At 44.9% G+C, this 65,781-nt stretch overlaps 1 protein-coding gene and 1 non-coding gene across 2 annotated transcripts; one reads left to right on the top strand and one right to left on the bottom strand.

Annotated features, from left to right (window-relative positions):
- Positions 1-787: 787 nt before the first annotated feature.
- On the bottom strand, positions 788-894 carry LOC129022226 (U6 spliceosomal RNA). Its single transcript, XR_008496309.1, has one exon. It is a non-coding gene; the product is annotated as a U6 spliceosomal RNA (small nuclear RNA).
- Positions 895-15,198: 14,304 nt separating this feature from the next.
- Positions 15,199-40,544, top strand: PARD6B (par-6 family cell polarity regulator beta). Its single transcript, XM_054466691.2, has 3 exons — positions 15,199-18,672; positions 24,663-24,885; positions 36,473-40,544. Exons 1-3 carry the CDS (start codon positions 18,607-18,609, stop codon positions 37,300-37,302), a joined length of 1,119 nt encoding a protein of 372 aa, XP_054322666.1. The 5' UTR covers positions 15,199-18,606; the 3' UTR covers positions 37,303-40,544.
- Positions 40,545-65,781: the final 25,237 nt, after the last annotated feature.

The raw sequence follows: 65,781 nt of genomic DNA on the forward strand, positions 1-65,781 counted from the left end.
TTTTTTTTGAGACAGAGTCTCGCTCTGTCTCCCAGGCTGGAGTGCAGTGGCACAATCTCGGCTCACTGCAAGTTCCGCCTCCCGGGTTCACACCATTCTCCTGCCTCAGCCTCCCGAGTAGCTGGGACTACAGGTGCCCGCCACCACGCCCGGCTAATTTTTTGTATTTTTAGTAGAGACGGGGTTTCACTGTGTTAGCCAGGATGGTCTCGATCTCCTGACCTCGTGATCTGCCCGCTTCTGCCTCCCAAAGTGCTGGGATTACAGGCGTGAGCCACCGTGCCTGGCCTCTTTACATATTTTTTTTTTTTTTTTTTTTGAGACAGGGCTTGCTCTGTTGCCCAGGCTGGACTACAGTGATGCAATCACAGCTTATTGCAGCCTCGACCTCCCAGACTAGAGCAATCCTCCCACCCCAGCCTCTCTAGTAGTTGGGACTACAGGTGTTCATCACCACACCTGGTTAATTTTTTATTTTTTGTAGAAACAGAGTCTCCCTATGTTACCCAGGCTGGCCTTGAATTCCCGGGCTCATGAGATCCTCCTGCCTCAGCCTCCCAAATTGCTAGGGTTACAGGCATAAGCCACCACACCCAGCAGGTTTGAATTATTAAACTACCAATGGAACTTGATGAGAGATTTGCTTAAAATTCCTCAGATTCAGATGTATCTAGTGCTTGATGCTTCACCTTCACCCAATAACCTTATGAAGTAGGCTATCTGACAAGTAAAGACATTGAGGCCCCTGGACTCTAATTTTTAATTTTTAAAATTTTTATTTATTTATTTTTTTATGTAACACTTCACAGATTTGTGTGTCATCCCTGTGCAGGGGCCACGCTAATCTTCTCTGTATCATTCCAATTTCAGTAGCTGTGCTGCTGAGCCAAGCACCAGAATCTAATCTTTAAGGCTTTTTCTACTACATAGATAATTGAATCCTATGGGTTTCCACAAAACTATTTATGTTCCTATCATCTGAGGTCTCAAACATATGAGGACATTTACCACACTGTATTGTAATTGTGTCCTCAAGCACAATACTACTCAAAATGTCCTCTGTTGATTTTTTTTTTTTTTTTTTTTTTTGAGACAGAGTCTCGCTCTGTCGGCCTGGCTGGAGTGCAGTGGCGCGATCTCAGCTCACTGCAAGCTCCGCCTCCCGGGTTCACGCCATTCTCCTGCCTCAGCCTCTCAAGTAGCTGGGACTACAGGTGCCCACCACCAAGCCCGGCTAATTTTTTGTATTTTCAGTAGAGATGGGGTTTCACCGTGTTAGCCGGGATGGTGTCGATCTCCTGACCTTGTGATCCGCCCACCTTGGACTCCCAAAGTGCTGGGATTACAGGTGTGAGCCACCGCGCCCGGCTACTGTTGATTCTTTTTTGTTGGTTGGTTGGTTTGTTTTTGAGACAGAGTCTCTCAGCCTGTCGCTCAGGCTGGAGGGCAGTGTCCCGACCTCGGCTCACTGCAACCTCCGTCTCCTGGGTTCAAGCAATTCTCTTGCCTCAGCCTCCCTAGTAGCTGGTACTACAGGCACATGCCACCACACCTGGCTAATTCTTGTATCTTTAGTAGAGACGAGGTTTCACCATGTTGGCCAGGCTGGTCTTGAACTCCTGACCTCAAGTGATCCACCCGCCTCAGCCTCCCAAAGTGCTGGGATTATAGGCGTGAGCCACTGTGCCTGGCCTCTGTTGAATCTTAAACTAAAAAATTAAAATTTGTATTTTGTATGTCTTTGAGGTTTTAAAATCTTATTTTTCTGGTAATTTATTTTTATTATATTTTACAGCAGTATCCACCTGCAACAGTTGGACAATTTAAAAAACCAGTACTTTAGCACTCTGAGAGGCACGGGGCTGCCGGAGAGAGAAGAGTTGTCTAAACTGAGGAAGGTAGCCAGGCGTGGTGGCTCACGCCTGGGATCCCAGCACTTTGGGAGGCCAAGATGGCAGATTGCTTGAGCACAGGAGTTCGAGACCAGCCTGGACAATATAGCAAAACCCCGTCTCTATTTAAGTTTAAATAAAGAAGAATTTAAAGAAAAAATAAGCTGTGGCAGGTGCTCCATGTTTGGTGTATGAATGAATACATCACTGAAGGAATGACTGTATGAGTGTGAGAGAATCAGCCACATGAAGAAAAATGCCCAGAATCCAGGTTTCTCATTTAGAGCCATTCAAAGGGTGAGAGCTTAGGATGTCAAGTTCATTACCAGACTTGATATGCACATCACTAAACCTGCACCCTTCTGATTTTAAAGATGGAGGTGGGAGACCTTTCTCCCCCAAGTCATAGAACTGATCAACAAAGAAAAAAAATAACAAAAAGAGCCACATACAAATAACAAGCAATATTTACTGCTCGTGATTTTAAAACTCAAACTAGGTTAGTAGACTAAGATAAACATTCTCCTTACCATTTTCACCAAGTAACAGGAAACACAGCCCATATGCACAAACATCCTATTTTAAGGACTGCTGGTTTTTGGGTTTTGTTTTGAGACAGGGTCTCACTGGAGTACAGTGTTGCGGTCATGGCTCATTGCAGCCTCAACCTCCCTGGCTCAAGCAATCCTCCCATCTCAGCCTCCTGAGTAGCTGGGACTACAGTCGAACGCCACCACACCTGGCTAATTTTTTTATTTTTTGTAGAGACAGGGTGTTGCTGTGTTGCCCAGGCTGGTCTTGAACGCTTGCCTCAGCCTCCCAAAGTATTGGATTATAGGTGTGAGCCACCGCATCCAGTCAAGGACTACTGTTTGAAGTGGAGGCTTTTGAACACACTTACCCCGGGATGATGAAACTGAGGAGTGAGCAGGATTTAGCCCTAGGGCACAGGTTCCTCAAGTCTACCTTGAAGTGCTTCAACTGTGCAGGAAACACCTTCCACCTAAAGTTTCTGCCTCTAAACAGGAGCAAAGACGCCCCACTCAAGAAAAGTTCCAGGTACACCTTGCTCCGTTTTGGGAATTCCCACTGGCACTTTCCAGAAACAAGTAGGTCTCTTTAAACTTAAAGGCACCTGGGGCCAGGTGCAGTGGCTCACGCCTGTAATCCCAGCAGTTTAGGAGGCTGAGGCAGGTGGATCACCTGAAGTCAGGAGTTTGAGACCAGCCTGGTCAACATGGTGAAACCCCGTCTCTAGTAAAAATACAAAACTTAGCTGGGCATGTTGGTGCGCACCTGTAATCCCAGCTAGTTAGGAGGCTGAGGCAGGAGAATCGCTTGAACCCGGGAGGAGGAGGTTGCAGTGAGCCAAGATGGCGCCACTGCACTCCAGCCTGGGTGACAGAATGAGCCTCTATCTCAAAAAAAAAAAAAAAAAAAAAAAAAAAAAAGGCACCTGGAATTACAAAAATTGCATTTTTTTTTTTCCTGCAAAGTTGTGCAGTGGAAAGCAAGGTCAGAGCAGCCCTCAGTCCTTATCCCAGGCTACTCCCCTTCCTCTTGGCATAAATCTTTTAGGCAAACCTATTTATTCTCCCCTCTAAAGTGTCAATTTCACATCTGCAAATGGGATCATAGTAATAGTAGTACCTGGATTAATGTGAGGATTAAATAGCAAAAGTGTGTAGAACCCTTAGCTTGGGCCTGACACAGTGAGCCTTTGATGAACGCAAGCTTGGGGCTCTCTCTAATCACAAGCCAAAGTAGAAATCCAAAGAAGTCTGGACCAGTGACAGATACCATTTATTCAGCACGTGCCATGTGCCAGAAACAGTGTTAAGTAAGATCTTTATTAGCTGGTAGGATGCTTTCTTTCTTTTTTTTTTTTTTCTTTTAAGAAACAGGGTCAGCTGGGCATGGTGGCTCATGCCTGTAATCCCAGCACTTTGGGAGGCCGAGGTGGGTGGATCACTTGAGGTCAGGAGTTTGAGACTAGCCTGGCCAACATGGTGAAACTCCATCTCTACTAAAAATATAAAAATTAGCTGGGAGTGGTAGCAGGTGCCTGTGATCCCAGCTACTCGGGAGGCTGAGGCAGGAGAATCGCTTGAACCTGGGAGGCAGAGGTTGCAGTGAGCAGAGATTGTGCCATTACACTCCAGCCTGGGCAACAAGAGCAAAACTCTGTCTCAAAAAAAAAAAAAAAGAAACAAACAAACAAACAGGGTCTTGCTCCGTCACCCAGGCTGGACTACAGTGGCACAATCATAGCTCACTGCAGCCTCAAAATTCTGGGCTCAAGCAATCCTCCCACACCAGCCCCTCAAAGTGTTGAGATTACACACATGAACCAACATGCCCAGCGCTAGTGGAATTCCATTTTTTCTTTTTTTCCTGTGGGTATGTTTTTGTTTTTATTGTTGTTATTATTATTATTTTTTGAGACGGGGTCTCACTGTGTTGCCCAGGCTGGAGTGCAGTGGCACAAACATAGCTCACTGTAGCCTCAACCTCCTGGGCTTAAGTGATCCTTCTTCCTCAGCCCCCCAGTTAGCTGGGACTACAGTCACGCAACACCACGCCTGGCTAATTTTTGTATTTTTTGTAGGGATGGGATTTCGCCATGTTGCCCAGGCTGGTCTCAAACTCCTGAAATCAAGCAATCCTCTCTCCTCAGCTTCCCAAAGTGCTGGGATTCCAGGTGTCAGCTGCCACACCCAGCTTGGTAGAATTCTTAGTACAATTCTCTGGAGTAGCTACTCTCAGTGTCTCGTTTTATTTTACTTTTTATTTATTTATTTTTGAGACAGGCTCTCCCTCTGTCACCCAGGCTGGAGTGCAGTGGCATGATCACAGCTCACTGCAGCCTCGACCTCCCAAGCTCAAGTTATCCTCCCACCTCAGCTTCCCGAAGAGCTTGGAATACAGGCATGTGTTACCACACCTGGCTAATTTTGCAGAGATGAGGTCTCACTATGTGGCCTAGGCTGGTCTCAAACGCCTGGGCTCAAGTGATCTTTCCACCTTGATCTCCCAGAGTGCTGGGATTCCAGGTGTGAGCCACTGTGCCTGGCCCTGCATCTAATTTTAGAGAGCCAGAAAGGTGAGGTCCTCTGTCCAAGCTCTCCCAGCTCAGAGAGGCTCCCTGCCTTGCTCCCCATCACCCCACTTTCATGACGTTCATGCTGCCCTGTTCTTGTCCTCTTCTGTGTTTCTCAGCCCAAAAGCGTGGGCATCAACTCTGGCTGGCTTTGTTGTTGTTCTCAAGCTTCTGTCATCATTGGTATAATTTTACATAAACTTGGCATTCCTTTAAATTTCAGAAAATATGTTCACTTCTTAAATATCTCCTGGGGGAGATAAGAGTTCTATAAATGATTTCGTTCTCCCCACCTTCATGTTGAACGTAAAAAGGCAAAGTCACTGGATCTCCGTTAACAAGTCATGTTGTTTATTGGTTTATTTTCATTTTGGAAACTCTTCTCCATGGTTAACCACTCTTCCTCCTCCTTAAAAAATCCCATGAGGAATTCGGATCAGACGCTGGGGCTGCAGGGCAGATCCCTGGGAGGATATCATGTTTCTAGAAGGCTCCTGAAAGCCAATAAGCATTGCAACCTGACTCTTAACTGACTTTTTACCTGTAGGATTATCTCCGGGCAGGAGGAAAAAGACACAGGCATGCTTTCTGGTCCCAAATAAAATGATGTATTTCGTGAAGGAAGAAAGTTTTAAACCAATAATTGAAATTCATTTGACCATAAAAAAGGCAATATAAAAGGGTAAGGACTCTGGAACCCAACTGCTTGGGTTTCAATACCACACAGCTCTGCCACTTATCTGTGTGATGCTGGCCAAGCTATTTAACGTCTCTGTGCCTTTATTTCCAGTCTATAAATTGAGGATGATAACAGTACCTAAATCCATATGTTTTGATGAAGATAAAATAGGGTATACAAGGGACTGGAAGGTTTCTTGGGACTCTCAGGACTAAAACTGGGAAAGTCACAAGCAAACTGATATGCGCCCATCACCTTAAGATGAAATGAGAGGCCGGGTGTGGTGGCTCATGCCTGTAATCCCAGCACTTTGGGAGGCCAAGGTGGGCGGATCACTTGAGGTCAAGAGTTCGAGACCAGCCTGGCCAGCATAGTGAAACTCTGTCTCTACCAAAAAATATAAAAATTAGCCAGGCATGGTGGTACCTGCCTGTAATCCCAGCTACTCAGGAGGCTGAGGCACGATAATCACCTTAACCTAGGAGGCAGGAGTTGCAATGAGCTGAGATCGCACCACTGCACTCCAGCCTGGGTGACAGAGTTAGACTCCATCTCAAAAAAAAAAGATGAAATGAGAGCGTATATGTACCTTTATTTTATTTATCTATTTTTAATTTTAAAATATTTTTAATTTATTAATTAAGATGGGGTCTCACAGTGTTGCCCAGGCTGGTCTCGAACCTCTAGGCTCAAGGAGTCCTCCCACTTCGGCCTCTCAAAGTGTTGGGATTACAGGCATGAGCCACCAAGCCCAGCCTACATGTACCTTTAGAAACAACACCTGCACTTTTTTTTTTTTAGATAGAGTCTTGCACTGTCGCCCGGGCATGATCTTGGCTCACTGCAACCTCTGCCTCCCAGGTGCAAGTAATTCTCCTGTCTCAGCCTCCCAAGTAGCTGGGATTACAGGCGCCTGCCACTATGCCCGGCTAATTTTTTGTATTTTTAGTAGAGACGGGGTTTCACCGTGTTGGCCAGGATGGTCTTGAACTCCTGACCTTGTGATCTGCCCACTTCGGCCTCCCAAAGTGCTGGGATTACAGGCGTGAGCCACCACGACCAGCCAACACCTGTACATTTTAATGCTCCTTCATCTTTTCTGTTTCTGTTCGTGGCTGCCTCCAGCCATCTTGATTCCTTGCCATTTGTCACTGTGGTCCTCATTTCCTCAATATCCACTCTGCAGGGGCCCATGAGATGCCTTTTATTCCTATCACTACACTGACTTGTTTCCCAAAGTTCCAAATACATGTCCTGGCCAGTCACGGGACAGCCATTAAGAGAATTTATTAAGTGCCAGGCAAAGAGCTTTTCAGCAAATCCTTCGGACTTTTCTTCTTCCTCAATTTTCAGGCGAACCGTAACTTAAAGGTTAAAATGGGGATAATACTCTCCTCCCCTTGCGTGAATGCCCACAATGGTTTTTGCTTATCTGTCCACTCCTCCTCTGTCTCTTAATAGTTGAAGAGCCTGGTGTGGTGGCTCCTGCCTGTAATCCCAGCACTGTGGGAGGCAGAGGCAAGTGGATCGCTTGAACCCAGGAGCTGAAGTCAGCCTGGGCAACATAGTGAGACTCCGTCTCTACAAAAAAATAAATAAAATTAGGTGGACATGGTGGCACATGCCTGGGGTCCCAGCTACTTTGGGGGGCTGAGGTGACAGGATCGCTTGGGCCTGGGAAGTCAAGGCTGCAGTGAGCCGTGATTGTGCCACTGCACTCCTGTCTGGGCAACAGAGTGAGACAGTCTCTAAAAAAAAAAAAAAAAAAAAAAAAAGCCCAAATAGTTGAATAATATGAATTATAGTGACAATTTTTTGAGAGCTTACTATGTATAATACTAGGCACTATATCAAACCCCTTAAAAATATCTCATTGGATCCTTATGAAAAATCCAAGGAATAGGTACCATTATTATCCCCATTTTATAGATGAAGAAACTGAGTCAGGGAGGCCAGCTCACTTCCCCTAGTGGCAGAACCAGGACTTGAACCCAAGTATGACTCCAGAGCCCTTGCTCCAAGCATTTCGCTATTCTGTTTCCTCTTCCTTCTCCTGCCTCAACTGTGCTTTCTGGCCAAGTTTCTGCCTTGATGACAAGGACTGAGCAGGAACTCAGTCCGCTCTTCTTTTTTTTTTTTTTTTTTTTTTTTGAGATGGAGTCTTGCTCTGTTGCCCAGGCTGGAATGCAGTGGGGCGATCTCGACTCAGTGCAAGCTCCGCCTCCCGGGTTAACACCATTCTCCTGCCTCAGCCTCCTGAGTAGCTGGGACTACAGGCACCCGCCACCACGCCCGGCTAATTTTTTGTATTTTTAGTAGAGACGGGGTTTCAGTGTGTTAGCCAGGATGGTCTTGATCTCCTGACCTCGTGATCCGCCTGCCTTGGCCTCCCAAAGTGCTGAGATTGTAGGCGTGAGCCACCGTGCCTGGCCTGCTCTTCTTTTTTTTGAACAATATAAACACGGTGTATTAACAGCAAATAGTTGTGAGGATGGAACGCTTGTGAAATGCATAGCAGTGTTCACAGCCACTGTGATCAGTATTATATGAGTATTTTGATTATTATTCCATCAGTATGTCCCTATTATATACTGAATTGTGTTCCCCAAAATGATAGGTTAGTCTTAACCTTCAGTACCTGGGAGTGAGACCTTATTAGGACATAGGGCCTTTGCAGATGTAATAAAATTAAAATGAGGTCAGGCCTGGCATGGTGGCTCACACCTGTAATTCCAGCACTTTGGGAGGCCGAGGTGGGTAGGTCACCTGAGGTCGGGAGTTCGAGACCAGCCTGGCCAACATGGTGAAACCCCATCTCTACTAAAAGCACAAAAATTTAGCTGGATGTGGTAGCAAGCACCTGCAGTCCCAGCTACTTAGGAGGCTGAGGCAGGAGAATCACTTGAACCCAGGAGGTGGAGGTTGCAGTGAGCCGAGATCATGCCACTGCATTCCAGCCTGGGCGACAGAGCAAGACTTCACCTCAAAAAAAAAAAAAGGTTAAAATTAAGTCATCAGAGTAGTCCTAAATCCAATCATTGGTGCCCTTATAAAAATAGACACAGAAACAGACAGACAGACACACACACACACACAGAACACCACGTGATGCATGTGATGATGGAGGCAGAGCTCAGAGTGATTCAGCTGCCAGTCAAGGAACACTAGTGATTGCTGGCAGCCACAGAGGCTGGGAGAGAGGCATGGAACAGCCTGTCCCTCAGAGCCTCCAGAAGGAACCAACCTTGCCAATACATAGATTTCAGACTTCTAGCCTCCAGAACTGTGAGACAGCAAAATTGTGTTGTGTTAAGCCACCCAGCGTGTGGTACTTTGTGAACAAATACACTTCCTGGCCAAGCGCAGTGGCTCACGCCTGTAATCCCAGCACTTTGCGGGGCCAAGGCAGGCAGATCACTTGAGGTCAGGAGTTCGAGACTAGCCTGGCCAACATGGTGAAACTCTCTCTACGAAAAATACAAAAATTAGCCAGGCGTGGTGGTGCACGCCTGTAATCCCAGCTACTCAGGAGGCTGAGGCACAAGAATTGCTTGAACCCAGGAGGCAGAGGTTCCAGTGAGCTGAGATAAAGCCACTGCACTCCAGCTTGGGCGACAAAGCAAGACTCTGTCTCAAAAACAAAATACACAAAAAAACAAATACAGTTCCCTTCCACAGCCTAGGTCCAGACCTTCACATTCTGTGCAAGTTCCTCTTCCAAGGGCCTCTTCAAATGCAGGCCTGCCTGCAGCTCTCTTTCCTCAAATCTGTCTTAACACACCAATTTCTGACTCCTTGGCCAAAAACCTGCGATGACACCTGAATACTTACACCAGTATTTCCTAAAGTTGCTTGAGATAAGGATCACCAGGATAACAGTTCAAATTACAGGTTCCCTGCTGGGTGTGGTGGCTCACGTCTGTAATTCTAGCACTTTGGGAGGCCGAGGCAGGTGGATTGCTTGAACCCACGGGTTTGAGACCAGCCTAGGCAACAAGGTGAAACCCCATCTGTACAAAAAATACAAAATATTAGACCGGTGTGGAGGCGCACACCTGTAGTCCTAGCTACTCAGGAGGCTGAGGTAGGAGGCTTGCTTGAACCTGGGAGGGCGAGACTGTAGTGAGTAGTGATTGTGCAACTGCACTCCAGCCTGGGCGACAGAGTGAGACCTTGTCTCAAAAAATAATAAAAATTATAGGTTTCCTGGGCCCCACTCCAGACTACCAGACATGAGATCACAGAAGAGGCGCTTGGAATCTGCATTTTTAATAAGCACCCAAGACAATTCTTTTCCTCAGGCACATTTGGGACACTCTGGCCTACAAGATAAAATCTGGAAGAGACTAAAGATCTTGCCTCGATGATCTCTGTAAAATGGCGCCAGCCTCCCCGTTCAAATGTCATCTCCCAAGGCTTCCCATTGTCTTTACATCCCTCCATGTGAACAGCCTGCCTCACCGTCCTTACCTTGATCAACCTCTGCTCAAACCTTTGTTCTTGCCATTCTCCTGCCCAGAACACCTCTTCCTTTTCTCCCATCATCTAGGTCTGATTCAGATGCCAGAGATCTTAAAATTATTTCTAATTGTTCCAAGATGGCTTCTCAATGACCTCAGAATAAAATTCAATGTCCTTGTCATAGCCTGCAAGAGGCTGCATGATCTGGTCACGGTCAGTCTCTCTCTCTCTTTTTTTTTGAGATGGAGTCTTGCTCTGTCACCCAGGCTGGAGTGCAGTGGCACAGTCTCGGCTCACTGCAACCTCCACCTCCCAGGTTGAAGCAATCTTCCCACCTCAGCCTCCCAAGAAGCTGGGATTACAGGTGTGTCCCACTGTGCTCGGCTACTTTTTGTATTTTTAGCAAAGATGGGGTTTCACCATGTTGGCCAGGGTGGTCTCGAACTCCTGACCTCAAGTGATCTGCCCTCCTCGGCCTCTCAAAGTGCTGGGATTACAGGCGTAAGCCACCAATGAGGCCTCAGTATCATTTGAAGCCATTCTTCTCCTTCACTCCAAGCTCCAGGCCTGGTCGGGTACAGTGGCTCATGCCTCTGTCTAAGCAGAAGGTATGTACATGTGCATGCATGCACACACACAAGCACACACACAACACACACACACACAACACACACACACACACACACTTACTCCATTCATTTCAGTCACTGTACCCTGTTTGATTAGTTGCCAACATTTAAAAATCAGGAAGTTTCACATAAAAACATCCAGTCTCTAACCAGATGCAGTGGCTCATACCTGTAATCCCAGCATTTTGGGAGACCAAGGAGGGAGGATCACTTGAGCTCAGGAGTTCCAGACCAGCCTGGGCAACATAGTGAAATCTCATCTCTACAAAAAAATATAAAAAACTAGCCAAGTATGGTGGCACATGCCTGTAGTCCTGGCTGCTCAGGAAGCTGAGGTGGGAGAATTGGTTGAGTTCAGGGTTTCAAGGCTGCAGTGAGCTATGATTGCACCGCTGTACTCCAGCCTGGGCAACAGAGCAAGACCCTGAAAAAAACAAACAAAAACCATCCAGCCTCTCTTAAAGAATCAGATCTGCCCACTTCAAAGCCCTCCTTCCCACGCAGCTGCAGCCATATGGACTGGAGGTGAGTCCCTCCTGTGGGGCGGAAGCTCTGGTCCCCTGCAGTCCCCACCCAGCCTCTCCTTCCACCCCACATTGGTGCACTTGCTGACTGTCTCTCACCCTTGTAACCCAGGCACTTAGCCTGTGCCTGGCTCTTAGCTAGACCTCAATAAATATGTGCTGAATGAATGAAAAAATACATGAATGGTTGCCCTCCCTCCTCCCTAAACCCCCCAGGTCACACCACTCATTTGGCCATTTAATCACAGCCTTCCTTGCAAGACTCACTAATTTGCTGCCCCACTGCCTGCCTCCTCAGTAGATATTATTAAAACACAAATCTGATTCTTTCATTCCCCAGTTTTAAATGTGTGGAGTCTCCCAGCATAAACTCTGCACCATGGCCTCCGAGGCCCTTCTCAATCTGCTTCCCACCTACTTTTCCAGTCCCGGATCTCCAGAGAGGGCCCCCACCCAGCACACACCCACACTCTACGTGCTGGCTGGGGAATACACCATGTTCTTTCCCTGCCCCCACACCACTGCCTGTGAAGCTCTGTCTCCTGGAATGCCTCCTCCCCTCCGTGCCTCTAGCAAACTCCTACTCATTCTTCAGCCCTAGCGCTAAGTCACTTCACCCGTGAAACACTCCAGACCCCCCTGCCCCAGGGCTGACTTAGTCATTTTCTCTCTGCTGCTCCCACTCTTCTCCTTTCATCCCCTGGCCTTAGCACTGAGTAATAGCTTAAAATAGCAGCTGGTGCTTTCTGAGCCCTGCTGTGTGCCAGGCACCAAGTGAGCTTTATCTCCCTTAATCCTCACGCCCATCCTGAGTCCCGGCCCCCTAAACCTGCAGAAACACAAGGATCACTTTCTCACCTCCAATGTCCCAGAGAAGCCATTTTGCTACCCTATTTTAAATTTTCTTTTTCCCTCCACTCCTCACTCTACCACCCCAGGCCTCCCATCCCACTTCCCAGCTTTATTTTCCTCCATGGCTCTTATCACTTACACACGATATACTTACATTCATTTATTTGCAAATGTCAGCTCCAGGATTTTGTCTTTTTTTAAAACCACAATTTCCTTAACATCTGGAATACTACATGGGGCCGGGTGCAGTGGCTCGTGCCTGTAATCCCAACACTTTGGGAAGCCAAGGAGGGAGGATTGCTTGAGTCCGGGAGTTCGAGAACAGCCTGGGCAACATAGTGAGACCCTGTCTTTTTTTGCTTTGTTGTGTTTTGTTTTGTTTTTTGAGACGGAGTCTCGCTCTGTCCCCCCGGCTGGAGTGCAGTGGCACCATCTCGGCTTACTGCAAGCTCCGCCTCCCGGGTTCATGCCGTTCAGTGAGATCCTGTCTTTACAAAAATTTAAAAATTAGCCAGGAGCGGTGGAGCGGAGGCTGGAACGTTTGCTGGAGGTAGGAGGATCACTTGAGCCTGGGAGGCAGAGGTTGCAGTGAGCTGTGATCATGCCACGGCACTCTAACCCGGACAACAGGATGAGGCTCTGTCTCAAAAAAAAAAAAAAAAGAAAAAAAAATAGACTAGTACATGGCACATAATAGATAATCAGTAATAATATATTTTTTTTTTGAGTTGGAGTTTCGCTCTTGTTGCCCAGGCTGGAGTGCAATGGTACGATCTCGGCTCACTGAAACCTCTGCCTCCTGGGTTCAAGCGATTCTCCTGCCTCAGCCCTCGAGTAGCTGGGATTACAGGCATGCGAAACCACACCCGGCTAATTTTGTACTTTTTAGTGGAGACAGGGTTTCTCCACGTTGGTCAGGCTGGTCTCAAACCCCCAAACTCAGGTGATCCACCCACCTCGGCCTCCCAAAGTACTGGGATTACAGGCGTGAGCCACTGCTCCCAGCCTTATAATAATAATTTTTTTAAAAAAAGAATAGAGACAGAGTCTCACTATGTTGCCCAGGCTGGTCTCGAACTCCTGAGCTGAAGCAATCCCCATGCCTTGGCCTTCCAAAGAGCTAGGAAACAGGCATGAACCATCACGCCCAGCCTCAATCAATAATTATTAAATCAAAGAAGGTAGATACTATTACTATCTTCATTTTACCCTGAGGAAACAAAGATTGAGACAAGTGTCCAGGGTTCCACAGCAGGGTGGTGGCAGAACCACATGTGATCCCTGAATGGTCAAGTCTAGTGCCCGCCTCCTTAGCTGCTGTGCCCACCATCTCCAGGGGAGTTTGTGGTTCCCTCTCCATGAGTCTGACTTCTCAGCTCAACCCTGAGTTCCTTGGAGGCAAGCACTCTGTCGCATTCATGTCTGTTTCTTTGTCTGATCCATGGTAGGTGCTCTAGGAACGTTTGTTGGAGCAGTCTGTCCATGGAGGGCGCAGTGCTCAATGGCAGGAATCAATCACAGCGTCATTCTTTCGTTGTTGTTTTCCTTTATCTCCATGCACAATGTTATACATACAGTTGGGGCTCATTACATACATGCTACATTAATGAATTATATTATGACAGTAGGTAATAAAAATAATTAGACAGCAATAATGACAATAATATGTAACACTTAGGGCATCCTTACTCTCTGTTGGGCACTATCCTAAGTGCTTTGTATATGAATTACGACAATTCATTGTCTTATTATGCTCATTTTACAGATGAGAAGACAGAGGTTCAAAGAAGTTAAGAACTTGCCTAAGGTCACATAGTTAGAAAATGGCAGAGGCAGGACTCAACTATATGTATCTGGCTTGAGTCATGCTCTTAATGATAGCTCTTGGCCTCTCTGAGGGATGTCTACTGAGAGGTTACCCGGTGTGAAAACAAAAAGAAGCATTTATTTATTACACATTTCCATTTTATTTCAAGGAATTCCTTTCAAAGGCTTCGGTAGGCAACATTATTTGCTAAATGAAACCCACTAATATCTGTACCAGACTTGATGGTTTGCAGAGCAGTTTCATGTATAGTTTCTCATCTGAGCCCTGCAACAATCTGGTGAGGTAGGCATTGCTGTCTACTTCTGTTTATAGAGGAACAGAGGAGAAATCTGAGGCTCTGAGTGGTTAAGGGAACAGGGTCAAGGTCACCCAGATAGCAAGGAGCAGAGCAACGATTCAAATAAATGTCTATCAGTTTAAAAAACAAAGATCTGAGTGCCTCCAAATATAAAGTTCTTTCATGCAACTTAAAATTAAATAAGCAAATAGAAAGCAGCTTAGCCAGTTTCTGGCACCTAGTAGATCTCATAAATGTTAACTATCAACTATCTTCATCAACACCTCCTGGGAAGTGGAATAGTTTGGCTGATGACTGCAGCCTGTCTGTTGACCCTGATGGAAAGATTATTCTTTTCATTCCAGTTCATCCCTGGTAATGTTGAAATAATGATCAATCTCCATTATCCCTGGAGTACCATAGAATGTTATGAGCTGGAAGGGGTTGTGGAGATGATCTCATCAGGTCCTGCATTTACAGATGGAGAAATTGAGTCCGAGAGACGGGTCAGAAAGCAAACCCGTGGCAGACCAAGCCAAGGACAAGGCTTAGGCACCGTGCCTGGCACATACTGCCTCCTGCAAAGCTGAGTTTTTACCTAAAAGGGCTCTCACGTCCTAAAGGCTACAGAAAACAATTCATTCGTCTCTCTGTCTGTGAGCACCACCACCCCGGCCCCGCACAAAAAGCAGTACAGTATTATAAGCTATTAACCAGAAAACAGATCATGTGACTTAATTCCACCTCTGCTAAAGGGCTTAAAATGCTTCGGTGAGTAGTCTGATATTCGTAAATATACACTTCAACTATTTCTCAAAGAATGATTAACCAGCTCCATCAGAATTGGAACTTGTGCAATCAAGGAGAAAAAGAGCTGGCAAGAGAAATTTATTGAAAAAATTTTTACCAGTATTACAGATGACTTCTTGCCACCTTTTTTTTTTTTTTTTCCTAAGAGTTAGAGGAGAAGGAAAGGAAGAAGAATCATTACACAATAATGAATTAAGAAAACTAATTGTGGAAAATTACAAACTCCTTTCACCTCACAAGGTAGCTTTCAAACAAACACGACAGGGTGTTTGCAGAACCTAAAGACACAGAGAGTATTGAAAAAGAGCGGAAAGCAGGAGTGTAACCTTCACTAACTTCTTTCAGAGAGTGGAGAGGCCTGACAGTGTACGGGCATGATTATCTCTGGTAGCCCATTCTGGACTAACGATTTTGTGAACCTATAATTTAGAGAGTCCATAATGTCATATGTTCACCTTACTTATCTCCCTAACCCACTGAGTATTAATTCTCCCAGGCAGGGGACTAGCTTTTCAGGCCACATGTAAGTCTTGATCAGCTTTAGCTTGAGGATTTGGGGGTGGGGAGGGATGATGGAGAGAAATAAGGTTAAGGTTAGCCTTCAAATGGAAGAAACGGGAATATAAAATCCTCGTCTGTGCTGATCATGCTTCTCAAGAAAGGCTGAAATTCAGGCCCAGTGAACACACTTGTGGCCTTAACATCTCTCAGAATGAAAGGATTTTCTTCCTTCACAATACCTTTATCAAATTCCAACTATTTTCTACATTTCTTCCTTATACAACCCAGGCGCACGGGTTGAAATAATTTTCCTTAAGAAATCCAGGAAGCTCTGGCCTGGCCCTCCCTCTAGAAAGGAAAGTCCAAGTAAAGAGGGATGCCACACCCGGGGAAGGGAGAGAGGATGTGACGACACCTCCAGGAATGCAGGGCCCACACAGGTGCACTGGCACCCACGAACTTCCTTTTTAAGAGGTCCTGATAAATCAGTACCGATAACAGGAGTAAAACTCAACCACCCAACACACACTCACACAGAGCTGGAGTGCTGCTCCCAGGGTGTGGCCTTGCCAATCAGGGAGAGAAGGAGGAGACCTAAGAACGGAGCTCTCTAAAGGTGGTGACATGGTTTCTAGTCCAGCCATGATCAGAGTGTGGTCTCTGGGAGTCCCTGAGACCCCTTTACGGGGGTCTTTGCAAGGCCAAAAGTGCTTTCACAAAACTAAGATGTCATTTGTTCTCATCATTCCCATTGTCTCACGAGTATACAATGGAGTTTTCCAGAAGGGACAAGACGTGATGACATCATCACTCTGATGACTGTTGGAATGCATGCTTGTGTATTCCCATGTTTTGGACACATCCGTTTTAATTCTAAGATAAATATTGAAAGACATAACACATAAAGTACTTTGGGGTCCTCCATGTTTTTTAATAGTGTAAAGGGGTCTTGAAAACAAAAAAGTTGGGAACTGCTGTGCTAGTCCAAACAGGGGAGTTACAGGCCCTGACATGCATTTTATTTCCGGCTGAACTTGAGTCACCTCCTATGTGCTTTCAAACAGGGGGTGGAGGCAGCTTGCTTATTTATTATACAGCTTGGATTGGTGTCCTTTCCACCTGTGCTGCCACAGGTGGCCAGAAAAACCTTAAATCCCCCCACAAAACGTCTGGTGACCTGAATCCTCCAGGGGGAAAAAAAATGAGCTTCTCGCCTTTGAACCCAGGTGGGGCAAAGAGCCTGCAGAAGGGACACCCTCAGTGGCAGCACCCAGCAAAGACCCATCTGAGTACCCGCTGGGAGTAGGGTTCTGTGCTACTCAATGCCAGCAAAGCACAAGCGGTCCCTGCGCCTTCGGGAGCTTTCATTCTAGGCCGGTGGCAGATTACTCACAAAACTCAGATGCACACAAAAATAGGAAACCTGGAACTTGTCACAAGTGCTGGGAAACAGGGGTACAAGTGTTAGGAGGCCTCCGAGGTGGGCAGGGAGATGAGGGGAGGAAGGTACCCTAACCACTCTTCTTGCCAAATCTCAGGTTGGACCTTCCCCTCCACCTCCATTCCCCCGCCCCCTTCCTGGCTTGCAGGTTTCAACAGCTCTTGGATTCCCAGGTCCCACAGGGAGCCCTTGGGACCTGGGAATCTCCTCCAGCCAAAATCTTCAGTCTCCTCCTCGCCTCCCCATGACCAACAGGGTCTGTGTGAAAAGAGGCCGGGCTCGGGGACGTTCAGAGAGGAGGATTCAGCGTTTTGTTGCTCTGGGACACAGCTTGGTCACTCCGGGAAACGAACACAACCTAGAGGCTGTCATTTGTAGAAACAGCGAATGGCCAAAGAATGGCGGGAGGAAGGAAGAGGAAGACTTTTAAAGAAAAAAAAAAAAGCCCTGAAAGACTGGACTAAAAATCTTCAGGGAGGCTGGGCCTGCAAGGAGCCTTCCCGCGCCTCAGCCCACTTTCCTTCCCTCTCGACCTGACGGACTTAGGGCGTGCAGTCTCTTCGGAAAAAATCAAGCCAAGAGAGCCCTAAGCTTCTCCCCCAGCAACTGCTGCAGAGGCGGGAAAACTTGAATTTTGCAACCAAGAGTTGCAGCGGGACGCCTAAGCGACGATAAGGGGCGGTGGAGGGGCGTCGTTGGGGGCTGCAGCATCCCAAAGTGGAAGCGGGGAGGGGGACCGGCTGGAACCGAACAGCCCCGCGGCGCCTCGGCAACCGGCCGGGTGGCGCATCCAATCCCCTGGGCCGTGCGTGTGACTGGCGCGCGCCAAGCGGCGCGAGCCCCGGCGGCGCCGGGCAACCAGGCGCGCGCTCGCGCGTGCGCAAAAGGCCCACCCAGCCGAGCCCTTCTTCAGGTGCGCTCGCGCTTCCGGCCGGCCTCCCCGCGTGCCTTCCCGGGGCGGAAACTCCAGAACCCGCGCATGCGCCTTCTGGCTCTCCGGCTTGAAGCGGGGCGGAGGTCCATGGTTTCAGGTGATCCCGCCCCTCCCTCGTAGCGCAGGACCAATCGTGCGGTGGCAGGCGGGGTTTTGAGGAGGCAGCCCGCCCACGCACCGCGCGAGGCGTGTATCGATTGGTTGGCGCCGCGGGCGCAGGTGCGCGCTTCCTATTGGGTGTGGGCGGAGCGCGAGCGATTGCGGCAGCTTCGGGAGCTGCAGGTGAGCGCGCGCACGCGCCGCGGCTGTGGCCCGCTCGGGTGCGCGCGCGCGGGCTCGCCGGGGAGGCGGCAGAGGGAGAGGTTGCGGCGCCTGTGGCCTCCGCTCCGCCCCCTCCTCCTCCTCCAGCGCTGTCGCCGTCGCTGCCGGGGCCCGGAGGGAGGGAGCTGCTTCCCCGCCTGTCGCGCCACCAGTCCGACCCTCGGTCCCGCCGTGTGAGCAGCTGGTGGAGTGGAGCTCAGCGCGGACGCCGGAGCTGCGGCCGCCCCCTCTGCAGGTGCCTGTGAGGAGGCGCCCGGGCCGCAACCGCTTTCCGAGACCCCCAGTGGCGCACTCGCTCCCCGCGCTCCTGAGGGGCCGCCCGGCCGGAGGAGGCCGTCGCGGGGCTCGGCGTTCAGCATGAACCGCAGCCACCGGCACGGGGCGGGCAGCGGCTGCCTGGGTACCATGGAGGTGAAGAGCAAGGTGCGCGGGGCCCGGGCTGGGCGGAGCGGCGGGCCTGGGGGGCCGGGGCCTGGGAGAGGCCGGGCCAGGCTCGGAGCGCCGGGGGAGGCGACGGGCCGAGCTGCCCCGGGGTCTGGACGGTGCGGGCGGGAGACTGTGGGTAATAAACTTGCCGAGGAGGGGGCGGCGGGGGTCAGGGGGCGCTAGTGTCCGCCCCTGGCCCGGGCAGGAAGAAGACCTAGTCTAGCATTTAATCTCATTCCGTAAATCTCATTCCCGTGTTCACGGACGGGAGTAGGGGCCAGGGTATATCCGAGGATGGCACACACTGAGTGGAATGCGAGGTGGCTCAAAAGGTGCAGGAGAATCCTGCCTGCTGGGCTGTGAGTAAAGGGCTCTGGACCACCCCGTTGTTCCCACTTTCTGTGGTTCAGGGACGCATCGAGTGGCGAAGGAGAGAGCCCAATGAACTAAACAGCCCTTTAAAAGTTCGCTTTGCTTCCTGCTGGCGCTCTTTCTAGCACTAACTTTGGTATGCATTTAATCTGTAAAATTAGCACTATCACCTTACGTTGGAGTAGCACTTTACAGTTTGAGTCTAGATGCTCTTTTCATTCCATCCTGCTACCTACTCACATCAAGTGCTTTTCCCCTGGACCAACGGTATGCCAGTCTGCTGATAATTACTTCGGTATTCACTGAATTTCCAAATCTCAAGGCTTGGTGAGCAGGGTAGTCTGTAGGGAGGGATTAGTTAGGGAATGCCCTCCAAAGGGGATTTTGAGCTGGAATTTGAAGGTGATCGGCAGCCAAGGGAACATTTTCAGCAAGCGTTTCTTGAGTTGAAGAGTTAAAAGGAGCTTAGATAATCTAGTCCGATTCTCTGAGAAGACTGAGGCTGAGAAAGGTTATGACTTCCCCAAGCTGTTTTTTTGCAAAGCCTTCATGCCTTTTTAATAACATTTAGGCATTGCAGAATACAAAACAGGACACTGGCTGGGCCCTGAGAACATTTAAAATAGAATTGAGAAGGCCAAAACACAGAAAAGGAGAAAATTGAAAGTATATCAATTTCACAAAAAAAAAAGTAATGGAGCATCATAGATTGTAAGATTACTAAGGAATATGTAAAATCAAGGAGTGATTTGAGTGAGGTACAGTGGAGTAAGGAAAGCTTCCTAGAGCCTCTGGGTAGAATAGTTTTATTGTCTAGGGTTGATAAACAAAGTTCTGTAAGTTTCTGTAACTCAAAATCACATCGAGAAAATCGACATTCGTTTGTAACATCATTAAAAATGTGTTTGAGGCTGGACGCGGTGGCTCACGCCTGTAACCCCAGCACTTTGGGAGGCCGAGGCGGGTGGATCACCTGAGGTCAGGAGTGCCAGACCAGCCTGGCCAACATGGTGAAACCCCATCGCTACTAAAAATACAAAAAATTTTTAGCCAGCCGTGATGGCACGTGCCTGTAATCCCAGCTACTTGAGAGGCTGAGGCAGGAGAATCGCTTGAACCCGGGAGATGGAGGTTGCAGTGAGCCAAGTTTGCACCATTGCAATCCAGCCTGGGCAACAAGAGCAAAACTCCATCTCAAAAAAAAAAAAAAAAAAACAAAAAACGGTTTGGCACTGAACTCATATGAGGATTGGCACTAGTTTCAGAATTAGTAAGAATAGAAGTGTAGTTATAGCAATTTAAGGAATGTACATGTCCATGTGTCCTCTGTGCACAGCATAGCAAATTGAAGTGACTTGCTTGAGCTATAGCGTTAAGATGACCCAAAATATATAGCAGAGCTTTTCCTCTAGCGGTATGGTGGCAGTAGTGGTTCCATGCCCAGTGGTTGAACCTTCTTATGGCATTTCTGTTGTAAGTGTAGTTTGGATTTGTGGGCGTTGAGGTTATGGAAAGAAAAACACTTGTGATATTGCATAATCTTAAAATTTTAAGTTTATAGCCCTAATCTTGGTAGCAAGTCTTTAATTTTTTTCCATAGGAAAACATGAGTAGGAATTCTAAGTATACTGATAAATACAATCAAATAGTAATTTATCTCTAGTACTAAGAAATCTTGAGTGCTTTAAAACTGGAATTTCAGGCTTTTTGCCTTTCTCTTGTCAACTGATTTGTGAATCTTTCACTTACTTCTGTCTAAACTACATGTTGTGTATTTGAACTGCCATACTGCACTTTCAGCGAACTGTGTCTTTTAAATAGAATCATACACTGATTCTAGGAACATGTGCTGAATGGAGTCGGTCCCACTATTCTAGCTGTTGACAAATAGGCAAGGTATAGGTAGTGAGTGTTTCTAGTATGTCTGTGACACCTTATATGTTTCAAATATATATTGCTGATACATTTATTTTCAGTAGATTGAAACATTTGTCACCTTAACCATTTAAAAAATATTTGGAAGGGTTTTTGAAACAGTATTTTCTTTGACATTGCTTTAGTGATATCACAGCTTTTTACAAAACTGATTGCTAAGAGTTTATAACCAAAACTAGGTAGTGTGCAGGTCCCTTTTTTTTTTTGAGACAGGATCTTGCTCGGTCACCGGGGCTGGAGTACAATGGCACGATCACGGCTCACTGCAGCCTCAACCTCCTGAGCTCAAGCGATTCTCTGATTTCAGCCTCCTGAGTAGCAAGACTACAGGCGTGCACCACTACACCCAGCTTATTTTTATTTATTTATTTATTTATTTATTTTGTAGAGACGGGGTCTCTCCATGTTGCCCAGTCTGATCTTGAACACCTGAGCTCTAGTGATCCGCCTGTCTCCACCTCTCAAAGTACTGGGACTACAGGCGTGAGCCACTGCACCTAGCCGGTCTATTTTTCTTTTACTATTTTTAATTTTTTAAATCTTTTTAGAGACAGGGTTTTGCCATGTTGGTCATGCTGGTCTCTAACTCCTGAGCTCAAGTGATATGCCCACCTAGGCCTCCCAAAATGTTTGGATTACAGGCGTTAGCCACCACGCTGGGTTCTGGTCCATTTTTAGGATCTCTTTTTCCTCATATAAAGCAGTAGTGTTGGCCAGGCGTGGTGGCTCACACCTGTAATCCTAGCACTTTGGGAGGGCAAGGCGGGCCGATCACCTGAGGTCAGGAGTTCAAGACCAGCCTGGCCAACACGGTGAAACCCTGTATCTACTAAAAATATAAAAATTAACCGGGCGTGGTGGCGCATGCCTGTAATCCCAGCTACTCCCGAGGCTGAGGCAGGAGAATCACTTGAACCTGGGAGGCGGAGGTTGCAGTGAGCTGAGATTGCACCACTGCACTCCAGCCTGGGTGACAGAGGGAGACTCTGTCTCAAAAAAATAAATGCAATAAAGCAGTAGTGTCAACATTATTATCTTCACACGTGGAAGGGAAAAATAATAATGATAGTAAAAGAATGGAGAATGTAAATATACCTATAGTTCAATTTGTGGTACCAGCTAGTATGTGACTTTTCTTTGGTAACCGATTTATCTTCCTAATTGTATCTCTAGTGTTGGGAAGATTCTTAATCAATAATCATGATGCTGTCCTTTAATAACCCTGGAACAGTCTTTGAGTCATAAAATTTCCTAATTATTATTCATAGGCAAATAGATTATGAAAATTAAGTTTGCATTTCTAGAATGTACCAACAGACACTGGGGGAAGGGAGTCCATACACATTCTGGATGGCTAGGGCAAACTAGGCTATGAAACAGTTGTAAATGGTTCACAAGTGAAGAATTGCTGATTGAATCTTAATTTTGTCTCAGTGTTTTTGTTCATGTAAAAAGTTCTCTTAATCCTATTGTTGTGTTGCAAGAAGCATAACAATTTCTCTTGGGTTTTTTTTCCCATGCCAACATTGGCAAAAGTGCACATATACCATGAAGCCATACAATTTTTTATTGTTTTTATCATAACAGTTAGGCAAGAGAAAATCTTGAGCGAAGAAATTTCATCCAAAAGCTTTAACAAAAACATTGAAGCCCTAAAATGTTAAATGATCAGATGTTATTCCCATTCATACATCAGGGGAAGTGATAAACCCTGTGGATGAATCAGCAAGCACTAGCAACTTCATATTGTGATACCAGAATAAAGAAAATGGAGGAGAAACTGTGACTTTTGATAACATCATGAGACTAACTGATATGAAGGGTGTTCCCTGAGTTTTTATTTACTTTGAAAGATGAAGGTGTGACTAAACTTTTTGAGAGCCTTAGGTATGAGTCACCTTATTTTCTTGACAGATGTTAGTGTTTATGTTTCAGGAATGTGTTTTGGGAACTATTTTAATTTTTTGTTAGAGGTAAGAGGTGTTTTTAGTGAGTTTTGATTTTAAAACCACTGAGGAGTATGGGTGTAAGAAGGGCAGATGAACTTTAGATAGAGCAAAACCAGTGAATCCAGATGTCCCATGGGGCCTTTGGGAAAATGAAGTGACATATTTGTAAACTCAAATTATTATGGTAGGGGCTTTCTCTACATGATGCTTAAGGCTGTCCCAACAGTATTTCTCTTCTCTTTTTTTCTCTGGGACATAATATTTTTACATTAGTATTTCTTGCTAGTAATAGATATGTGGAGGAAATATGAGTTCAGTGGTTAAACACATTTGGCAAACGTTGGTTTAAATATTTTTAAAAATCAACATAGGGCTTAAATGAGCCTTTAAAGTGCTGGTCTCCACAGTGATTCCCAAGAGCATGATTATGTAGCATTTCTCAAACTTATATGACTGGGACACTTTTTGAGGAAGGCTGATTAACTTTTCTTAGGTTTCCACGTTTGAGGAAATGCCACGCTATTCCCACAGTGTTATAAATCCTGTTTATTATGGACTAGATGAAGCCAGTCCTTGGTGTTTTGGGTTTTTTTTTTTTCTTTTTTGAGACGGAGTCTTGCTCTGTCGCCCAGGCTGGAGTACAGTGGCGCGATCTCGGCTCACTGCAACCTCTGCCTCCCAGATTCAAGAGAGTCTCCTGCCTCAGCCTCCTGAGTAGTTGGGACTACAGGCATGTGCCACCACACCTGGCTAATTTTTGTATTTGTAGTAGAGACAGGTTTTGCCATGTTGGCTAGGCTGGTTTCGAACTCCTGACCTTGTGATCCTCCTACCTTAGCCTCCCAAAGTGCTGGGATTACAGATGTGAGCCATCGCCCCTGGCCTCAGTTCTTAGTGTTGAATAAGAGTCACTTTTAATTATTTGACATTGGGAAAACAGAGGTGTAGGGAAACAGACTTCAGAATCAGAACTGTGAAGGTAAGTATTGGGCATGATGGAGGCTGTCTTCCTCCCCATTCCATGCCATCTGTGTGCTCTCTTAATACCTCCCTGAAGTAATTATTCTCTTTACCCACTAATTGGTGAGCTTCTGGAGCAGGCTCGAGGCTTTCAATCTCTAGGGCCTAGCACTGTGCCAAACACATAAACACTTTGTGCGTTAATTGGATAGTTATAGGACATACATTTGATGTATTACTAAAGCTCCTTTTTTTCTGCATTAACATAGGGAAGATCATACCTTAATGCCACATAGCTCACAGTTCTTTTTGTATATTTTGCTGTTGATTCTTACCACATCCCATGAAATCCTAGTTCCATTTATGGGGGAGGACACTTAAATGCTTTCCTTTGGTCAAAATAAAGACTTGGACAAGTCTTTGGTACTCCATGATGCGAGTGAGGAGAGCATTGCCGTCAGAGTCTGGGCTCCAGACAGGGTTTGAGCTGAGTCATTATGCAGAACAGTCCGCAGTAAGGCCTAGGTACCCCAGGGATAGAGTTGAGCCTGCGTCTCTTGAAAGGAATGCTCTTCTGAGACACAGCAGTCAGGAGGCACATTCTTGTGCCTTTCTTAGGCTTTTTAAAAACCCTGATAGTAAGGTTCCTCATAATAGACAATCTTTCCTTAATTAAAAATACTTGCTCTGCTCGTTAATTTTTCTGTGGCATGCATTTTCAAATTGGGTCCTTTTTTTTTTTTTTAAGTAATATGTTTGTTATGTTTATAGTTTGGAGCTGAATTTCGTCGGTTTTCGCTGGAAAGATCAAAACCTGGAAAATTTGAGGAGTTTTATGGATTACTACAACATGTTCATAAGATCCCCAATGTTGACGTTTTGGTAGGCTATGCAGACATCCATGGAGACTTACTACCTATAAATAATGATGATAATTATCACAAAGCTGTTTCAACGGCCAATCCACTGCTTAGGATATTTATACAAAAGAAGGGTAAGTATTACTGTTTAGAAAAATTGTGTTAGAAATAGAAATGGTGTATTTTCCCCACTGAAAGGATACCCAGACTTTGCCACAAACTTAGTGAATAAACATTTTGTGTGAATCTTATTATGTTAACTAACACGTAGGTTAAAACATTTGTGATATTGTTGGTTTAATTAATATCTTTATGCTTCACTAAGTGTACTTTGGAAAATGTATATTTCTAGTTACTTTTGTGTTAACCTCTTTGGTTTTATTTTTCCTTAAGTAGAAATTGGGAATTTATTGAATATTGGGAATTTATTGAATCTTCACTTTATCAAATGGATTATTCTCCATTCAGAAAAATGTGGAAAGAGTGTGACTTTGGAATCCAAAGCATTCCTGTTTTTTGGTGGCAACCAACTTTCAAGGGCTGTATTTACCAGTTAATAAATACCAAAAACAAAGCCATTTAATCTTCCTGAGTCTCAGTGTCTGCACCTATAGAAAGATTATAATATATTGTAGAATTACTATGAGGATTAAATGAGCTAAGTGCAGTGCCCTGGCTTATAGTAAGCACCCAGTAAATTCTTTCTTTTACTTTTAGGATACTTCTTAAAGAAATTGTATAAAACTAGTTAATTATCTGGAAAATGAGGTGAGAAGTTACTATTATGGAGGGATGTAAACACTGATATTAATTAGTCTTCCAAAAAAATTGAAATCACTATTTGGCAATAATTTTCTTTCTCTCTTTTTTGTTTTGTAAAGACTGGGTCTTACTATGTTGCCCAAACTGGTCTCAAACTCCTGGTCTCCGATGATCCTCCAGTCCCTGCCTCTCAAAGCGCTGGGATTATAGGCATGAGCCACCATGCTCAGCCAAGAATTTTCAAATGTATTTTGAGTCCTAAAACTTTTTTTTTTTTTTTAACCTCGTAGCCTCTGTGTGTGTATGTATGTGTGTCTGCAGATGGGCAGGGTGGGGCTTATTATGGTATGTACCATTTATTCCTTTCTCAATTGTAAATGAAGTGGTTTGGGAAGCCAGCATGAGAGCATTGAGCCTGGTACTGGGATAAATTAAAGACTTATGGTATTTATAAGCCAACCCAGAAAATAGCTTGAGAGCAGCCAGGCATGGTGGCTCACGAGTGTAATCCCAGCACTTTGGGAGGTGGAGGTGGGCGGATCATCTGAGGTCAGGAGTTCGTGACTAGCATGGCCAACATGGTGAAACCCCATCTCTACTAAAAATACAAAAATCAGCTGGGCGTGGTGGCACATGTCTGTAATCCAGCTATTTAGGAGGCTGAGGCAGGAGAATCAGCCAGGAGGTGGAGGTTGCAGTGAGCCGAGATCGCACCACTGCACTCCAGCCTGGGCGACAGAGCAAGACTCCTCAAAAAAATTTTTTTGAAAAGAAAGTAGCTTGAGAGAATGGGTAGAGATTACCTTTGAAGGTGAAAACTATTTCTAATCAGTTGATAAGCATTAGACCACTCCCAGGGCTCTGGAATTCCACTGATTATGTATCTTTGCTTTCCTGGGTTTGGAGGAACTAAAGTCCACCAACAAAATAAACCTCCAAGGATAACCTCTGCCTATATCACTGGACTATTTTACAAAATACTTTCACACACAAATTAATGTTCCCAAAGTCTCCTGAGATGGATCTCAAAGGTAATTAACAGGGGTGCGATATAATGAGAGTATGACCTTAGGAAGATTCAGTTGGCTGTTCAGGATGAATTGGAGTGGGCAGCAGTCTTACAACAGAGAGTCAGGAGCAGGCGGTAAAGAAGTGAGGAGACTGGTCCAGAAGTAGAGGGGAAGGGTGGGGGGAGGAGAGGAGGCAGTGGCGGGAAGGTAGGAGGGGAAATACTTGGGAGTCATTGCACTCACTGTGGCTGCTTTGCAGTGGAGGAGAGTCCAGCAGAGCATACCTTGATGGTTAGAGTCTGACAGCTGGGACAGTGTCATGAACAAGCAGAGTAGATTGATTTGGAAAAGAAAATTACGAATTTTGTCTTAGGACAAATAATCTTAACCAGTCATTCAGGAGATTGGAAATGGTAGACAGAAGTTCAGGGTAGGAATCCAAAAACTAGTTAGATTTGCAAGCTTTTTGAAAAGTGATAGTTAAAATTTTGGGAGTAGACATAAAGGCCATCTGAGATGAAGACCATGGATAGAACCTTGGAAAGCTATAGAGTGCTGGAAAAGGAGGAAGAATTTAAATAATTATGGTTGAATAATAGGTCTTTCTTGTTAGCAATTGTAATTTTCATTAAAAAGTTAGTTGCTGTTTGGATGTGCATTCAAATATAGAGTGAGTTTTTAAAGTATTGCCATCTGACAGAAATTTGTTGGATTATCCCCTTTGTTAGAAAGATTATTACATTTGAGGTATACCACCACATGTTTTGTTAATGGAATTATACTCTTGCATGATTATGGAATTAATCCTAACATCTTTTAAGGGTAGTTATCTTTTATTTCCTTTTTAAGTTTTTATTTATTGGTGGTATAATTTTTATTGAGACCTTTGACGGTTTTTATTGTTGTCATAGGAATTACAACTTAGAAATATATTTCTATGTGCAAATGTTTTCTATGTATTAATAGTAGAGGTAAAATGTCCAATATAATTGATAGCCCTTAGAATTTGATTTAGAAATAGGCAATTCAACAGAAATATTTTAGATTTTAAAAATATAAATTTAATACAAATATGACTTTAGCAAAAATGAAAGTAGGTAGTCAGTTCATTCCTGTTTAAAACCCTCTGATGATTTCCCATTGCAACCAGAATAAAATCCCTTCTGATTTGGACTTCCCAACCTCGTCTTCCCTCATTCTCTCACTCCCTCATCACAGTCAGCCACACTGGCTTCCTTCCTATTCCTCAGACTTGGTGAGCTTGTTTCTTTTTTTTTTTACCTTTCTTTTTTTTTTTTTTTTTTTTTTGAGATGGAGTCTTCTCTGTCACCCAGGCTAGAGTGTAGTGGCACAATCTCGGCTCACTGCAACCTCTGCTTCCCAGGTTCAAGTGATTGTCCTGCCTCAGCCTCCTGAGTAGCTGAGACTACAGGTGTGTGCCACCATGCCTGGCTAATTTTTGTATTTTTAGTAGAGATGGGGTTTCACCATGTTGGCCAGGCTGGTCTCGAACTCCTGACCTCAGGTGATCCACCTGTCTTGGCCTCGAAGTGCTCTGGGATTACAGGTGTGAGCCACTGTACCCAGCCATGAGCTTGTTTCTGTTTCTGTGCTCTTATGCTTGGTTATTCTTAAGGACACTTAACCCTCAGCTCTTGCAACATCTGCCTCCTCCTGCTTAGCTCAGATAAGTTTGTTGGAGGAGTCTCTTCTGACTACCCTAACTAAAGCCCTCCACCTTCCCACCTTTACCACATCATCCTCTGAAGACCTGGAAGTATCTTATTTAAGAATATGTTAACTTGTTTCCTGTCTGTCTTGTTTACCATCAGGTCCCAGCATCTAAATCTGGCAGACTTAATGCATGCACTCTTTCTTTTTTTTTTGGGACGGAGTCTTGCTCTGTCCCCCAGGCTGGAGTGCAGTGGCACGATCTCGGCTCACTGCAAGCTCCACCTCCTGGGTTCACGCCATTCTCCTGCCTCAGCCTCTGAGTAGCTGGGACTGCAGGAGCCCGCCAACACGCCCGGCTAATTTTTTTTTTGTATCATTAGTAGAGACGGGATTTCACTGTGTTAGCCAGGATGGTCTCGATCTCCTGACCTCGTGATCTGCCCGCCTCGGCCTCCCAAAGTGCTGGGATTACAGGCGTGAGCCACGGCGCCTGGCTGCACTGTTTCTTTTAAGCAAAGTTGAGCAGATGCTTAACTAGAAATCTGATTTTATGTAAACCTTAATGAACATTTAATTCAAGAAACTAATATAAAGTATGACATTAAGTATAGTTACATTTTACTGCTTGATTACAGCACATTTTCTGTTCTTTGCTTTTTGATTTCAGTTAGGCATCAGTAAGGCAAAAGTTACACTTAGTATGTACTGAGTGAATTTTTTTTTTTTTTTTTTTTTTTTTTTTAAGTCTCGCTCTGTCACCCAGGCTGGAATGCAGGGGCGTGACCTCCGCTCACTGCAGCCTTTGCCTCCCGGGTTCTTGTGCCTCAGCTTCCAGAGTAGCTGGGACTACAGATGCGTGCCACCACGCCCAGCTAATTTTTGTATTTTTAGTAGAGACAGGGTTTTGCCATGTTGGCCAGGCTGGTCTCAAACTCCTGACCTCAAGTGATCCACCCACCTCGGCCTCCCAAAGTGCTGGGATTACAGGTGGGAGCCGCTGTGCCTGGCCCCAAGTGATTTATTTTATTTTATTTTTTATTTTTTGAGACAGAGTCTTACTCTGTCGCCCAGGCTGGAGTGCAGTGGTGTGATCTCGGCTTACTGCAGCCTACCTCCCGGGCTCAAGCGATTCTCCTGCCTCAGCCTCCCAAGTAGCTGGGACTACAAGCGTGTGCTACCATGCCTGGCTAATTTTTGTGTTTTTAGTAGAGACAGGGTTTCACCGTGTAGGCCAGGCTGGTCTCAAACTCCTGACCTCAGGTGATCCACCCTCCTCAGCCTCCCATAGTGCTGGGATTACAGGTGTGAGCCACCGCGCCTGGCCCCCAAGTGATTTTTGGAAAGCAAATTGCAAAACCATTTTAAAATTTAAAACTGTGATCTTTTAACATCTGATACTCTACTAAAATTTCTTTAAAGTGAAAGCTTACAATTCAATGTGTAAACTACTTTATAGTCTGAAGTTTAAGATAGTGTTGTTGGAGATCTTGAAAAATTTTTATATCTATTTATTGTTAGAAGAAAAACCCCATACTCTATTCCTAGAGCAGTTATCATGGGAGCAAAAACAAAACACAAGAAACTTGGTATCTTAAAAGTTATTTTCATGCAGAGGATCCCAATCCCCCATTCCCTGTTAAGAGTATTAGAGTTTATCCTAATTGATTCGGGAGACAGGGAAGAGAAGGTACAGAATAGACTTTTCCGCTCTCATTGTTGAGGTTATTGCTGTGCACTAAAAATTTTTTAAAAATATTTAAAGCTTGCACCTTTTAAAAATACTCAGGTCATTCCTGTCAGTTTGGAATTCAGCCAGGGAAATGTGTATTTTTAAAAGCTTCCCAGCCAGTCCTGATAATCAGCCAGGTGGAGGATCTGTTGATGTGCTACAGAACAGAGCCCCCTCTAGATCTAGTCAGAATCTCTATATTCGGACTTCTTGCTATAACACCGTCTGTTTTTGATTGACACCAGACACATACGTTTACCTCTTCGATTTATTCTAGTTTTATTAGAAACACTAGAAAGGCTTTGCTTTAAACTTGGTCTCTCATAGGGCATGCCCTCACACAGATGTGACTTTGTGGCCCAGATACTGGTAACTGGGCATCTAAATCATCTCTTAGACTTTGTGCATTGGACATTATTTTGTAGATGCCTTTTAAGGTTACATTTTTATGAATCAGGGTTTAGTTTAAAATTGTCTAAGGAATATACATTTTAGTAGTAAATTGTAAATTATAGTTTTAACAAAAGATATGGCCCAGAAATGAAAAAAATAAATTACGGCCTGTAATCCCAGCACTTTTGGAGGCCGAGGCAGGCGGATCACGAGGTCAGGAGATCGAGACCATCCTGGCTAACATGGTGAAACCCTGTCTCTACTAAAAATACAAAAAAATTAGCCGGGCTTGGTGGTGGGCGCCTGTAGTCCCAGCTACTCGGAAGCCTGAGGCAGGAGAATGGCATGAACCCAGGAGGTGGAGCTTGCAGTGAGCCGAGATCGCGCCACTGCACTCCAGTCTGGGCGACAGAGCGAGACTCCGTCTCAAAAAAAAAAAAAAAAGAAAGAAATTGTGGCGTAACATCTCAGTATGTGACACCAGTTATTCACAACAGAAACCTGGGTGTCACCTTTGACACATACCTATTTTTTAGTCAGTCAGTAAGCCTATTAAAACTGTGTTCTAGTTATTTTTCAGATTTGTCTCCCCATTTCCACATCCTCTGCTCCAGGCCAGGTGCCATCCAAATTTACTGAAGTAGCTTCTTTTTTTTTTTTTTTTTTTTTTTTCCTAAGAAGCAGTCTCGCTCTTGTTGCCCAGGCTGGAGTGCAATGGCGTGATCTCATCTCACCGCAACCTCCGCCTCCTGGGTTCAAGTGAGTCTCCTGCCTCATCCTCCCGAGTAGCTGGGATTACAGGCATGCGCCACCATGCCTGGCTAATTGTGTATTTTTAGTAGAGATGGGGTTTCTCCATGTTGGTCAGGCTGCTCGCGAACTCCCGACCTCTGGTAATCCGCCCACCTCGGCCTGCCAAAGTGCTGGGATTACAAGTGTGACCCACTGCGCTGGCTGCAGTAGCTTCTTGTCCTCCCCCTCCACGTCCTTCTCCAGCCTGCAGCCAGAGTGAACTTTGTAGAAAAACTAAATGAGTTCACTATCACTGTCTTCCCTTAAAATCCTTGGTTTTCTTTCCTTTGCCCTTAGGCTAAAGTCTGTAAACCTTGGTACTTCCCAGGAGGCCCTGTTTGTCTGTTTGGCCCCTGGCTGCCTCTGACTCAGCTCCTGACTCCCTCCCTCCCTCCCGCTTTTCACCCTCTGTTCTAGCTGTATTGGATTTCTTTGGCCCTCCCTCTTCTGGATATTGTCGAGTCCTGTGCCTGGAACATTCTTCTTGCCTTCTACTGATTAGCCTCTGGCTGGTTTTCCTCTCAGAATCACTTCCCCGGAGAAGCCTTGCCTTACCCCTGCAAGCCAGGCCAGGTCCCCTTTACATACTTCCCCAGCGTGGTGTGCTTATAGCTCTCAGCACCTTTGTTATAATTTAATTACGGTATTTGAAATTATTTGTTAGTTGCCATCTCCTCTTTTAGATTGTAAGCACCATGAAAGTAGGCACCATACCTATTTTATTCACCAAATCTACCACAGAGCACAATTCCTGGCACATAGTCAGTGTTCGTTAAATATTTGGTGATTAATTTTTCTGTATTAGGAATGAAGGGGTCTGCAAAGTTTGAAGATTTAATTTGCTTTAAGTGATATTTAATCTTTTTAAAGTTGTCAGATCTGGCCAGGCACAGTGGCTCACGCCTGTAATCCCAGCACTTTGGGAGGCCAAGGCGGGCGGATCACCCAATGTCGGGAGTTCGCCACCAGCCTGACCAACATGGAGAAACCTCGTCTCTACTAAAAATACACAATTAGCCGGGCGTGGTGGTGGGTGCCTATAATCCCAGCTACTCGAGAGGCTGAGGCAGGAGAATCACTTGAACCCAGGAGGCGGAGGTTGCAGTGAGCCGAGATCGTGTCATTGCACTCCAGAGCAAAACGCCGTCTAAAAGAAAGTTGCCAGATCTATCTCATTTAACCATTTTATATTAGAGCAAGAGTTGGCAAACTAAGGCCTGCTGGCTGTTTTTGCATATAAAATTTTCTTGGAACAGGGTCTCACCATTGCCCAGGTTGGAGTGCAGTGGTGCCATCTTAGCTCACTTCAGCTTCAGCCTCTCAGGCTCAACTGATCCTCCCACTTCAGCTTCCCAAGTAGCTTGGATTACAGGCACAAACAAACCACCATGCCCAGCTAATTTTTAAAATTATTTTTGTAGAGACAGGGTCCTGCTATGTTACCCAGGCTGGTCTTGAACTACTAAGCTCAAGCAGTCCTCTCACCTCGGCCTCCCAAAGTGCTAGGATTACAGGCATGAGCCATCATGCCTGGCCACGTATTATTTTATGGATTGTCTGTGGCTGCTTTTACAAGAGGGATTATATGGCCTGTAATACCTAGACATTTACTGTCTGACTCTTGACAGAAAACATTTGTCAACCTCTGGATTAGAACATTTTAAAACATTATTTCATTATTTGATTTCTTCCTCTGAACTTCAAATGGGGCATAATCTTGAACTTTGTTGACAACTGTACTATAATCATTGCTGTTTTGCTATTGTATGGGGATACTGATGGAACTTATGGAGAAGTTTTTTTTTTTTTTTCTAGATTTGCTTTTTACTCACTGTAAAGCTTTTATGTCTTATATCTGCCTGCCACCCACGAGTGGATCCTTACCCTTTGCTCTGAATGTGTGGTTTATGACCCTCTATGAGCAAAGGAATGAGATTACTAGGCTTTTCAGAATTAATGTTTAAGGAGTAAGAGGTTCAGAGGGAAGCCCTGCAGGATAAGTGAAGAACAGCCACTATTTGTGTGTAAGAAAGTAAGACATCCAGTTTGACTATTTAGAGGCCTTCTAGGTGGATCCTCGTCTGTTCAGTTAGCTGAGATCATTGGCTGAAGAAAAGGCTTGGGATAAATGCGGTGCTGCTGTATCAGCCCATATCATGTACTGTTGCATAAGTGAATTTATACAAGTGGACAGTTGCTATGATCAAGTTTTCAAACTTTCCATCTCATTCTGAGTTTAATGCTCTGATAGTGTTCAGGTAGAAAGTCAACTCCAATTCCTTGTGGACATTCACCTTTACACTTTAACACCCTGAACCCTGGCTTTCTGCCAAAATATTTTCTTTCCCAGTGGCTGGAAACTGATTAGCTAGATGGGAGAACAAAGGTGGCTTTGTACTGGGGCATATTGCTTTTGAGAATTTAGCAGAGAGCATTCAAATGGAGTCTGGATGTGATGCCAAATTATGCAGATTTGGAGTTTTTTTGGTTAGGTTTCCCATGAGTAGGTATGTAGGCAACGTAATATTGTTCTCAGTTTGTATGGTCTGGAATTTCCCTTATAAATGTTATGTAGACTTTCCTTATTGATTGTTTTAAAACAGAAATGTGTATGATTTTGAGAAAACACATTACCAGAAGACTATTCTTGATAGGTTTTTTTGCCAGAAAGATTGTTGTACCAATGGATTTATATCCAAAGCCATAGTATAAATACATTTCTGTCTCTGAAGAGCCCAATGCAAATACTTATAAATGATTACAAGTGTCCCCAAGGGGAAAAAAATGCCAAAAAAATAAGGTACCCCTAACCTTATATATTTATCTGAAACTAGATTTTGAAGAGTGTTCACGGAGCATCAGAAAAGAATACTAAAGCTCCCTGTACTCTGACATAATTGATACTTGGCATTCATTATTGTGACTTGAAGATACTAGCCTAGTAAGAAAACCTGGGCTCTAGTTCTTTCTGTGTATCTTACGTTGTACCCTTAATTTATTGGTTATAAAGTGAAGATGATAATAGTTTAGCAATGAGGGGGTTCAGGATTAAGCAAGAGAATATGAATTGAAGCGCTATACAAACGCAAGATGGTGAGATTGGTGTTTTCTGTGGCAGCAGCTGAGACTAGGATTTTCAGCTATTTCTTTTGTGGAGGAGGAGGGAAGTCATTTATTTTTTGTTTGTTTTCTTTTCTTTTCTTTCTTTTTTTTTTTTTTTGCCTAGCCACTAGAAAACCAGGGAGAGGCATTATTGAAGTTGTTTTTTTTTTTAATTCATGTAAATTTCACTTTTTAGTTTATCCTCATTGTAGTTATTTTTGAAAATACTATTTTAACTTTTGTTTCTGCTGTTAGTTTCATTTTCTGTTTTACCTCTCATTCTCTGAAGAAATGTTTTGTGTATAGACTATCTTCCTTCAGCCATATAATTTAACCATATCTGGTGTTAAGTGTTCTGTTTTCCCTTTTAGTTTATTATTTAATTAGGTGGCAGTATTTAAAGATCGGAAGATTTTGCCTAAAAACAAGACTTTCTGGCATGAAGAAAATCTGCCAGGAACTGAGAAGCAGTTATGCTATCTAAATGAGGCAGGAGCTCTCCAGTTTGCCAGAGTTCTACTACTTCCTATTGTCTGTGTCACCACTACTGAGGACAAAATATCATTGCATTTTATGCATAGTTTTTCACACAGTAAAGAAAAATGTTAAAACTCTACTCTGCCTCTTTCAAAATGAAAATGAGAGATCAAGAATTCCTGCCGGGCGAGGTGGCTCACGCCTGTAATCCCAGCACTTTGGGAAGCTGAGGAAGGTGGATCACCTGAGGTCAAGAGTTTGATCAAGACCAGCCTGGCCAACATGGTGAAACCCCATCTTTACTGAAAATACAAAAATTAGCTGGGCATGGTGGCACATGCCTGTAATCCCAGCCATTTGGGAGGCTAATGCAGGAGAATCGCTTGAACCTGAGAGGTGGAGGTTGCAGTGAGCTGAGATCATGCCTCTGCACTCCAGCCAGGACGGCAGAGCGAGACTCCATCTCAAACAATAGCAACAGAAAACTGAGGGAGAGTGTTATTTGCAGAATACCAAATTCCTGTTTGTTTGATATGCACCAGCATCAATTACATTATCTGCCCACTCAGCCTCTGATACTGGTATATGATTTTACTCTCTTGATTTACCTTGAGAATCAAATATCCCATTTCAGGTCTTTGAGTTGAATATGATAAACATGCAAATTGCAGGCGTGTGTTTGTTTTGTCACCCAGGCTGGAGTGCAGTGATCATAGTGCGCTGCAGACCTGAATCCTGGAGTGAAGCCATCCTCCCATCTCAGCCTCTCAAGTAGCTGGGACTACAGGTAGACGCTACCACACCTGGCTAATTTTTTTTTTACTTTTCGTAAAGACAGGGTCTCACGCTCTTGCCCAGGCTGGGCTCAAGTGATCCACCCACCATGGCCTCCCAGAAAAGCACTGGGATTATAGGCGTGAGGCACCGCACCGAACCACGTTACAAGTTTTTTAAACAAGTGAAGGAGAAATGTATTTTAAGTAGCTGGTTTAAAATGATGTTTTAAGGCCAGACACAGTAGCTCTCACCTGTACTCCTAGCACATTGAGAGGCTGAGGTGGGAGGATCTCCTGAGGCCAGGAGTTCAAAACCAGCCTGGGCAACATAGCAAGACCCTATTCAAAAAAAAGTAAAAATACATATATATTTAATGATGTTTAAGAATATGTAAGATCTGGCCAGGTGCAGTGGCTCACACCTATAATTCCAGCACTTTGGGAGGCCAAGGCGGGTGGATCATGAGGTCAGGAGATCGAGACCATTCTGGTTAACACGGTGAAACCCCATCTGTAGTAAAAATACAAAAAAAAATTAGCCAGGTGTGGTGGCACACACTTGTAGTCCCAGCTATTCAGGAGGATGAGGCAGGAGAATTGCTTGAACCTAGGAGGTGGAGGTTGCTGTGAGCCGAGGTCACGCCACTACACTCCAGCCTGGGCAACAGAGCGAGACTCCATCTCAAAAAAAAAAAAAAAAAGAATATGTAAGATCTATCATAGTTTCATTTGCCATATTTAATGTTTAATAGTGAATGAGCTCTATCAAATTTAACTTCAACATTGGTTTATTTTGTGATGTGTATTTGAGATGGCCACCTAGTGGTTTTTTCTGGTATAGCATTTTACTACTGTACTAGATTATGATCTGATTAGAATAAGCTTATTAGCTGGTTTGTTTATATACCAAATATATTTTGAGTTATCCTTTCTGTACAGATTCAGCTGCAAGTGAATAGATATTTTTACAGCATTTCTATAATTATTTTGTTTTATTTTTAAACAGAAGAAGCAGACTACAGTGCCTTTGGTACAGATACACTAATAAAGAAGAAGAATGTTTTAACCAACGTATTGCGTCCTGACAACCATAGAAAAAAGCCACATATAGTCATTAGTATGCCCCAAGACTTTAGACCTGTGTCTTCTATTATAGACGTGGATATTCTCCCAGAAACGCATCGTAGGGTACGTCTTTACAAATACGGCACGGAGAAACCCCTAGGATTCTACATCCGGGATGGCTCCAGTGTCAGGGTAACACCACATGGCTTAGAAAAGGTTCCAGGGATCTTTATATCCAGGCTTGTCCCAGGAGGTCTGGCTCAAAGTACAGGACTATTAGCTGTTAATGATGAAGTTTTAGAAGTTAATGGCATAGAAGTTTCAGGGAAGAGCCTTGATCAAGTAACAGACATGATGATTGCAAATAGCCGTAACCTCATCATAACAGTGAGACCGGCAAACCAGAGGAATAATGTTGTGAGGAACAGTCGGACTTCTGGCAGTTCTGGCCAGTCTACTGATAACAGCCTTCTTGGCTACCCACAGCAGATTGAACCAAGCTTTGAGCCAGAGGATGAAGACAGCGAAGAAGATGACATTATCATTGAAGACAATGGAGTGCCACAGCAGATTCCAAAAGCTGTTCCTAATACTGAGAGCCTGGAGTCATTAACACAGATAGAGCTAAGCTTTGAGTCTGGACAGAATGGCTTTATTCCCTCTAATGAAGTGAGCTTAGCAGCCATAGCAAGCAGCTCAAACACGGAATTTGAAACACATGCTCCAGATCAAAAACTCTTAGAAGAAGATGGAACAATCATAACATTATGAAACCGTTGTTTGAATGTTTTCAGAGAGAGGATGCCATGAGGACTTGTACATTTGGCTAGTTTAAAAGCATATATACCTCTGACCAGTGACGTGGAATAGGCATGAGATGAGTAGCGTTGCAAGCTTACAATATTAATGTAGTAGTTTGATAATTGTTAATATAAACTTTGGTGGATCAGAGGTGAATTTAAGTCCAAAACAAAGGGGCCTTTGCTGATGAAGTTATGTGCTTTTGGTGTTTTGTCTGTGGAGAATCAGATGTTAAAGCACATTCTTGGAACTATGTGAGAAGACTAGATCATTTCTGTTGGAAGTGGTTGCATATTTAACCTGCTGTGCAGAGCCCAGTTAATTTTTCCTTTAACTGTATTTTTAAAATTCTAATGTGAAGTCTGATTCTCTCTTTTGGTACATTGGGGACCTCAGCTCTTAAAGGTCTTATGTTCCCAATATTTTATTTTGATTTTTTTTTTTTTTTTTTTTTTTTAGTGACTGGGTCTCACTCTGTTGCCCACACTGGGGTGCAGTGGCATGATCACAGCTCTCTGCAGCCTCAGTCCCCTGGGCTCAAGCAGTCCTCCCACCTCAGCCTTCTGAGTAGCTGGGACCATAGGCACGTACCACCATACCTGTCTACTTTTTGTATTTTTTGTAGAGACAGGGTTTCGCCGTGTTGCCCAAGTTGGTCTTGAACTCCTGGGCTTAAGCAGTCCTGCCTAGGCTTCCCGAAGTGCTAGGATTACAGCCACCATGCTCAGCCTATTTTGATTTTTGTTTTTTTAATGTTCCTTTCTAATAAATTGTAACAAATGATGTTCTCAAGTGCATTTCCAGTTTCGTTTTTTGTTTTTTGTTTTTTTTGAGATGGAGTCTCGCTGTATCGCCCAGGCTGGAGTGCAGTGGCGCGATCTTGGCTCACTGCAAGCTCTGCCTTCCGGGTTCACACCATTCTCCCGCCTCAGCCTCCTGAGTAGCTGGGACTACAGGCGCCCGCCACCACGCGCGGCTAATTTTTAGTATTTTTAGTAGAGACGGGGTTTCACCTTGTTAGCCAGGAAGGTCTCGATCTCCTGACCTCCTGATCCACCTGCCTCGGCCTCCCAAAGTGCTGGGATTACAGGCATGAGCCACTGTCCCCGGTTGTGCATTGCCAGTTTCTAAGAATCAAACCACTTGGCTGTTTTTAGGAGTTGCTTCCCATGTTACAAAGCTCAGGAAGCTTTTTTTTTTTTTTTTTTTTTTTTTTGGAGACAGAGTCTCTGTCACCCAGGCTGGAGTGCAGTGGTGCGATCTCAGCTCCTGGGTTCAAGCAATTCTCCTGCCTCAGCCTTCTGAGTAGCTGAGATTACAGGTGTGCGCCAACATGTCTGGCTTATTTTTTTGTATTTTTAGTAGAGATGGAGTTTCACCATGTTGGTCAGGTGGGTCTCAAACTCCTGACCTCAAATGATCCGTCCATCGCCTCCCAAAGTGCTGGATTGCAGGCATGAGCGCCCAGCCAGGAAGGCATCTTTTCTTGAGTTATGAAACTTTGCAACAGTTGTTCAAATTGTTGTTTGTCCTTCCTATAACTTTCATATTTGCAAATTCTGTATGGCTATATAATTTATGTTTTAAAAGGCAATTCTCTTGACTTTGGAAATATGGAAGTCTCTCCTTTAACCTATTCTTGTTCCCATTCCCAGTCTCATTTGAAATCATTCCTTTTGTTGTTAGTGTGTGTATTTTTGTTGGTATGCTTTTAATGCATCCAAGTATGCATCATTTTGGATAAAAAATACATCCAAATTAAGATGTTTTAACACATAGGACAAACTTGTGCACTTTTTATGCCAAAAAAAAAAAAAAATTGGGTTTTCCTTCATGAGATTTCTGGAAACACTGCTTACACTTTATGAAAACTACATAGTATTCACCTGTGACAGGTAGAGTTTATCACTATTAATTTTATGAGGCTATTTATTACTTTCCAGTGCATCCACTTAGAACAAGCTAAGAGTAAGGCTGCTAACTTTAATTCCTTGCCTGATTTTATTGTACAATGTGCACAAGCACAACTGTATGCTTGTATATAGAAACTAAAAATACTATGAAGTACATAAGTTCCCTATGGCTTATGGAGAGTTATTTATTAATTAAGTTTATGATAGGGCTAGTATGAATACCTTTTTAACAATTGTGTGCTATTAAAACAATGAAGATTCAAATGACTCCGTTTTGAAGGATGTTTTCTCTATATGGTAAAATATATATGAAGAAGTCTTGATTACATGAAGATCACTTGACTCAGAATACTTCAATGTATTTTGTTCACATTACCACTAAGCATATTATCAGTAAACTATTCACTGACTGCACATTATGTAATACGACGTACTTTATGTTGAATTCACTGAAGTTCTTCCATTTATATACTATTTTTAATGGCATTCCGGCTTTAACATTCTGTGAGTCTTATAAATTTGACTCTTGAATGGCAAAATAATGTTAGTATGTAGAAGGTTAACTTTCATTTATAATATAAGTGGTGCAGGGGTTCAACATTTTAAGTAAAAATATTTTTACACACTACCTCTCTTTTTTTTTTAAAGTTTTAACATCAGAACTTTTGGGGGAAAAACTACTTCAGGGCTTGACTTTTTGTACAAATTTTAACTGTAAAATACAGATTTATCTTGTACACATTCATGGAAATGGAAATCAAAGCTGCTAGTGCTTTTTATTTTAATTATCCTGTTAAGGGTATCTGTCAATGGTATTTTCAACTAGATCTCTGTTTCTTAAATTATTGGTGAAATAATTGATTACTAGACATATTGTAAAACCAATAGATCCTGGTTATACGATAAAATATCAGCTCATTGGTAGGCTGAATCAGTTATTTCAAGTGCACCTTATTAACAAAAGTATCAGTGGATGCAACATAAAATTTTATAGTACTAAACGTCAAGCCTAACTGTGAATTTTGTTCTGTATCTTAAGTAAATTTATGATAATGTTCTCGAGCTATCAACAAAATATATGTACTTTTGTGAGCTATGAATTTTCTAATTAAATTTTACATGCTATAACATGATTTTTACATGAATGATACTTTGTTTATAACTATCAAATGTCAGTATTTTACTACAATTTTATTATAAAGTGTACATTATCACTAAATGAATCTTGATTTTAAAAATCAAATTAGCTTTAGTTGTATATTATTTTTTACAAATAAAGATAGACTTGTATAAAGGCTACTTTCTTGTTTGAAATTATATGAAAAGTTGCCCACAAATACCAGGTGCCCATTATATCAAATAGGTAGGGAGAAAACCCCTGAGTTTTAACAAAATCCTTGCTTCCTTAACTTTTAATTGTTAAAAGATGGACCCCGAATTGTATGTGCACTTTCTGCAACTGTGTATGACCATATGGCTGTGGGCTGGAAGGTAACTTTTAAAAGGTAGTTAATTATGATAGTGTGAAAGGTTATGCAAGCCATTCACCCAAAGTTATCTTTAAGATTATTTGAAACTAGTTTGTAATGTGACAGCTTATCTTCTGAAGTTCAAATTCACTTAGTTATACTTATTAATATTACCATCTGTCTAGTGTGGCCTGTGTGGATTGAATTCAGTTTATGCTGAAAAACTTAAAAGCTCTGAGAAAAAGGCCAGGCATGGTGGCTCATGCCTGTAATCCCAGCACTTTGGGAGTCTGAAGCAGGCGGATCACGAGGTCAGGAGTTGGAGACCAGCCAGGCCAACATAGTGAAACCCTGTCTCTACTAAAAATAAAAACAAAATTAGCTGAGCATGGTGGCGCATGCCTGTAGTCCCAGCTACTTGGGAGGCTGAGGCAGGAGAATCGCTTGAACCCGGGAGGTGAGGGTTTCGGTGAGCTGAGATCACGCCACTGCACTCCAGCCTGGGCAACAGGGTGAGACTTATCTCAAAAAAAAGAAAAAAAAAGGTCTGAGAAAAAGAACAACCCTTCCTGAGCCATTTCTAATTCCAAATTAGCCACCCTGTCATTGGCTTAGTTGGTCATTGCACTAACTCTTCTGCCAACAAGTTTAGAGGACAATAGGACAATCCTAATTACTTCCCGCCAAGTTAAAAACACTAAAAATCCCCTGAGTATAAATGGAACATTGTGCACACAGAACTCTTCACACCTTTGATTGAGTTGCATTCAGTACCCGATACTCATCTCTGGGTTTTGGGTCCATGAAACAATGGTGCAGAATTAAAACATCCCTTTCATTCCCAAAAAATGACCCCAATGCAATTTGCATCTTTTTTTTTTTTTTTTTTTTTTTTTGAGATGGAGTCTCGCTCTCTTGCCCAGGCTGGAGTGCAGTGGCACTATCTCGGCTCACTGCAAGCTCTGCCTCCCCGGTTCACGCCATTCTCCTGCCTCAGCCTCCGAAGAAGCTGGGACTACAGGCACTGGCCACCACACCCGGCTAATTTTTTTTGTATTTTTAGTGGAGACGGGATTTCACCGTGTTAGCCAGGATGGTCTCGATCTCCTGACCTGTGATCTGCCCGCCTCGGCCTCCCAAAGTGCTGGGATTACAGGCGTGAGCCACTGCGCCCGGCCCTGCAATTTGCATCTTAAATCACTGTTGCTTCCTAGTTTCCAGTGCTGAGTAAGAGCTTGATTAAATCTGATTTTGAGGAAAAACTAAAGTTACAAAAATTTACCAAAAACCAGACCTCTGTGTTCTGCCTTTAGGTGCTCAAGTGTTTAACAGCAACTGACAGAACCACTTCTGATTGTGTTTCCCGTCTTTCAGTTTGATGTGGGGTTTAACTTGGAAGTATGTATACCAGCGACTTGGCAGCTGAGTTCTTCTAAGCACAATTTTGGGAGTGTTTTGCGGGAATGTTTTGCTTTTAAACATGGAAAGCCTTTGTTTTTATCTTGTGATGGCATATCACGTGATGATGATGGCTGTTATCTGTGGGGTAAAGCAAAACCCAGTGCCTCCTAGCTATGATCACATAACATGCTAAGTACTTAAGTACTGTCAGAAAAGATATTTTGGAAATCAAAATAAGTCTTCATTGCCCAAACGAAGTATATGTGCAGTCAAATGATTGTCATTGGGTGGATGTCTGGGCATTAGAAGGTAAATATAAAGGAAATTAATTGGTTAAAAATCCTTAATGCCGGGCGTGGTGGCTCACGCCTGTAATCCCAGCACCTTGGGAGGCCGAGGTGGGCGGATCATGAGGTCAGGAGATCAAGACCATCCTGGCTAACACGGTGAAACCCCGTCTCTACTAAAAACACACAAAAAACTATTAGCCGGGCATGGTGGCGGGCACCTGTAGTCCCAGCTACTCAGGAGGCTGAGGCAGGAGAATGGCGTCAACCTGGGAGGCGGAGCTTGCAGTGAGCCGAGATCGCGCCACTGCACTCCAGCCTGGGTGACAAAGTGAGACTCCATCTCAGAAAAAAAAAAAAAAAAAAAAAAAAGATCCTTAATATGTCTACCAAATTCTTCCCTAAAAACAAGACTTAGATAATATTTTAAAAGCTAATGTGTTTATCCAGTTGCTTTACAACACAATTGTATTTTATAAGTTAATGTTAAAATTCAATGGAGTTTGTATTTTATTTACAAGCTATAGGTGTTTTTCCATTTATAAAAGCTCTCTTTTGGGAATTAAGTTCACTCTAAAAGCAGTATTCTCTGTGTAATAGAAAATAAAGAAAATTTAATACCCTTATTATCTAGTTCATTATAATCCCAAGGGATGGATAACAAGATAATACAGCATGAGTAAGTAAAGATAACTTTTTAAAAATAATTTTCAGTCATATAAATAATATGCAAATTCGTTCTCCATATTAAAAAAAAAAGTACAGAAAAAGCTGAAGTCTTTTGGCAGTACCATGCACATTTATCCATACCATATTCTGTTACAAAAAGGAATTGTGGCTTAAAATAAGAGTGACTATAATTTATAATCCAAATTGGGACACTTTTGAGAATGAATGGGTTTGCCATGAACTATTCCAGTAGAACAGGCTCAGACCAGATCTGTCTCAGGTAGATTGCAATATGGGTCACCCTGTTATAGGGGCTCTCAAAAGTTTTTTTAAAAAACTGCAATACACAGTAAGAAATGCATTGAACACTATAATCCAGGACACACACATCTATGTTTTCATATAATAATGAAAAATGCTCTGATTTTCTATTTCACTTTTGTAGGATGTGTATTGGAACATTCCAAAAACAATGTCAGGATGCACTGTTTGAAAACACTGTGAAGTGCTTTACTTTTCACTTGAGATATTTGCCATGGGAAAGACTAGCATATTTTTCCCTAAAGGAGAATAAAGGTACTGTATTATCTGCTTGCTAGCTTTTTTGTTTGTTTGTTTGTTTTGAAATAATTTCCATCATAGAAAAGAGCTGCATGAAAAGCATAACCTTTGTCCAGGTTATATCCACATTTGCTATCTGTGTATTTTTTCCTGAACCACTTCAGAATTAAAGAGATTCTCCCCTTTTATCCCCTTTAGATTTAGGCATATATTTTCTAAGAACAAGGACATTCTCTTATATTTTTTCTTATACAACCCCAGTTATCAAATTCAAAAAATTTAACATTGCTACAATATTATCTAATATATAACCAATACTAGAATCTCATCAATTGACCCAGTAATGTCCTTTACAGAAATTTTTTCCTTTTATCCAGGATCCAACCCAGAATAAGGCATCACATTGAGTTGTCTCATCTCTTTTGGCCCCTTTAATCTGGAGCAGTTCTTCAGCTTTTCTTTGCCTTTCATAATATTGACATTTCTGAACAGTAAAGACAAATTGTTTCATAGACTGTCCCTCAGTTGGGGTTTATCTGTTTCCTCATAATTAGATTCAAGTTGCTGGGCGCAGTGGTTCACACCTGTAATCCCAGCACTTTGGGAGGCCGGGGTGGGTGGATCACTTGAGTTCGGGAGTCCAAAACCCTGTCCAACATGGTGAAACCCCATGTCTACTAAAAATACAAAAAATTTAGTTGGGTGTGGTGGCGGATGTCTGTAATCCCAGCTACTTGGGAGGCTGGGGGAGGAGAATCACTTGAACCCGGGAGGCAGAGTTTGCAGTGAGCCAGGATCGCACCACTGCACTCCAGCCTGGATGACAGAGCAAGACTCCATCTCAAAGAAAAAAAAAACTAGATTTAAGTTATGCATTTTTATCAGGAATATTATATAGGTGATGTTATATCTTCATTTCACCATGTCAACAGGTACATCATATCAGTTTGATTCAATATTGGTTTATCAGGTGAGAAGTGATTTGGCAAAAATAAAATAAAATATATTGCCAGGTGTGGTGGCTCATGCCTGTAACCCCAGCACTTCGGGAGGCTGAGGTGGAAGGATCATTTGAGCCTAGGAGTTCAAGAGCAGCCTGGGCAACATAGGGAGACCCCATCTCTACAAAAAATACAAAAACTAGCTGGGCATGGTGGCATGCACCTGTGGTCCCAGCTACTGAGGAGGCTGAGGTGGGAGGATCGCTTGGGCCCAGGAGGTCGAGGCTACAGTGAGCTGTGCGCTATGAGTGCCACTGCACTCCAGCCTGGGTGACAGAGAAAGACCTGTCTCAAAAAATAAATGAGATGTTCTAATTATTCTTGTGCTGATTAAAAACGTGAATGGGGCCAGGTGCAATGACGCACACCTGTAATCCTAGCACTTTGGGAGGCTGAGGGGGGCAGATCACTTGAGGTCAGGAGTTCCAGACCAGCCTGGCCAACACGACGAAACCCTGTTTCTACTTAAAATACAAAATTAGCTGGGTGTGGTGGCAGCCCTCTGTAATCCCAGCTACTCAGGAGGCTGAGGCAGGAGAATTGCTTGAACCCAGGATGTGGAGGTTGCAGTGAGCTGAGATCGCGCCACTGCACTCCAGCCTGGATGACAGAGCTAGATTCTGTCTCAAAAAAAAAAAGAAAAAGAAAAAGATAACCTGAATGGATCCAGATGAAAGACATGTGTTTTCTATATCTACGTGTTCCGCATCTTTGATTGTTTTCCTATTGAAGAAACAATAGAAAATGGTGACCTGGCACCAGTATTCTCGAGTGTTGTTTGCTTAACCACGTTTCTGAACTCAGTAATGACTTTCTCTGGCATTGGTCTGAATAAAAGGAAAGCACCCAAATGATACCTAAATCTGTGACTAATGGGGCTGGTCAGTAGTCAGAGTGTTCAGAGTGGGAGGTGCCTTGGGATTCTTTGGCTTGTGAATACACCTAACTCCAATTGACTTCCAACTTAGATTCAAAGGAATGGATTGGCTCGTGTAACTGAAAAATCAGGGCTAAGATTTCAGCACAGATCGGACACAGTGCTATCTGATAGAACTTTCTGCTTTGTCCAGAGGGGAGTCACTAGCCCCCATGTGGCTACTGCATACTTGAGGTGTGGCTAGTGCAACTGAGAAACTGGATTTCCAATTACATGTCATTTTAATTAATTTAAATGTTAATAGCCACATGTAGACAGTGGCTACTGTATTATTTTACAGCATAAACTGGAATCCCTCTCCATTTCTTGCTTTTGTTTTCCCCTGTTACCTTTTTTCCCTTAGGCCAAGTCCCTCCTTATGGTGGCAAAGATGGCCTCCAGCAACTCTGGCAACATTCTGTCACGTTACCAACCACCTGGCAGGGAGCCTGTCTTCCCCCACGGTGACAGCCAAAGCCCAGAGACCACCCTCATTGGCCCTGTCTCAGTCATGTGCCCATCCCTAACCCAATCCCTATAACTCCTAATTGTCCTAGCCTGGGTCATGGGCCCAATTCTGGACCTATTGAGGGAGGGATGGTCCCCTAAAGAAAAATCAGGGATCGGCCAGGTGCGGTGGCTCACGCTTATAATCCCAGCACTTTGGGAGGCTGAGGCAGGTGGATCACCTGAGGTCAGGAGTTTGAGACCAGCCTGGCCAATATGGTGAAATCCTGTCTCTACTAAAAATACAAAAATTAGTCGGGTATGGTGGCAGATGCCTGTAATCCCAGCTACTTGGGAGGCTGAGGGAGGAGAATCGTTTGAACCCGGGAGACAGAGGTTGCAGTGAGCCGAGATTGTACCATTGCACTACAGCCTGGGCAACAAGAGCAAAACTCCATCCCCCCCCAAAAAAAAAAATCAGGGATCAGGGTTCTTTTACCACAAGAAAGAGGAAGAACTACAGGGGAGGGAACACAGTGGGTATCACTTGCAGCTTTTTTTCTTTTTTTTCTTTTGCTCTGTTACCAGGCTGAAGTATAGTGGTGCGATCATAACTCACTGCAGCCTCAAACTCCTGGGCTCAAGCAATCCTCCCACCTCAGCCTTCTGAGTAGCTGGGACTATGGATGCGTGCCACCACACTCAGCTAATATTTTTTGGAGAGACAAGGTCTCACTATGTTACCTGGGCTAGTCTCGAACTCCTGGCCTCAATCAATGCTCCTGCTGCCTTGTAGATTTAAAGAGTATTTGGGAATACATTTTTTATAAAATGTCCTGCACAAAGTAAATTGGGGACAGAGAGCAGTGCTCTATCAAAGGAAAATGGTGGAAATTAAATATAGAGACCAGTGGCAGTGTTCTACATTTAAAGGAAAAACTTAAAACTCCTAACAGTGACTATGCCAGGACTTCTGTTTTCAAGTGTTATTGCTTATTTTGATTCTATTTTAAATACATCTGCTGAGGTGGGCAGATCACTTGAGCCCAGGACTTTGAGCAACATAGCAAGACCTCATCTCTACAAAAATTTTTTTTAATTAGCCAGGCATGGTGGTGCACACCTGTAGTCCCAGCTACTCAGGAAGCTGACTGAGGCAGGAGGATTGCTTGAGCCTTGGAGTTTGAGGCTGCAGTGAGCTATGATCATGCCACTGCACCCCAGCCTGGGCCAGAGCAAGACTTGTCTCTAAAAAACAGAAAAGAAAAGAAAAGAAAGAAAAAAATATATATATATGAAATAAAACTGACATAAATTGAATATATAAGGAATATATAAATGCAATATAAACTTCAATCTGAAATGGCAGTTTCAAATTCTATTACTTTCAAAGTATAGAAATGATAGGACCATGGGTCTCAGAGAGGAGGTTGCAAATTCAAATGCCCAAAGGGCCAGAGTGGGGCAGGGCAGGTGGGGCTGGTAAACAGGAGATGCCCGCCCCCAACAAGGCAGGGGCCACCACATTTGATGGTTGTCATTTGGGTATGTGTGGGCCCAGTGCTGTCAGCTCTTATAACTTTTTTTTTTTTTTTAAGACTGAGTTTTGCTCTTGTTGCCCAGGCTGGAGTGCAATGGCACAATCTTGACTCACCGCAACCTCTGCCTCCCAGCTTCAAGCAATTCTCCTGCCTCAGTTTCCCAAGTAGCTGGGATTACAGGCATCTGCAACCATGCCCGGCTAATTTTTTGTATTTTTAGTAGAGATGGGCTTTTGCCATGTTGGCCAGGCTGGTCTTGAACTCCTGACCTCAGGTGATCCACCTGCCTCGGCCTACCAAAGTGCTGGGATTACAGGCGTGAGCCACCACGCCCAGCCCTGCTCGTTTAACTTTTCAGAAGATGGTAGAAATCCAGATTTTCATATGAAATGTCCTTTTTTTTTTTTTTTTTTTTTCCTTGAGACGGAGTCTCTTTCTGCTGCCCTGGCTGGAGTGCAGTGGCATGATCTTGGGCTCACTGCAACCTCTGCCTCCTGGGTTCAAGCACTTCTCCTGCCTCAGCCTCCCAAGTAGCTGGAACTACAGGCACGTGCCAGCACGCCCAGCTAATTTTTATATTTTTAGTAGAGACGGGGTTTCACCATGTTGGCCAGGATGGTCTCAATCTCTTGACCTCGTGATCCGTCCACCTCGGCCTCCCAAAGTGCTGGGATTACAGGCATGAGCCACCGCGCCCGGCCGAGAATCCCGCTTCCTAAATTGGTAAAATCTGATTCATCAGAATTGCAATTTTGATCAAAGCCAGTAACTCCTCACACAAATCCTTCTATGTGTGCAGAAAGTGAGCCTCTGAAAACTCCAGGCGGAGTTTTTGTGCTAGGTTATCTACCAGAAGAAAGGACAAGAAAGGCTAGAATTTGCCTAATGCTTCCACCCTCCAGATTGTATCAGCACAGCATTCCTCTTTCGCTCAGTCTCTTAGCAATGCTTGCAACTACAAGGAAACAGCATTCATACCATTGTTTCTAAGACCTGGAGCAGGTTACACTCAAACCCAGCACTGTTCTTATAGAACATAAGAGTTTTGTTCCCAGGCTGCTTCTCTGCCAGCATGTGATACCCTTCAATAAATGGTAGGTAAGTTGCATATCAGGTTTTCTCCTGCATTCCCAGAGGGCTTCAGCTGCTGTCTCAGGTATGAACCCGAAATGACTCAGGCAAAAATGTGTATGCTTAGTGACTCAGAAACTAAATCATTAACTTGGTAAATACGTGCACAGGTAAGGAGGAATTCAAGGAGAGACTTAGAACATAGGCTTTCCAGTAATGCCAGTGATGACGACTGCCTGAGTACAGCAACGCTGAACGGTGTTGCTTCTCAGGTGGACCAGTGACGAACCCTAGAATCACCAAGAATCTCAAATCAGTCATTCTCAGGAGCAACAATCCACACAGGGTAACTTACAAAGAATGTTGATTTCAATTGTTTGAATCCTTACCTGGTGAAACAAGAAAATGTGGAAAAAGCTCCTTGACTTTAAAAATACACACCCACACAGTTTTGTTTTTTTTTTTAAAGGGACAAGGTCTTGCCGTCTCCCACACAGGCTCATGTGCGGTGGTACGATCATGGCTCACTACAACCTCGAGCTCAAGGATTCTGGCAATCCTCCCACCTCAGCTTCCCAAGTAGCTGGGACTACAGGCATGAACCATCACACCGGCTAATTTTCTTTTTTTCTTTTCTTCCCCTCACCCCATTTTTTTTTTTGAGATAAGGTCCTGCTCTGTCACCCAGGCTGGAGTGCAGTGGTGTGATTATGGCTCACTGCAGCCTCAAACTCCTGAGTCCAAGTGACCTCACACCTTAGCCTCCTGAGTAGCTAGGACTACAGGTATGTGTCACCACGCCTGGCTAATTTTTGTATTTTTTGTAAAGATGAGGCTTCACTATGTTGCCCAGTCTGGTCTCAAACTCCTGGGCTCAAGCAATCTGCCTGGCTCAGCCTCCCAAAAGTGCTGGGATTACAGGCGTGAGTCAGTGTGCCTGGCCTCCACATGACTTTCGACTAGTTGATTTTAAACTGGGCATATGCATTTATACACACACACACACACACCTCTGATCTATCTAGATGTGAAATTAAACTTCTAGAGCACACGCATATACACAATGCCAGACAATATGGGAAAAGTGATTACAAACAAATCCCACTAGAAAATGACAAACTGTAATAATTTTTCAGTCCCCTTTTGAAGGTGAGAGGTTTATAAACCTCTGCAACTCAATTGAAACACATCAGGGTTCTTCTGGTGAGCTGGCCTCAGTGTCCTTCCTCCACCCCCAGGGTGCCTTGGCTCGTGTTCACAGGGCCCATGCCCAGTAGGGCTGGCATGTGTTTCCAACAGCCGAGCAGACAGGGCCAGCAGAGAGGGAGAAAATAAACGGTAAAGGGAGACGCGCCAGGAGAGCAGACAGAGTGGCCGGGAAGCTGGCCAAACGGGAGAGGCTGAATGGGCGACATCAGCCCTTGACCAGGCCTCAGCTATCCCAGCTGTCCTTCACCACTCACTGTGTGGATATCAGGGGGATACAAGCCCCCTTTGCCTGGGCGTCACCAAGAAGCCATACACCACGCAGTTTATTTTTATTTTTACTTAATTTTTTTTTTTAGATAGTATTACTCTGTCGCCCAGGCTGGAGTGCACTGGCGTGACCTTGGCTCATTGTAGTGTCCACCTCCTGGGCTCAAGTGATTCTCGCGCCTCAGTCTCCTGAGTAACTGGGATTACAGGCACCTGCCACCACACCCGGCTAATTTTTGTATTTTTAGTAGAGATGGGGTTTCACCGTGTTGGCCAGGCTGGTCTCAAACTCTTGTGCTCAAGCAATCCACTCACCTCAGCCTCCCAAAGTGCTGGGGTTAGAGGCGTGAGCCACCGTGCCTGGCCTATTTTTATTTTTTGAAATAGTCTTGCTTTGTCACCCAGGCTGGGTATAGCACAAATAACACGGCTCATTGCAGCCTCGACCTCCTGGGCTCAAGCGATCTTTCCTCCTCAGCCTACTGAGTAGCTGTGTGCCACGGGCATGTGCCACCATGCCTGGCTATTTTTTTTTTTTTTTTTTTGAGATGGAATCTTACTCTGTTGCCCAAGCTGGAATGCAGTGGCACGATCTCGGATCACTGCAACCTCTGCCTCTCGGGTTCAAGCGATTCTCTGTCTCAGCCTCCCGAGTAACTGGGATTACAGGTGCATGCCACCACGCCCGACTAATTTTTGTATTTTTAGTAGAGACAGGGTTTCGCCATGTTGGTCAGGCTGGTTTTGAACTCCTGACCTCAGGTGATCCACCAGCCTTGGCCGCCCAAAGTGCTGGGATTACAAGTATGAGTCACCGTGCCCGGCCAGCTGGTTAATTTTTAAATTTTTTGTAGACACAAGGTCTCACCATGTTACTTATGCTGGTCTTGAACTCCTGGGCTCAAGCCTCCCAAACGGCTAGGATTACAGGCTTGAGCCACTGTGCCTGGCCATGTGGTTTTTAGACCAGCAGGTTCTATAGAGCAAAACGTTCATGATTATGAAGGATGACAAACCTGACAGATGAGGCAATGCCACCTTGACATTCCTCAGTCGTAGTGCCACATTGGTCTTGTATTTTAAACCCGGTTAGAGTTTGTCCTCTTCAGGAGAGTTTGTGTGGCTGTTTTGCAGTGGAGAGATGACAAAGCTGATAACGCTTATGGTGTGGATATTTTCTTTTTCTTTCCTTATTTGCTTTGTGAAGACAAATAATGGTTAAGGATAGATAAAATTAGCCGGGTGTGGTGGTGCATGCTTGTAATCCCAGCTACTTGAGAGGCTGAGGCAGGAGAATCGCAAGAAACTGGGGGGCGGAGGTTGCAGTGAGCCAAGATCGCGCCATTGCACTCCAGCCTGGGTGACAGAGTGAGACTCAGTATAAAAAAAAAAAAAAAAAAAGGATGGATAAAATATTTAACAGCGGCCATACATAATTCATTCCTGAGTCAACGCTCATTTCCAGGCCAGCAGTTCACTCTCAATTAGGGGTTCTCAGAACATGGAACCACCATGTCTCCTTGGTAGACTGACATTGTGCTTATTTTTACTCTTTTCTTCCTAAGGCTAATTGTTTTTACCTTTTCCTTGTTGAGTACTCATTCCTAGATGTTTATATCAATAGGCAACAAAAATAAAAATTGTAGGCAAGGCTTTTTTTGTTGGTATGTTTTTTGAGATGGAGTCTTGCTCTGTTGCCCAGGCTGGAGTGCAGTGGCGCCATCTCGGCTCACTTGCAACCTCCACCTCCCAGGTTCAAGCGATTCTCCTGCCTCAGCCTCCCGAGTAGCTGGGATTACGGGCACCCACTACCATGTCTGGCTAATTTTTGTATTTTTTAATAGAGACGGGGTTTCAAAATGTCGGTCAGACTGGTCTCGAACTCCTGACCTCATTATCTGCCTGCCCCGGCCTCCCAAAGTGCTGAGATTACAGGCATGAGCCACTGCACCCGGCCAATTTTTTGTATTTTTAGTAGAGATGGTGTTTCACCATCTTGGCCAGGCTGGTTTTGAACTCCTGACATCGTGATCCACCCGCCTCAGCCTCCCAAAGTTCTGGGATTACAGCCATGAGTCACCGTGCCCGGCCAGGGCTTTTTGTATTCATGTCTGGGCCTTAAGGTTTAACTCAGAGCTTCAGAGACATAACTGAGAAGGAGAAATGTATATTTGTACATATAAATATTGTGTACAAAAAGTAAACCAGTTAAGGAAGCTGTGTGCCCACAGAAGTAATATGAGATTTTAGGAGAAATTTTCGAAAAAATAAATTACTATTCAGAGATAACCACTCAAGTTTTTCAGCATATGTGCACATCAAATGTATATTCATATTAGACCTATAAAATTATTCTGTAGTTTGCTTTTTTTAGAGGACAATATATTGCACATATCCTTTCTCTATCAATATGGCTCTGTATCATTTATAATGGCTTCATCATATTTCACTGTATAGATGCACCATCATTTTGTAAAACCAATTCCTTATTCTGAGCTGTTTTCATTCATTCACCATTATGAACAGTGCTGTGGTGAACAACTTTGTAAATACATCCTTTTGTTCCTTGTCCAGTTATTTCCTTAGGATAAAAGGAATCTTTAGGTCAAGGTGTACACATTTTTTTGGAAAGGGAGGGGGTGGTTTATGAATATATCCAATTTCCTTCCAGAAAGGTTGCTCTAATGTACACTCTTACAGGGATATGTGTGTCTTTTTCTCCTTGAAAACACCATATTTTTTAAAATTATTATTATTATTTTGAGACATCAAAATAATCCAGCTCCATCACCCAGGCTGGAGTGCAGTAGTACAATCACAGTTCACTGTATCCTCGACCTCTCTGGCTCAAGCGATCCTCCCACCTCAGCCTCCCAAGTAGCTGAGACTACAGGCATGCAGCAACACACCCAGCTAATTTTTTTTGTAGAGACAGGGTTTTGCCATTTTGCCCTGGGTGGTCTCTAACTCTGGGTTTCAAGTGATCCTCCCCCTCAGCCTCCCAAAGTGCTGGGATCACAAGCGTGAGCCACTGTGCCCAGCGCACTATTGATTACATTTTAGACTTTATTTAGATAGCACCAGTTTTCCACTAATGTCCTTCTTCTGGCCCAAGACTTAATCCAGAATACTGCATCGCATTTCATCCCCATTCTTTGTTACAGCTTCATAATATGTAACCAATTTAATTTATTTAACAACCCCCTATTGTTGGACCTTGGGTTATATCAGGTATTTTCTGTTTGGCTTTTTGTTTTGAGACAGAGTTTCACTCTTGTCGCCCAGGCTGGAGTACAGTGGCACCATCTCAGATCACCGCCACCTCCGCCTCCAAGGTTCAAGCGATTCTCCTGCCTCAGCCTCCCGAGTAGCTGGGATTACAGGCATGTGCCACCACACCCTGCTAATTTTTTATTTTTAGTAGAGACGGGGTTTCTCCATGTTGGTCAGGCTGGTCTCCAACTCCTGACCTCAGGTGATCCACCCGCCTCGGCCTCCCAAAGTGTTGGGAACAGGCGTGAGCCACAGCGCCTGGCCTCTGATGGATATTTTTTAAAAAATCACTGCGGTATTCATGTGGGGCAGAGGGTGAGGGGGAGGCAGGGATTGGTCCTGGCGAGCAGGGGTGGAGGTGGGAAGGAGGGGACAAATTCAGGGTATTTCTGAGGAGCAGTGGAATCTCTTGACCAAGGCCTTCTTCAGCGGGGAGATGGAGCCATGTCCTGAGGGACTTTGCAGCCTGGCTGGGAAGACAAGCTTCTTCCCCAGGGAATTAGACACCAGTGGTTAACAGATTAGCAACTTAATCTTAGAGACGAGAAAGCAGTTTCCAAACTCTAAAACAGAAGGAAAACCCGTGACAGATTTGGCCACATAAGTATTTAAAGCTTGTATCTCTCTCTCTCTCTCTCTCTCTCTCTCTCTCACACACACACACACACACACACACACACACACACACACACACACAGAACAATTTCAGATTAAAAGGTGAGGGGCCGGGAGTAACCTGAGAAAGGATGGTCATCTAGGATTTATCAGCCACTCCCAGGAATCAAGAAGAAGAAGGCAGATAACTGAACAAAGGAATAGGAACTGATAATTCCCAGAAGAGGAGATTGGGAAGCCGGTAAACCTAAGGCAATATGCTTAATCTCATTAGGAATAAGGAAAATGCAAAGTAAACAAAGGCCCACCCCTAAGAGTAGTAGCTGAAATTAAAGGAGGGAAGTGGGAGCAAGAGGAGCCTCTCCCCCTGGGATGGGGAGGAGCCGGCCAGGTTCTGCGGAAGCAGAAGGGGGTGGATGTACTACTGCGATGGCGCAAACACAAGTCCAAGGGCTCTCCAGGGGGCCCCACCCTCACCCCCCAGACCATTTCTAGGAGTAGGGGCTGAACAGGACCCAGTGGAGGCTACCGTCCTGCATTGTGAGGGTTAAGTAAGAGGCTGAAAGGTCAAGTATGAGGTCCGGCTGGGCACTTCCAGTGACTCTGTCTCAGCCAGGCCAGGGGCCATGCGGAACTGGGAGCAAGGAGAGTGGGAGATAAAACCCTCAGTTCCAGTGGTTTAGCGTGGGAAACGCTAAAGTGATCTGTGTAACACAGCTCCTGGGTGGGGACGAGATGGCGAACGAGTCTGTGGCCTGGAGGTGGCTGGGGACAGACTCCCAGCAGGGCTGGAAGGGGTCAAGGGCAGGGCTGCGCTATGACTTCCCTGGGCACCGAGCATCTTGGCCTGCAGGGGCCCTTCCAATAAGAAATAGGGCCCGGTGTGGTGGCTCACACCTGTAGTCCCAGCTACTCACAAGGCTGAGGTGGGAGGACTGCTTCAGTCCAGGAGTTGGGGGCTACAGTGAGCTATGATCATATCACTGCACCCTGGCCTGGGCCACATAGAGAGACCCTGTCTCTAAAGAAATTTTTAAAAAATTAGCTGGGTGCGGCCAGGTGCAGCCGGGTGCGGTGGCTCACGCCTGTAATCCCAGCACTTTGGGAGGCCGAGGCGGGCGGATCACCTGAGGTCAGGAGTTCGAGACCAGCCTGACCAACATGGAGAAACCCCGTCTCTACTAAAAATACAAAATTAGCTGGGCATGGTGGCGCATGCCTGTAATCCCAGCTACTCCGGAGGCTGAGGCAGGAGAATGGCTTGAACCCGGGAGGCGGAGGTTGCTGTGAGCCGAGATCACGCCATTGCACTCCAGCCTGGGCAACAAGAGCGAAACTCCGTCTTAAAAAAAAAAAAAAAAAAAAAAAAAATTAGCCGGGTGCAGTGCCAGAGTAGTTCCAGCTACTCAGGAGGCTGAGGTGGGAGGATCACTTGAACCCAGGAAGTCAAGGCTGCAGTGAGCTGTGATCCCACCACTGCACTCCAGCCTGGGTGATAGAGCGAGACCCTGTCTCTCTCTAAAAAAAAAAGGAGAAGTGCATATTACAACTTGGTATAATAATGAATAATTACTATTATATAATAACACATTTTCTTTGACCTAAAGAACATTTTTTGTCCTCTGATCCTAGAAGTAATTCACACATGTTCGTGGGCGCATGCGTGGGCCTGTGCGTCTAATGGAGACGTCACTCCAGAAAGGAACCTCAGGCTTCTCCCAGGCAGCAGCAGGGCATGGAAGTCTTTCTTTGTCTTTTAGACCGTTTTGTAGAGGGAAGCTGCTCTGCTGTCCAGCCCTGTGGAGGGGGGCAGGGTCTGTGTCCCTGAGATGACAGAGGGTTGGGGGCAGTTCACTCCAGTGACCAGTGGTTGGCCGAAGAGTGCTTTGGAGTTCAGCCCACCTGGGTTTGAATCTACATCCTCCCCGCATGGAGCTAAGCCTGACCAGTGCGTGTGTTCATCAAGCTCAGGCGTTTTTTGTTTGTTTGTTTATTTTTGGATGGAAAGGGGAAGTAGCCCTTCACCCGTCTCTCTTCCCTTGCAGCTGTGCCAGGGTTGCAATGAAGGCAGGTCTCAGGCAGGTCTCGGCTCTGCTCTGGCAAACGGGCCCCAGAGGTCTGAGGAATCCGGCCAGTGCCTCCAAGCTCATGTCCCTGGTCTCAGACCTACAGGCTTTGTGCACATCCTAGGCTGGTGACAGCATGTGTGTGTGTGTCACGGCTGGAGTGGCAGAGGCCCTGTGGGAGCCGCAGACCCAGGGCCCCTCCGTAGGTGTCAGGCCGTGTGGTCTGCCAGAGTCCCACACCTATTCGTGTGAGGGGAAGGTGCCTGAGCAATACTGTAGCCAACCAAATAGCATAGTGTCTTCAATACTACTCATTTCGCCCATGGAAAATTATGCCTAAGCCACCATGCGGGTTAATGAATGCTCCAGCCCAGGTCCGAAGAGATGCCTTTAGCACAGGGACGTGTGGCAGTGTCTGGAGACGTGCCAGTCTGTCACAGGCTGTGCTCCTGGTGTGGGGACACTGCTGAACACAGAGGACAGCCTCCACAGCAAAGCATTACATGCGGAGGTCTAGGGACCCTCCATAACCAATTCCAGAGCGAGAGCTTCTGATTGGAGAGCCCCACTCTGCGTGTCCCTTAGTCACTCCTGGGACCTAGGTCAGGCATACACACACCTGCACCACACTGCCTATACACAAGCACTTTACCTGTATTGTATTTATTTATTTTTGGCTCACTGTGTTGCCCAAGCTGGCCTCAAATTCCTGGGCTCAAGTGCTCCTCCTGCCTCAGCCTCCCAGGTAGCTGGGACCACAGGTGAGTGCCACTGCACCTGGATTTTTATGCAGGCGTTTCAGTGAGTCATTAGAGGTACAATGCTACCAACTTGCCACTTCAGGTGGCTCCATCTCGATGAGCCTCAGCCTCCTGGTCTATACAATGGTAACAGTGCCCTCCCCCCGGAGTGCAGTGGGGGTGAGTGAGAGGCTGTGTGTCCAGCACAGTGTCCGGGGTTTAGAAAGAGGGGGTCTTCTCAGCGGGTGCAGAGCACAGGCTTGAGGCCAGACTTCCTGGGTACCAGCAATTCAATGAGTGACTTCTTTGAGCAATGCCTGGCACCGCACAAGTCCTGTAGCCGTGTTGGGTACCACTGGCATTATTGCTGTTTTCAGGTTTTTTTTTTTTTTTTTTTTTTTTTTTGAGTCAGAGCTTGCTCTGTCACCCAGGCTAGAGTGCAGTGGCTCGATCTTGGCTCACTGCAACCTCCGCCTCCTGGGTTCAAACAATTCTCCTGCCTCAGCTTCCCGAGTAGCTGGGATTACAGGCATGCACCACAACATCTGGCTAATTTCTGTGTTTTTAGTAGAGATGGGGTTTCACCATACTGACCAGGCTGGTCTCGAACTCCTGACCTCAAGTTATCCACCCACCTCAGCCTCCCAAAGTGCTGGGATTACAGGCATGAGCCACCGCGCCTGGCCTGTTTCTAGTTTTTGACAGTTGAACAAAGGTGCTTGGCCTGGAACAGTGACCACCAGGTCACCTCACTCCCTCAGTGTCAGGGGTCTGTCTGCAGGCTCCAATTGCTCTCATCTAATCTCAGTCCCTCCTACCTGTCCTCATCCTTATCACTGCTCCTACAGCTGGAGACCAGGGTGGGGCACGTTTGCGATGGGATTCCCAAGTCAGCCTGTGCTTGGAGACCCAGCTTCCCCCGCTCCCTCCTGCTACCCCATCACCCTCCACTCCCCCGTGCTCTCTTCCCCAGCCTGGGCAGGCCCCAGCTGCCTTCCCACCTGGTGCCCCGATACACAGCCACCCCCATAGTGGCCTCAAGAGGCTTCTTCCCTGGCCGAGTGTGGTGGCTCACACCTGTAATCCCAGCACTTTAGGAGGCTGAGGTGGGCGGATCACCTGAGGTCAGGAGTTTGAGACCAGCCTGACCAACATGGAGAAACCCTGTCTCTACTAAAAATACAAAATTAGCTGGGCGTGGTGGCTCATGCCTGTAATCCCAGCTACTCGGGAGGCTGAGGCAAGAGAATCGCTTGAACCTGTGAGGTGGAGTTTGCAGTGAGCCGAGATTGTGCCACTGCACTCCAGCCTGGGCAACAGGAGCAAAACTCTGTCTCAAAAAAAAAAAAAAAAAAAAAGAGGCTTCTTTCCCAAAGAGAGACTTTGTTTTCAAGGTGACCCCTGGCTGACCCCTGGCATGGCTGGTGGGAGTGGTGACAGGGCAGCGATGGGGCCATTTGAATTAAAATGCCCTCTGGATAATTCACAGAAATTCATGAGTCATCTTTATCTGGGAAAACCCTAGTGGAGTGAGCTGGGATCCAGGGCTGCAGACTGATAGACAGAGGGAAGCGGCTTCCCTGGATCCCGGTCCTCACTCCCGTGCCTGCTGTTGACCAATCTGCAGTCAGGAGGCGTCCCTTTGCCTGCAGTCCTGGGACAGTGGACCGCAGGGGACACTGGGGCTTCCCAAGGAGCTGCTTGTTCTTCTCTTAAATCAGAAATCAGGGTACTCATTGTCTGTCTATCCAACAGGCCGCTGTCCTCTGCAGAGAGACACCTTGGGTGTCCCCTCCTGGCTCCAGGTGGTTCTGGAGCATGGCAGAGCCAGGACCGTGGGCTGCCCTGAAGGTAGTTCCAACCTGCTCTATTTAAACCAAGGGTCCTTTAAATTTGTCTCTCTTTTCATTTAAATATGCTCTTTAAAAACCAGCAGGCTGGGCATGGCGGCTCACACCATGTGGATCGCTTGAGGCCAGCAGTTTGAGACCAGCCTGGGCCACATAGCAAGACCCATCTCTATAAAAAAAATTTTTTTTTTTTTTTTTTTGAGATGAAGTCTTGCTTTGTCGGCCAGGCTGGTGTGCAATGGTGTGATCTCAGATCACTGCAACCTCCACCTCCTGGGTTCAAGCTGGGATTATAGGCATGCACCACCACACCCGGCTAATTTTTGTATTTTTAATAGACACGGGTTTTCACCATGTTGGCCAGGCTGATCTTGAACTCCTGACCTCAGGTGTTCCGCCTGCCTCAGCCTCCCAAAGTGCTGGGATTACAGATGCGAGCCTGTAATTACAGGCATGTGCCCAGACCTAAACAATTTTTTTTAAAAGACAGAAAAACTCCCTGCCCCCTGGAGTTAAGATTCTTGAGAAGGATACTGGATTAACTGATGAATAAGACAGTCAGAACAGTGATGAGCTCTTTGAAGGATACGGGTGAGGGGCAAGGCCACGTTAGCCAAGGGGGTCAGGGAGGACCTCTCTGAGGACGTGGCCTTAGTTGTGAGGCCTGCATGCTGGGAGAGAGTGATACGGAAGACCTGGGGGAAGGGAGGGGCTACATGGCAATCAGTGGTTGTATTGAGAAGTCATTTTGCACATGTGGAAATATATTTCTGAAGTAAATTCCTAGAAGAGGGATTACTGAGTCAAAAAGCATATGACTTTCTAATTCTGATAGATACTGCCAACTTGTCCTCTTTAGGGTGCACCAATTTCTACTCCCATCCACCAAGGACAAGAGTGCCTGTTTCCCCACAGCTTTGCCAATCCTGTGGATTTTCACTAATCTGATGGTTGAAGAATGTATCTTATGTCCATTTGGGGTGGCTCACCTGTAATCCCAGCACTTTGGGAGGCCAAGGCAGACAGATTGCTTCAGGTCACGAGTTCGAGACCAGCCTGGCCAACATGGTGAAACCTCGTCTGTACTAAAAACACAAAAATTAGCCAGGCATGGTGGTACACACCTGTAGTCTCAGCTACTCGGGAGGCTGAAGCAGGAGGATCGTTTGATCTAGGAAGCAGAGGCTGCACTGAGCTGAGATCGTGTCACTGCACTCCAGCCTGGGCAACAGAACAAGACTTCATCTCAAAAAAAAAAAGTATCTTATTAGGAATGAGATTGAACATCTCTTTATATGATTATGAGCTACTTGAATTATCTTTTCTTTCCTTCTGTTTTTTTGAGATGGAGTTTTGCTCTGTCACCCCCACTGGAGTGCAATGGCGCAATCTCGGCTCACTGCAACCTCTGCATCCCAGGTTCAAGTGACTCTCCTGGCTCAGCCTCCCTAGTAGCTGGGATGACAGGCTCTTGCCACCATGCCTGGCTAATTTTTTGTATTTTTAATAGAGACGGGGTTTCACCATGTTGGCCAGGCTGGCCTCGAGCTCCTGACCTCAGGTGATCCTCCAGCCTCAGCCTCCCAAAGTGCTGGGATTATAGGCATGAGCCACTGCACCTGGCCTTGAATTATCTTTCTACTTGAATTATCTTTTCTCCCAACCAACTCTTGGTATCCTTTGCTCAGTTGATGTTTTCCTTATAAATTTCTAGAAGCTTTTTTTTTTTTTTTTGAGACAGAGTCTCGCTCTGTCGCCCAGGCTGGAGTGCAGTGGCACGATCCGGGCTCACTGCAACCTCCGCCTCCTGGGTTCAAACGATTCTCCTTCCTCAGCCTCCCAAGTAGGTGGGATTACAGGCGCCTGCCACTACTCCCAGCTAATTTTTATATTTTTAGTAGAGATGGTGTTTCACCATGTTGGCCAGGCTGGTCTCAAACTTCTGACCTCATGATTCTCCCGTCTCGCCCTCCCAAAGTGCTGGGATTGCAAGCATGAGCCACTGTGCCCTGGCTCTGGAAGCCTTTTAAATATGAAAAAGATTAACTTCTTTTTTTTTGAATCGGAGTCTCGCTCTGTCACCCAGGCTGGAGTGCAGTGGCGCAATCTCAGCTCATTGCAACCTCTGCCTCCTGGGTTCAAGCGATTCTCCTGCCTCAGCCTCTGAGTAGCTGGGACTACAGATGCGTACCACCACGCCCAGCTAATTTTTGTATTTTTAGTAGAGACAGGGTTTCACCATGTTGGCCAGGATGATCTTTATCTCTTGACCTCGTGATCCACTCGCCTTGGCCTCCCAAAGTGCTGGGATTACAGGCATGAGCCACTGCGCCGGCCCGAAAGAGATTAACTTTTAACTATGATATGTGTTGGGAAATAATTTTTTCCCAGCTTGTCATGTTACTTAGACTATGATATGTGTTTGCAAATATTTTTCCCATCTTATCATATGACTTTTCTATTTTCTTTTTCCCCCATCTTATCAATTACTTTCCTAACAATTAACTTTATTGAAGTATGATTTACGTTAATAATAAAATGTGCTTTGAAAGTACAGTTTGATGAATGTTGACAAATGCAATACACCCATGTAACCACCAACACAAGACACAACATTTCTGTGACTCTAATGTTATTTTAGAATATGAGTATGGTTGTTTTGGCCATGGAAAAACTTTTCTTTTCTTTTCTTTTCTTTTTGTCTCCCTCTGTGGCGCAGGCTGGAGTGCAGTGGTGTGATCACAGCTCACTGCAGCCTCGAACTCCTGGGGTCAAGCAATGTCTCTCTCCTCAGCTTCCCAAGTAGCTGGACTAAAGGCACGAGCCACTAAACCTGACTAATTAAATTTTTTTTTTTTGTAGAGATGGGTTTCTCCATGTTACCCAGGCTGGTCTTAAATTCCTGGGCTCAAGCCATCCTCTCTCTCACACTGCCAAAGTTATGGGATTACAAGTGTGAGTTATGGCTTCTGCATTTTGTGTTGTAGTAAGAGATGCTTTTACATTCTGAGGTTTTAAAATAATTCATTCTTTACTTCTAGTCTATTTCTGCCTTCATTTTTTTTTTTTTACATTTTGCTCTTTGATCTATTTGCAGTATAGCCTGAGGTTGGTGTAAGGTTCGAGTCTAATAATTTTTTTTCTAGGGGTCTATCCAGTTGTTTCCGCCTTGCTTGAATGAAGTGAAATGATAGTAGTTCACAAAATCTACTGGTTTATGATGTCACATACCAAAGGCTTGTCTCTTTGAATCTATTTTCTAGACTTGGTATTCTGCTCTCTCATTCTGTCTCTCCAAAGATTTCCATATATAGAGAGAGACAGTCTGGCTCTGTCACCCCAACTGGAGTACAGTGGTGCGATCTCAGCTCATTGCAACCTCCAACTCCCAGGTTCATGGGATTCTCGTGCCTCAGCCTCCAGAGTAGCTGGAATTACAAGTGCAGGCCACCACACCCAACTAATTTTTTTGTATTTTTAGTAGAGACGGGGTTTTGCTATGTTGGCCAGGCTGGTCTCGAACTCCTGGCCTCCAGTGATCCACCCGTCCCGGCCTCCCAAAATGCTGAGATTACAGGCATGGGCCACCACCCCCACCCATTTCCATACCATTTTAATTATTGAGGATTTATAGCGAGTTTTAATATTGGGTAGGTCTAGCCCCCTTTCTTAGTTTACTATTGTTTCTGTAACTTAATAGCTTAAAACAACACAGATTTAATATCTTACAGTTCTGGAGGGCAGAAGTCCAAAAGGGTTCTCACGGTTTATAGAGTGAAGGTGTCCACAGGATTGTGAAGTCTCCTCTCTGGAGACTGTCAGGGAGGCTCTGCTCCCTGCCCTTTCCAGCCTCTGCAGGCGGCCGGGTGTTCCCTGGCTCTTCCTTTCCTTCCTTCGGAGCCCTCAGTGGCTGGCTGAGTCTTTCTCACGCTGCTTTCCTCTTCCGCTTCCAAGAATCCCTGTGGTTATGCTGGGCTCACCTGGATAATCTGCCCATCTCAGCAGCAACTGACCAGCAACCTAAGTTCCACCTGCAACCTTCGTTCCCTCTTGCCAGGGAAGAGCACATTCACAGGTTTCGGGCATCAGGAAGTGGACAACTCTGGAGGACCATTATTCTCCCAACCATGTCCCCATCATTGTTTTTCTTTTTTGTGTTGAGACAGGGTCTCGGTCTCTCATTGTCACCCAGGCTGGAGTGCAGTGGCGCCATCATAGCTTACTACAGCCTCATCTCCCGGGCTCGAGTGATCTTCCCACCTCAGCATCCGGGGTAGCTGGGACCACAGGCGCGCGCCACCATATCCGGCCATTTTTTAAAAATTATTTTATTTTATTTATTTATTATTTATTATTTTTTTTTTGAGACGGAGTCTGGCTCTGTCGCCCAGGCTGGATGCAGTGGCGCGATCTTGGCTCACTGCAACCTCCACCTCCCGAGTTCAAGTGATTCTCCTGCCTCAGCTTCCCGTAGCTGGGATTACAGGCATGCACACCAAGCCCGGCTAATTTTTGTATTTTTAGTAGAGAAGGGGTTTCACCAAGCTGGCCAGGCTGGTCTTGAATTCCTGGTCTCAAGCGATTCACCTGCCTCGGCTTCCCAAAGTGCTGAGATCACAAGCATGAGCCACCATGCCTGGCCTGTTTTATTTGAGTGACATTAAATCTATCTATTACTTTAGGAAGGACATGATAAGCATTTTCATTTGGACGGACTCCTCTCCTCAGGACTATTTACAATTTACCTTATGTAAGTCTTGTAAATCTCTGACGAGGCATATATGCCTAGTACTTTATCTTATAATTTGTGTCTTTTTTTTCATTCTGTGTTCTCTTGGGTTGTTATTCTCCTAAAGAAATCAGTCTATTTAAATTTTCTGCCTTTCCAAATTATATTTTCCCAGGAAATTTGCGATTGTATCCAAATGTAAGCAGAACAGTCTCCTATGATTATTTACATTTCTTCTATTTCTATAGTTATTTCCCCCAATCGTTTCTTATTTTGTGCATTTGAGCCTTTTGCCTTCTTTTCTTGATTAGGTTAGCTTGCTTTTTGTTTCATTTTTCCCCCTTCCAAATAAGCAACTTTTGGATTTAGTCATTTATTCTGCTCTCACTATTTTCTCCTTCCTTCCTTCCTTCCTTCCTTCCTTCCTTCCTTCCTTCCTTCCTTCCTTCCTTCTTTCCTCCCTCCCTCCCTCCCTCCCTTCCTTCTTTTCTTCCTTTCTATTTCTTTCTTTCTTTCTTGACGGAATCTTGCCCTGTCGCCAGGCTGGAGTGCAATGGTGCAATTTCGGCTCACTGCAACCTCCACCTCCCGGGTTCAAGTGATTCTCCTGCCTCAGCCTCCCAAGTAGGTGGGACTACAGGTTCGTGCCACCACGCCCAGCTAATTTTTGTATTTTTTTTAGTAGAGATGGGGTTTCACCATGTTGGCCAGGATGGTCTCCATCTCTTGACCTCGTGATCCACTCACCTCAGCCTCCCAAAGTGCTGGGATTACAGGCGTGAGCCACTGCGAATGGCCGCTATTTTCTATTTTAATACTGTCTCGTTTTATCTTTATTAATTCCTCCATTCTCCTTTGATTCATTTTATTCTTTTCTTATTTCTTTATATTTTATACTTTGTGTTCTTTTTTATTTACTCATGTAGGTTTTTAAGGATATAAATTTTCATCTGAGGACATTTTTATTTGAACCCTGCAGGTTCTATATGTTGTTTTTATTATTTTTATTTAATGTGCTGCAACTTTGCTTTGTGCTTGCTCTTTGCCATAAGAGCTGTTTGAGAAAGTCTTGGTCAGGAGGGGTGGCTCATGCGTATAATCCTAGCACTTTGGGAGGCCGAGGTTGGAGGATTGCTTGAGGCCAGTAGTTCGAAACCAGCCTGGTCAACATAGCAAAACCCTGTCTCTGCAAAAGAAAAACTTTAAACTTAGCTGGGTGTGGTGGCACACGCCTGTATTCCCAGCTACCTGGGAGGCTGAGGTAAGAGGATCACTTAAGTCCGGGAGGATGAAGCTGCACTGAGCCGTGATCGCACCATTGCACTCAGCCTAGGCGACAGAGGGAGACCCTGTCTTAAAAAGCAAGAAAAGAAGAAAGTCCCATTATTATGGTATTTTAAAAACTGCCGTGTATCATTGCTTTGTGATCACAGAGTGCTGTCTGTGCTATTTTCATTCTGTGGAATTTTCCTCCAAATAGTTCACTGTAGGGTCAGTATTTGTGACTGTTCCATTGGTACTGGAGAGGCAGAGTATGTTGTATATTTCCAGGGTTCTCAGCTTAAAATATTTGTAGAATTCTGATCTTTTGCATTCTTACTTATTTCCGTCCACTTCATCTGTCATGATATGAGAGGGTTAATTATTATAATTTTGTGATTTCAATTACTCTTATTCAAAACTTTGCTGGCTAATCTTGACAGCTAAGTTCACTAAACATAAGATGCAAGTTGAGCTCAAAAATGTTAAAATGTAGGGGAAGGAAAGTGTCTTAGAATCAATAGGATAATGCACGCTTGTTTCAGCAGATCAACTGTGGGATGTCTTTACATTTTACAAGAGAAATCTCACTGCAGGTCTAGTTTGTGATTTTGTTAAATTTGTAGATTTTTCTTTCTTTTTTTTTTTGAGACAGTCTCACTCTGTCGCCCATGGTAGCTCACACCTGTAATCCCAGCATTTTGGGGAGGCCAAGGCAGGAGAAGCCTGGAGCGCAGTGGTGCGATCTCAGCTCACTGCAACCTCCACCTCCTGAGTTCAAGCGATTCTCCTGCTTCAACCTCCAGAGAAACTGGGATTACAGGTGCCCACCACCATGCCTGGCTAATTTTTGTATTTTTAGTAGAGATGGGGTTTCACCATGTTGGCCAGGCTGGTCTCGAACTCTCGACCTCAAGTAATCCTCCCACCTCAGCCTCCCAAAGTGCTGGGATTACAGGCGTGAACCACTGCCCCGGGCTAAATTTGTAGATTCTTTTGGGGAAAAGCTGGTAGCTTTATGAAGTGGAGCCTTCTCTTCAGCAAGTATGGTGTTTCCCCATTTCTTTCCTTCTTCTTTTAGTTCCTTCATAGTTTTACAGTTTTCTTCTTCAGGCTCCTATACATTTCCTGTTAGGAATATTTCTAGGGATTGGTCTTTGTTCT

The sequence above is a fragment of the Pongo pygmaeus genome, chromosome 21 (genome assembly GCF_028885625.2).
Source record: "Pongo pygmaeus isolate AG05252 chromosome 21, NHGRI_mPonPyg2-v2.0_pri, whole genome shotgun sequence".
In the NCBI taxonomy this organism is placed as follows: domain Eukaryota; kingdom Metazoa; phylum Chordata; class Mammalia; order Primates; family Hominidae; genus Pongo; species Pongo pygmaeus.

Coding starts and splice junctions, on each gene's coding strand:
- PARD6B (XM_054466691.2), top strand. CDS start 18,607: ATGAACCGCAGCCACCGGCACGGGGCGGGCAGCGGCTGCCTGGGTACC. Junction 18,673..24,662: donor CCATGGAGGTGAAGAGCAAG/GTGCGCGGGGCC, acceptor TTATGTTTATAG/TTTGGAGCTGAATTTCGTCG. Junction 24,886..36,472: donor GATATTTATACAAAAGAAGG/GTAAGTATTACT, acceptor ATTTTTAAACAG/AAGAAGCAGACTACAGTGCC.